Source organism: Tenrec ecaudatus, chromosome 10 (assembly GCF_050624435.1).
Source record: "Tenrec ecaudatus isolate mTenEca1 chromosome 10, mTenEca1.hap1, whole genome shotgun sequence".
Taxonomy (NCBI): Eukaryota; Metazoa; Chordata; class Mammalia; order Afrosoricida; family Tenrecidae; genus Tenrec; species Tenrec ecaudatus.
Window position 1 is genome coordinate 104,607,857 of NC_134539.1, and position 72,089 is coordinate 104,679,945.

At 43.7% G+C, this 72,089-nt stretch overlaps 1 protein-coding gene across 1 annotated transcript; it reads right to left on the reverse strand.

Annotated features, from left to right (window-relative positions):
- Window positions 1-13,181: 13,181 nt before the first annotated feature.
- On the reverse strand, window positions 13,182-47,663 carry TEKT3 (tektin 3). The gene is made up of 8 exons (XM_075561090.1): window positions 47,560-47,663; window positions 44,403-45,011; window positions 41,264-41,347; window positions 32,218-32,288; window positions 28,438-28,581; window positions 27,172-27,394; window positions 22,969-23,123; window positions 13,182-13,623 (listed from the first exon to the last, which is right to left on the reverse strand). The coding sequence occupies exons 2-8, from the start codon at window positions 44,979-44,981 to the stop codon at window positions 13,407-13,409; spliced, it is 1,473 nt and encodes a 490-aa protein (XP_075417205.1). The 5' UTR covers window positions 44,982-45,011; window positions 47,560-47,663; the 3' UTR covers window positions 13,182-13,406.
- Window positions 47,664-72,089: the final 24,426 nt, after the last annotated feature.

Genomic DNA, 72,089 nt, shown 5'->3' on the forward strand with positions numbered 1-72,089 from the left:
ATGGAGACAAGAGGAAGATGACTGTGCAGGAGAGCAGAGCACAGATCTCAGCCCAGTGCCAGCTCCCCACAGAGTGTCATTCAGCACGCATGTCCAGGCAGTGAGCAAGGAGACAAACAGAATGGTCAGGACTGGCAATACTGATTATTGAGCCATTCCGCCACTCCTGTAGGCCGCAGTACATTCGTCTCACTTGCCACTGGATTTGATTAATTTATATTTTGCTGAAAGATTTTAATTGATTACATAAAGTATTTCATCTGCGTATTTCTTAAATTCCAATGGGATTTTCACCACTGCTTTAAAGGACAAGTAGTACTTTTCAAAAGGCCAAATCATGCAGTCTTCGCAGTGAAAAACACTGGACTGCCTTACCAAACCACTAACAGTATTTACCTCTGAGAAAAAAGTGAAAGATGACAATGGGGGTCATGGGCAAAGAAGAATTTAGCCTCATCTTTAATATTATACTATTTTAAAAGAATAATGTGTTTTGTCATCATATCATTTTAAATAATATTAAAAGACAAAAAATTAGTAATTTCATTCATTGGCTTAGCTATAAAGCCTTCAAAACTGAAGTTCTCTAAACTTGAGTGTCCTAGCAAAAAATTATGATTTAGTGAAACCTATAGAGGGCTGCTATGAGTCAGCATTGACTTGATGGTAGCAAGAGAGAGTTGATTATATTAGTCATAAATTATTTCAGTTTGTATTACATCATTAAATATATTTTATTTATTTATCACTGGTTTATATTCTACTACTTTAATTTCTAGACATCATGCTTGGTAAAGTAGAGGGACAACAAACGAAGGCCCTTGTGTTACATCAGGTTGACTAGAGAAACAAATTCAATGACAGTCATAAGAGCAAACTATATCAAAGGAGCATTATATATCTTTTGCCCTGTCCAACCCAAGTCCATAAATCTGATGCTAGTCCATAAATCCCTCTTCAGACTCACACAGCTACAAGCAGTGATGCAGAACGCAGGAAGCTCACAGGCCGGCGGATGCAGACTCCTGTGGATGCAAGGTCGGTGGAAACATGGCCAGGCTCTGGGAACCCTCGGGCCAGTGACCCAGTCCCAGCAAGCAGGAACGGGAAGAGGGACAAAGAGAAGGAGACCTCAGAGTCCCCTTTATGGGAAGGAGACAGCATCCACTGTGATCTGATTGACAGATTTGGCCCCACCCCTAACCAGGAGTGTCTAGTTGACATAAAATCACACGAGTTGGGTTGCAATCCGAATGGTCTGCAATCAGAACCACCAACAACCCGCAAGAGAAAGGCTGGGCTTTCTACTCCGGTAAAGCGTTAAAGTCTCAGAAACCTACAGGGGGTCATTATGAGTCAGCATTGACCCAATAGCAGTGAGTGAGCTTGAGTGTTGAGTACCACAGCCTTCAACGAGACGGACTGACACAGTGCTGCCACAATGGGCTCAAACATGACAATTGTGAGGACGGTGCAGGGCCGGGCAGCGTTTCACCTGTGCTGAGTCAGAACCAACTCAACAGCCCCTAACAACAAAATCAGCCATCTTTAGTGGTTTCCATTTACACCAATCCAGCTTGTGAATTCTCATGTTTTCTCCATCTCTAGGTTACGCTCTAACTATGCAGGTTTCTGTAACATTATGCAAAGGCAAATGACCACAAGAATATGTGCCACTGAGTTTTGTAAAAGGGCTGGTTTGGAATTTGTACCAAGTCCTTCAATCACCATGCGTTGCTCCTGGCTTCAGCCCACTTGTGCCTCTCCCTCTAGTTGGCCTGTTAACAATTCAAATGTAACGACTGATTGCTAACAGTTGCATGCTTTTAACGTAATGAAAAAGGAACACTGAAGAAGAAATGATACATCCAAATTCTGGTGTTGGGAATATTGAATACACTGTTGGATTGCCAGAAGAAGAAACAAATCAATCTTAGCAGAGATAACACCGGAATGTTCCTTGGAAGCAAGACTTCAGCTCACTTACCATGGGCATGTCATCACTGTTAAGACCAATCACTAGAAAAAGACACCATGTTTGGTAGAGAGTGGTAAAAATGAGGGAAACCTTCAATGAGATGGATGAACACAATGTCTATCATAATAGACCCAAATCATTAACCTAGAACGAGACCCAGGGGCGGGCTACATTTCACTCTGTTACACGTAAAGACACCATGAGCTGAAGTCAATTCGATAGCAACTAACTACAACCGCGTAGATCTTGGCTTCCCCGAATAGCCATTTTCCTACTCTCCATTAGATTGCGTTCGTATCCTAGAGCAGTCCGTTGAAACTCTGTAAGGCTTCCTCTTCCAACTGGTACAGTCTTGCATTTTAGGTCTTAGCAAGTCCAAAGTGGAGTCGTCAGTGCTACAACTTGAAGTTCTGAATAGATTCAATCCATGCTCCAGATCTAAATCAGGGCTCCTTAATCCCAGCGTTATAGTTATTATTAACCATCTGAAACTACTATGGTGTTTCAGTCTAACCTGATCTCATCTCCCAACCCAAACCCCACGGACTCTCAGTAGGCTTTAAATCGCCCTGACAGGAGCATGAAGAACTCCAGTCCCACGAGACCAGAGTCCCGCACAGAAGTGGATAGCCAGCGCAGGCTCATGGCTCTTCTTTTAGACAGGCCACATACTTTTTCCGTGTATTCCAGGGCTCCTCTCCTTTCCCCAGCACGCTCTTGTTAGCCCAACACAGAAGCTGGATTTTAGCTGCCATGGACCTTCGTGATTACACAGTTGTTTGTAGTAAAGCAAAGCCACAACGGAAAATAAATCATCTTTATTTATGTCTCCTGCCTACCCAGCAGGAATTGAGTTTCCCAATGAAGCCTTACAGCCTTTGAGAGTTTTGACACAAATGTACTTTCGGTTGTTTAGATTTTTCTAGATTGTATAGATTTGGAAGATTTTTTTCAGACGCTTGCTCCTAGAAGACCTTGCCTTGTCCTATTGCCAGTCCTAAAAAGTGCAAACAATTTAGTCTTAGCTTGATAACTCTAGAGATGAAGTGGACACTTAGCCAGGACTACAACTTACATTCTGGGAAAGCAAGGTGTTTCATTTCAAATTAGAGAAATGACCATTCCTTACTTCATCCCTGCATTCAGTGAACTTTTGTGGCTTGTGTTCTCAGTATGGAAACACTATACAAACCAAAGCCACGGCTATGGAGTTGAGTCAGTCTCATATTGACCCTACTGGAGAGAGCAGAATGCTTTTTCAAAGGCTTATAAAAATCTCTACGTAGACACACACACACATATCCCTGGCCGGGGGAGGGGGCGGGTCCAAAAGCTGTCAAAATGTATGGCCAATGATAATCTCATCTTTCTTCCAGTCTAGGCTGTATTACAGTCACCACCCGTAAACGTTGGCAATTTGAAACGACAAAGATGTATGTCCTGCTCGTGCTACATGGCCATCATGGCCAGCAGGTAAGTTCTGAACGCGGTAAGTAGCAAGGACCTCCTCAAAGGTTGCTGGTTGCCAAGTAAAGGGACGAGAACTCTGGAGAGTTTCACACTGATCATTAGATACTCAAGCCGGAAGTGACTCACATCCTTCCCACTCGTTGCCTATTGGCCATAACGAGTCACATGACTCCGCTCATCCGAAAGAGACCAGGAGGGTAGAATTCTGGAAACACTTCTGTGCGCACTTCTATGTAAACAATGACAATGCTTAGCTAATGTGACAATGTTTTTTTATGATTCTTTTCTTAGTCATAGCTTTTGCCTCAAATGTGAAACCAACCATCAAATGGTCTTCTTATGTCTGTGTTGTGCCCGGTGGGTTTTCCACCTCAAAATAGTTTTTTAATTTTACAGGCAGATCTGATGCATGTGAAAATTGTTTCTTATAAAAGCCAATCATTTGTCTGCCTTTTAAAATATCTCTCACAGAAGTAGGGTGTAAAAGAAATCATCTAGCCACTTTACCTGTAGCTCAGTAGTATGCTCTTGAGGGATAGTTACTACTCAGTTATATCACCTGTTAAGCAAGCCCAATAATAAGCCTATAATATTAAAACAACAAACAAACAAACAAACACAGCTATTGAATTGGTGCTGACCCATAGGGACCCCACAGGAAATAGTAGAACAGCCCCTTTAAGTTTCAGGACGAGCCATCTTCCAGGGAGCAGGAGCCTTGTCTTTCTCATGGAGCATCTTGTACTTTCCACCTGTTGACCAGGCCCCCATTGCCATCTTTCTCATTCTTCTGAGAGGTAGAAACTGTTAGCAGTTTGGTAAGGTGGTCTCATGTTTTTCACTGTAAAGACTGCATGCTTTGGTCTTTTGAATGGTATTACTATATCCTTCAAAGCACTGGTGAAAATCCCATGGGAATTTAGGAAATCTGCAGATGACGTGTTCTACATAATCAATTAAAATCTTTCAGCAAAATATAAACTAATCAAATCCAGTGGCAAGTGAGAAGAATATACTGAGGCCTACAGGATGGCGGAATGGCTCAATCATCAGTACTGCCGACCCTGACCATTCTCTCTGTCCCCTTGCTGCGTTGACTTTGTGATTAGAAGCCCAAAGCATAACATGCTATGTTGTTAGGGTTCCTCTCTAAAATACTCGCACTCCTGCATGTATGTGCCATGGAGTCCCTGAGTGAGGGACGGGGAGGGAGGCAGGTGTTCTCTCCTAATGTCTAACTGTGCCTCTCGCAAGTGTCTTCCTCTCTAAGTAACACCACTAGTCATCTCATTTTTCTTTAGCAATTATATACTTTCAAAACCATTAACATGTCTGTGAGCTCCTTCAAGAACAAGTCCATACCACAAACCATGGGCAACTCCTTCAGAGCAGACACTCTGTCTTTATGCAATTCACGTTGGGTTGGTGTGGTTTGGCCCTCTCCATGTTGCTGCGGTGAGCCCTCCAGTCAATTCCAACGTGTGTCAGACAGATCTGCCTCACAGAGTTGCCTAGGCTGTAATTTTTATGGAAGTAAATTGCCTGAGCTTCTCGCCCGTGGACCTGCTGGTGGATCTGAACCTTCCTGCTGGTAGCCAAGGAATTAATCATTGTGAACTCAGAGCCCTTTCTGATCCTGATCCTAAGGTTTAGCCTCTTGGCTCTAATTCCAAGGTGTGCTCTGTTGCTTCCTTAATAAAACACTCAACTGTAAGCATGGTCTGTGAGCTCTGTGTGGCCATTGAAAAACAACAACAAAAGATCAATCCCAGCAGAGGGACAGCTGATGTCATAAATGGCCGAAAGGTTGGGGAGTGGAAGTATGTCTGACCTCCACTTCATGGCAATCATCTTTGGGATGGTCCTGGGATTATCTTCCCTGATGTTTGGTTCCGACTCTACTATGCATACCGCTTTGCAGAAGGGGGACTAGTGGATGGGCATGCCCTCTTGGAAGGCAATTCGTAGTGTGGAATGGGAGTGGAGCGCTCAGATCCTAGTGTCAGCCAAGGAGATTGCTCAGTCCACCATGATACTATCTGAGTAATTCTCAGCACGGAACTGAACCCTTCTGAGCCTCCGTTTCTCCACTTGCAGAGTGGCAATAACACTACTTCCTGAGACTGTTACATTATATATGGTAGAAGTAAGCAAGCACTCCACAGATGTCTGATCTTTTTTTCCTCCCTAAGTATTTGGTATATGAGAAACTAATGGAAACCTGTTCTAGATACCTATTGTATAACAAACAAAACCTCAGAGCTGAAACCCACACATGATTATTTCTCATGGTGCTGGTTGCCTGGGCATTTCTTCTGCTCTACATGGTGTCAGCTGAAGCTAAGTAGAGCTGAAAGGTCACAAACAGGCTCAACTCACTTGGCTGCCTGTGGCCAGAACTTGAGAGCTCATCGGAGCTACTGACCAGGGACTCAGTTGTTTCCCACCTGAGCCTCTCCCTATGACTGCTTGGGCTTCCTCATGGCATGGTGGTTGTCAGACTTCTTCTATGCCATCATGATGAATAGCCCATAAGTACTATCCCATGAGCACATGCCAAGAGCATACAGACAGAGCTTAGACCTAGTGTTGCCATTACCATTGGCTATGTGACTACAGAGTCAGCTCAGACTTAGTGAGGAGACGGGACGTGACTGTGTGGAAGTGTGGTTAGGTTCTTTCAAGACCTGGGCAACAAGGACTCCATCTCCCTTAAGGAACAGGAAAAGGCGGCTGTCTCAGCCAGCATTCTTTCGAAGCATCAAAACTTTAATCTTCCCAACGGTGGTATGTGTGGGGCTCTGGAGTTGTCTGCTGTGGCTCTGGCTTATTATTTTCTGCTCAGCTTGCTTCGTCTCTGCTCTTTTCAGGGCCCCCTGACATCAAAAAGCTGGGGTCTAGTGGTCACAATGACCATCTTGCCTTCAGTGAGGGAATAACCCCAGACACATATGTAGGACTTTGTTACCAGTAACTAGATGATGTTGTTGTTAATTGCTGTTGAGTTGGTTCTGATTCATAGGAACCCTAGGTCCAAAAGAAGGAAACACCACCCGGCTCTGGGCCATCCTCACAGTTGTCCTCTGCTGGAGCCCATTGCTGCAGCCCCAGGGTCAATCCGTCTCTGAAGGCCTGCCTCTGTTTCACTGCCCCTCCTCCATGTTCCCAAGCATGATGTCCCTCCCTGGGGACTGGTCTCTGCTGACACCATGTTCAAAGCATGCGAGATGAAGTCCACCATCCTTGGCTGTAGGAGCCATTCTAGCTGTACTTCTTCCAAGACAGAGCAGTTGTTTGTTTGTTTGTTTGTTTGTTTTTGGAAGTCTATGGTATTTTGATACTCTTCACCGACACCAGAGTTCAAATGCACCAATTTCTCTTCTGTCATCCTTATTTAGTGTCCACTTTTCACATGCATATGAGGTGAATGAAAATACCACGGCGTGGGTCAGGCCCCCCTTAGTCCACAGGGTCACATCCTTGCTCTTCGACACTGGAGAGGGGTCTTGTGAAGCAGGTTTACTGACTGCAGCACATCCTTTGCTGACTGCTGCATCTGTGAGCCCTGATTGTGGATCCACGCGCAAAGTTCGTCTTTTCTCTGTTTTTCACAATGTTACCTGTTGGTCCCTCTGAGATGTTGCTGGTTTGTAATCCATCTGAAGGCTGCAATCCTTGAACTTCATCAGGTGTTGCGGGTCCTCCTTACTTTCAGCAAGCATGGTTATGTCATAGGCTTTCCCGTAAAGCATGTTTGCAGAGGCACACTGCTTTTGTGGAAGCCGGGAAAGCATCCCTGTACAGGGCTCAAAAGAACAGGTGGCCATTTTGAAGCCTAGTCAAACATCCCACTTCACTTTAAAGTTTAACTGGATGGTAAAAGGGACAAAGACACAGTAAGTAAGGCATAAATTTTATAGTTTACGCATCCCTACCCATACACAATGGAATATGATGAGTCTATTAGCAAAAACCTCCCTGTGTGTCCAACAGGCTTCCTCCATATTCTCTCAGGATGCCACTAAAGTGTCTTTTGGGGTCACTGTGTCATTTCTAGAAGGTCCCTGCTGAAAAAATAAAATATAAAAAAATAGCAGCAGGAAGAGTTAACGCCCACCAAAATTCAGAGGCATTACGGTTTCAGGGAAATGGGCCATAACACAAAGCAAAACCCTGCTGATATTGAAAGCTAAGGATCTGAGCTGAGAATGAATTTGAACCATTTAGAGCAGGGAATGGCAGAATTTGTGCTGCTGCATCTCCAGCCTGGACTCCAACTTCGAGACATCCAGGGCTTTTTTTTTTTTTTTTTTTTTACCTATTTTATGTTCTGTCTATCTGAATTATTTGTCTATTGTCTATTGCACATGCTGATAGGCTCTTCCTTCCAGGCAGACCTTAGATGACAGGAATGGGACACATATGCCAATTGGCTTCGAACATTTTATAGGTGTTATGTTAATATTCGATCAAGCCAAACACCAAAGTGTCGGCAAAGTAAAAGCCATTATTTATAGGAAGCAAACATGAAACAGTAACTTCAGTTTGTCAAAGGAGACGGACTATCAGGTTAAAAGGAATCCTGGTGGTGTAGGGGGCTAGACACTGAACTGTTAACCACAATGTCAGGGCTTCAAACCCAGTAGTCACATTTCAGGAGAATTGAAAGCAGTTGTCTGCTTCTGTGAAGCTTTACAATTTCTGAACCCAAAGGGATATAATCCAAGCAAAATGTCCAATCCCTGCAAGGATTTAACTCATCGTATGCATATCGTCCCAGCCAATCTCTTTTTGGAAACTTCAAGACCAATGACTAGATAGGACCTATCAAGCAGTCCACACCTATCTGAGCTCCACCCAACAGTTTAAAGCATTGCCAGTGGTTTAGAGCTGGCACTGGTGCCATCTTGGAGATGCAATTGTCTATTGTCTTGTTCCCATGAGTCCAGGTCAAATTCACTAGTCATTCTGAGGGAGAAAGACAGGCTTGCTACTCCCATAAAGAGTTATAGTCTCAGGAATCCACGGGGACCATTTACTCTCTGCTGGCGTCACTATGGGTTGAAATCAACTCAATGGTTTGAGTTTGGTTTGGCTCTAGGGAAGACCTGCTCTCTGTTGGCTCAAGAAGATGATTTTTTTTCCATCTCAAGTCTTGTTTCTTGGAGCTTTGGCAATCTCCATGTAGCATCCTCTTTGCTTATCCTTGCTTCTATGCCCAATCTGGTTGTTTTTTTGTTTTTTTCTATCTCAGAAGTGATTAGGTTTAGCACACACTCTACTTAAATGTGGTCTCTTTAACTTAACAATGAAAACCCAGTGCCCAAGTGGACTACAAGGTTAGGGGTAAGGCCCCCCCAAACACAATTCATTCCATGACACCAGGATTTTAGTTCAGGGTTCAGAACATGTCGTCGGAGCTCTATGCCCAGAAGGCTGTTCGTGATCATCAGCATCAATGGTAACTGTTCTGGGAAGAGTTCGAAGGGAAAGGATAAGCCAGTGGGGGGTGGAAGGGAATATCTAGGTGCAACGATGAGTAGCAGCTGCACCTTCTCCTCCGAAGGGCTTAGAGTCGGGCAGGCAGGCTTACAAAGTGAAGGAATCCATCCCTGTTTTCAGTGCAAATAAAAATTATAACCTAAAACCAGACCCGTTGCTTCAGTTATTTACAGTGTGAACTCAGGACTGAAAAGTGTTTATGACAACACTCTCTCGGGACCTAAATGGAAATTACTAAAATTATTGGTGGCTTGGCTATTTCAGGGCAGTTGAACGCATAGCTAACCCTGAAGGATGCTTGGGTCAGTGGAAGCCTTTGGCATTCCAGCGGCCCTTTTGGAAGCCACATAATATTAAAGATAGTTGAGCCTAAATATATAAAGTCAAATCGCATGTTGGTATTTGTAGATCTTGTGATTCTAAACAGGGACACACTTTCTGAGTCTTGGATGTTCATGGTTTTAGCATCATAATATTTGCCCTTGAGAAGTAGCTACAGCATTTTCGACTCAAACCCAAATGTTTATTTGTAGAATTGGGCCTTACCCACAGTTGACCAAAATAACAAGAAAACTAGCCTGTTTTTGTTTTGGGGTTTGTTTGTTTTTTATAAATGTCTGGGCTATATTTTATTCACCCATCACAGTCACATAACGTCAAGTATCTCCACCAGTGAAAGGACGCCACAACATACATTCCTCAAAACTATAACAAAATCAAAATTCATGGGAAAGACAATTTCTCTGTACAACACGTGAAAAATACAAGGTAGATGAAATGTAGATTTATTCTTACTGTTGCCTAAAAAGGGTGACGACTTCACACTGGGTTACTCTTATTGCTAAGGGTTGGGTGTCCCTTATGTATCTTTTTCCCCATTAAAACCAAAGAGGACCACAGAGCCTACTATTTGATTTCTCGAGTTATATACTGAGATCACAAAAATAACCTTAAGTGCAAGCTTATCATCTTTTTATCAACTCTGCTAGCACTTTGAAATGGTTTGTGCAATCAATTAAGGCCTTCAACAAGAGATCTAGACTTGGGGCGAGAGAGAGGAGGAAAGGGTCTTGGAGTTGGTGGCACAGGGCCCAGAGACACAGAGAGATGCTAACAGGAGAGACTCGGTCTCAAAATTCAAACTCACTACCATCGAGTCAGTTTTGGGCTCATAGCAATTCTACAGGACACAGTAGAACGGCCCGTGACTGCCCCGCCGATCTGAGTAGAGCATCTCCTCTTGCTCCCTCCAAGTGGCTGCTGGCTCCAACTGGTGTGTTGCAGCCCCACACCTAAATGACTACCCCAGTGGTTATCAGCCTTCCTCATGTTGGGGTGACCCCACCCCCAATCATAAAATTATTTTCATTGCTACTTCATAACTGTAATTTTGCTACTGTTATGAATTGGTCGACCCCTGTGAAAGGGTCGTTCGACCCCAAGGGGTCGCAACCCACAGGTTGAGAACCGCTGGACTACACCATTAAGACTCAGCCCAATCTCACTGCATTGGTGATTCTGACTCATAGAAGCCCTATAGGACCTGGTAGAACTGGCTCTGTGAGTTTCCGAGACTGTATCTCTTTGTGAGAGTAGAAAGCCCAGTCTTCCTTGCAAGACTCAGACCTTGTGGTTATCAGTATAACCACCGGGCCACCCGATTCATAACCACTATGCCACCAGGCTCCTCCGGACTCAAGACAGGCAAGTGAGAAATAAGAGAAAGCCGTTGTCTGATGCCGTCTCATCTTCCAATTCCAGAGATTCTGGATCAGTAGGCATCTACACCATATCAAAGTACATTTCAGGTGGATAATTTTCACGTCGTTTTAGAAATCACAAAAGTAGACCAAAGGCAAACGAATAAACTGACTGCCATCGAGACACTGCCGACTCCCAGTGACCACCCTGTGGGTTTCAGAGGCTGTACCTGTTTGCGGTTGACTGCCCGGCTCATAAACATGACACCGCCAAGGATACGGCCAAAGGCAGAGAAGGGGGCTTCAACAGCCTATGGAAAAATTTCATGATCTTGTCATTCCATTTTTCCACCGACTTTCAGGAATCTCCTTGTACATCATAAAGGAAACAGGCATCTGTTTCAACCTCTGTACATTCTAAAACCATAGGTAAAGCCTAAAGGCCAGTGGCATCTACGGATAGATGCCCAACACAGAGGACAAAGTCTTATGATTCTTATGCAAACACTCCTAAAACTTAATGAAGAAAAGAGCAACACTCAGGCAGCAGATATAGGCAACTAACAGGAAGAGTTCATTGTGCATAAATATATGTAAATGGCTGATGGACAGCAGTCTGGATGGCTAGTTACCAATGGAGCAACTACCACAGAAATAAGATCTAATTTGCATATTACAAAATGGTGAAGAAGCGAACACGGGGTTAGGAAAGGTCAGAAAGACAGGCACCCTCACAGAATTTGATGATGCATTTTTTTAAAGCTCTGCATAATTTTTGATATGACAATTTCACATTCAGGCATTTATCCTAAGGAAAGGATACCCGATGCTCCCAAACATTCCACTGATAACATCTTCCAGGCGGTGGTGTGTGGGCTATAGAGAAGAGCCAGATACAATGTAACTATCCAGTCACGGGGAATTGGCTGTAACAATTCTGATCATGTCAACATAAGATGCCATTTACCAGTGACACTGTGGTGACAGGGTGAAAAAAAAAAAACCTGAGCGAGTTGGCATGAGTAAGGCACTCGGCACCCAGTAAGTGCTCTACACATGTTAACTGGTTTTCTCTAGGGGGTCCCATTCTTGAGAGGTCACCGGGTTTGTAAATATAGAAATAAAGAAATGTCTAGCAAGTCTTAAAACTGAACACTGGTTCAACGTATCTAGTACCAAAAGTCTGTCTTGAATATAATGCTCTTTTAAGAACTGTGATCCAGATGGGACCCAATGGGCAATATTAACCACACACATCAGACCGGCACCTTTTCAGGCAGTGAGCGCGTGTTTGTGGAGGAGGGGCAACTCAGAAGAGTGAAAATGGCTGAACAAATTATATCTTATTTCCTTATAACATGTAGAAACTGAAATTGGTTCACATCTCGCTCTCTAGCTTAAAACAACAAAATAAATAAATAAAGCGAAACAAACCTTGTTAGTGTGGTGTGAAAGCAAGCATAGGGAAGATTTTTAACATCTTCCTGTGTTTGTGTTTTCTGATGTTTCTATAAGCATCATCGATTATTTCTAAAAACAAAAAAGGGAGACTCTTTTGTGGGCAGAGTTAATGACCTGAGAAAGCACTTATGCGTACAAGGAGAGAGATGGATACAAATCAGTAGTATGAGCACATCTGAAATATTAAGTATGCATTTCAATACAAATACTTTGCATTTGTAAATATAAATGTGTATTGTGTATATAATATATATACTTTTCACATATTCATAGACAGAGGACTGACTCAAGCCAAACCAGACTCCCAGCCATCAAGCCCATTCAGCCTCATAACGAGCTGACAGGACAGAATGGAACTGCCCCTATGATTTTCAAGCCTGTGACTCTTTATGCGAGCAGAAAGCTCTGTCTGTCTCCTGCGGGGAGGTTGGTGATTTCAAACTATTGAAGTTCAACACCTAACCCACCATAGCACTAGGACCCTTTAAAAGGTCTGACCGACTATACAGCAAAATGCTGACCAGTCTTCATGAGCATCTCTGGTGGGCAATAATGAGTAATGCTCAGCGCTTGCTTGGGGCTCTTTTTCTGCTTTCCAAGGTGGACTTTTACTTGTAATTTTTTTAAGTGGCTTGTAAAGGTCACCCCTGATATATGCCACACAACTTCAGCAATGCCCGCCAGCTTCGGTGCCTCCAGTCCCTGCCAGAGCCCGTTGCATGCCTCGTGTGCATTCCATTTCTTCTACGTGTCTGATGCCCTCTCTCCAACACACACGTTGGTTATTCAAATATTGCTCTCATAAAATCCTTTTCCCTAAGCAGGCTGGCCAAACCCCATCACTTTATGTTCAAGTCTTCCCTCCTACCCCCACTTTTATAGGCCTGTCACCCATTTTAGTTCGTCTTACAGATACCCAGTCAAACCAGTTTGCTTAGTTGTGCATCATTTCGAAGCCACAGCTCAAAATCTCTTTGACTCCTGCCCAGCCGTCTCATAAAGAATACATTCCCCCTCCCCTGCCCATTCAGTAAGTCACACAAGCAAATTTTCTCCGTTCATAGACTGTATTATTTATATATATATATGTATATATCTATCTATCTATATCCATCTCATAGCTCAGAATTAAGATTTGGATTCAATAAAAGGCTCCCCAAGACTATAGGCTGGGTAAGCTTCTACCCGTACAATCCCTTTAATGAGCGAATCTGATCTCGCTCGGGCAAAATGCTGGAACAGTGCTCTGGGTCTCCTTCTACTTAGGATTTCAAGACACTCGGGGTGGAGGATCCCTAACAGTAGCCGACCAAGCGCAGCGTGTTCGGGAAGCTCTTTCGCATGCCCATGCATTTCTCGTGGTCGATGTAAAGGGAATTGGCTTTGACGGCCAGGTCATGCTCCAGGGTGGCCTTGGTGTGCACCAGAGACTGCAGGGTGTCCTCCGCGTCCCTCAGGCGCTGCTGCAGGGTCTGGATAGTGTCATCCACCTCGTACACCTCGTTGACAAGGCTGCAGGAGGAAAACAGAGTAAGATAGGTTAGAACAGACCGCCTTCCACTAGTTGGTCACCAGCTAAATTTTTTAAAAGGGGGGGTTATTTGAGTAACTCTGACTTAAAGTGATTCCATGTATTACAGACTAAAATTTTGCTCCATAGAGTTTTCAAGGGCTGACTTTTTGAAAGTAGAATGATAGGCCTTTCTTATAAGGCCCCTCCAGGGGCAATTTGAATGGCCAAGTGTTCAATTAGTAACCCAGGGCTCAACCATTCACACAACCCAGGAATGCTTGAACTAAATTAAGGGCGTGCATATTTATAAATAGGAGCCTTGGTGGCTGAGAGGTCACCATTGGGCCGCTAACCTCAAGGTCAACCATTCGAAACCACCAGTCACGCTGTGGAAGAAAAGACGGGGTTTTCTGCTCCAGTCAAGAATTACAGTCTTGGAAACCCACAGGGCCAGTTCTACCCTTTCTTATACGGTCGCTATGAGTGGGAACCGACTTGACGGCAGTGAGTTTGAGCATGTGTATTAAACTCCTATTGAGGTGTGAGTGTAAGAGGTAGCACATGGAGCTCCGGGCAGAACTACTTCCAATAGTAAAGGAAGCACTGCTTGTGGGGTGGCTCCGGTCCTAATGACCACTCCCATGAACTGCAGCCCATAATCCCAAAGGCAACCTGACCACGTGCTCAGGGCAGCAGCACATAGAGAAATACACACTTAGACATTTATACAAACTCCACCCCGTCTTTCAGTGGACTGTACTGAGATGGCGGCCGTGCTGGAAGCTTTGCCACCAGAAGTTCAAACACCTGCAGAATCACCCACAGGAGGCAGATTTCAATAAAGCCTTCAGAGGAAGATGAGGATGAAATTCTGGCTGAGCTCCTTCTGAACATCAGCCAACAAAAGCCAAATTGTGAGAACACGAGTCTCTATGTCAGAAGGCTGCAATAGACTGAAGCATGTTGGTGAGCATGAGGATACCGTGGGCCTGGCAGGGTTTCATCCTGTTCTGATGGGGTCACCCTGAGTCTGAGCCATGGTAACCTAGAAACGATCACGTGTTTTAAAAGAAAGACCTTTTAAACACTGGATTTTCCTTAAGGGAAAAATCAAAGCTGGGCTGAGTTTCTTTACGTGTTTTAGGGTTTTTTTGGTTTTGTTTTTTTCAGTCATTGAAAACTATATTTTTATTGTGTAGGCAGTAGTAGGCTCCACAGACTTTTACAGCTGGAACAAGAATGTGAGAGATCATCACGCCTGACTTCTCTGTTTTTTGGTGAGAAAGCTAAGCCCAGGATGACTGATAAGCTGCCCTCCCTCTCCACAGCCCACAACCCACAGCCCACATGTGTGTAAGCACCATGCCATTGATACAGGAAGTCAAGAAGGAAACCAGCAGCCTTGGCAGACAGCATTAAGGAAGTTGGCTCCACTTCCTGTCCCCACCCCCTCATCCCTGTGAACAGAGAAGGGCAGAAGTCCGTTTCAGCGCACTGCCCTTGCTGTTCCTTGGGACGGGACCCAGGGCATTTCTGTTTGCATCCCCCACAGTGAGGACTCCCAAGAGGTCCTTTACGTTTGCCTGTCAGATGGCCAAAGAACATATCTTCAGTATAAGCATCTTGAGTTAGCATAAGTATTATTTCATATATGGATTCTGTGTAGTGGGTGGGGTAAGCTTAGACGGAGAAATCACTCGTTGCTTATCTAATATTGAAATTTAACTGGACTCCCTGCGGTTTTCCTTACAAAACCTGGAATCCTTGCCATCGGGCACAGTTTTGTGCCAGTCACCAAGGAGAAGCTCACAGAACATTCGTGGCACAGAAGGCAGCATATTCTTTCTATATTCAAACCTTCCCATGCTGTACATTTTGGTAAAAGGCCAATTCTACCTGACAGTCCCGATCAGCAGCTGCTATTTCATTTGGGTGGGGGGTGGTGAGAAAGAGGGAGAAAGGAGGACTCCTGTGCTTGGCCACATATCATCCTGAAAAGGCGCCCTGGTGGGACCACGGGCTGCTAACAGAAAGGTTGATGTTTCAAACCCACCAGCCTCTCAGCAGGAGAACGATCAGGCAACTGCTCAAATAAAGATGGACAGTCTCAGAAAGCCTGTGGGGCAGTCCCACTCTGCTTTATAGAGGAGCTCTGAGTTCGAACCGGCCCACCAGCAGCGAGTGGGTGGATGGTATCATCATCCAGTTGGTAATTTATGGGGTGACCCCAGGTGTGTCAGAGTAGGAGCTGATTGTTCAGATGTAGGCCTTTCTGACAAGGTGCCTCTGGATCGACAAACCTTCAGCTTTTCAGAGACAAAGTGCTCAGAGAGTGTGCACAGTACAGCGGTCCAGGATGTCCCCAATGTCTCCATTTGATCGCTGTGCGTCTCCCCCAGCATGGCTTTGGTAAACCGGCTCATTTCAGATCATCTCTCCGCAGGTCAGGAATTCCTGGGTAGTCAGTCGTTAATGCACCTCTTCCCCATGGACATTCTGGCTCCTGGCTGACCTGGCTTGAATGAGCCGTGTGGAAGCTGGTGCCTCGCCAGCAGCCCAGACTGCACTTTCATGCCCGAGGAAGGATGCAGCCATCATGCCCATACTGAAACTCCAAACCCAAACTCCATACTCACTGCCACGGAGTCAATTCTGACTCACAGCAGCGCCACGGGACTGCCCTGTGCGTTTCTGAAACTGCATGGGAGTGGAAATCTGCGTCTTTCTCCCTCGGAGCAGCTGGTGGTTTCCAATTGCTGACTTGGTGGTTAGTGGTACAATGTGTACCCACCACGCCTCCCCCCTGACCCTTCCTTGTTTCTCGTGCTCCCCAGGACTCAGTCTCAGGGCCTCCACCCAACTGTTCTCTCAGATGGGGATGCACCAAGCTCACTCCCTTGTAAAGTGCCCCCCTAACCTTGGGGCGAGTGGAGGCAGTGGGGGTTCAGGGGCAGAATTCTCGCCATTCATAGAGGCATCCTGGGTTGCTTGCCTGGTCAATGCTCTTCGGGGGCAGCCACCGCCCATCTGTAAGTGGGAGGCGGCTTGTATGTTGCTGAACAGATTTCAGTGGTACTTCCAGACAGACTAAGAAGAGAGACCTAATGGTTTCTTTCTGGAAATGAAATGACGAAGACCTTATATATAGATCACAGAAGTCCGGTCTGCCACCGCTCGTGGGGATGGCACAGGGCCACATAGCATTTCCCTCAATTGTGCATGGATCTCCATGATTCAGGGGATGGCTTGACAGCAGCTAACAACAATCACGCTAATGACCCAACCACTGTCGAATGCTGTGTCTGGAGAGCTCCGACCCTGCTGGAGCACCCACAATGCTGTCACTGCCTGATGAACTAGAACCCCCCGAAAGAAGCATCTTCATGGGTCCACTTTGCTCACGACTGCATGCACAGCCCTTCCAGCGGTTCACAAAACCACCAACCAACCCAACTGTCACTGATGGAATCCACTTCAACTCTTGGCAACCTTGTTTGTGTCAGGATTTCTTCCAAAATCTCGCGGGCTAATCAGCAGAAGAATGGATAAAGGGATGTTGGTACAGACATACAATGGAATAGTATGCACCAGTGAAAAGCAATGATGAAACCACAATGCACCTCGTGGTGGGGATCAACCTGGAGAACATGATGCCGAGTGAAATTAGTCGATCACAAAAGGGCAAATAAGTGTATGACATTATGATTATACAGATGAAAACAAATCAACAAACAACAGGAAGTCAAGGGAATACCCACAGGAAGAGACTATGGAGGTTAGGAAGGGGATGTGGGCAAGGGAGGATCAGAAAGCAAGAAGCCGGAGGACAGACAGTCAGCCATGAGAGGGAGAGAACTCTAAGGAGCGGAAAAAGGTAAGCTAGTGGGAAAGGGACAGTTGATTAGCAGTTCAAACTGTTGACTACAAAATTGATTTTCTGAAATGTAAAATCCTCAGGTAACTCACAATTTTTAAAACTGTTTAAAATTTTTAAAACAATTTTTTTGTTTTTTGTTTTTAATCTCCTGGTGAACTTGAGAAACCTTGGTGGCATAGGGGTTATGTGTTGTCTGCTAACTGCAAGGTCAGCAGTTCAAAGCCATCAGCTTTCTACGCTCGTTAAGAGTTACAATGAGAAATTCACAAAGGCAGTTCTATCCTGTCCTACACGGTCACTGTGAGTCAACATTGAGTCAAGAGCAGTAAGTTGGCTTTGGTTTTGGGGTGAGTTAGAACACCCAACCTTTGGGATAGCAAACAATCATGTGCGCCACGGGGAATGGCTCTGCAATTCAGATAATGGCCACTTTCCAGGGCCCAGATGAAAGAGGCAGCCCTGGGAACTAGGGAGTCTGACAAAAATGAGTCCAACAGGAATCTGCCAAGAACAATAAATAGGCCCCAAACTGTGAAGCACAGGCAGGATAGACGGTGATGAAATTCCCTGAATAAGGACTTCTTTCTAAGACGCTGGCAATCACAGTCAGGCCGCTGAAGGGGAGGAGATGCTGGTACAGGGCCCAGAGTGGGCGCTGAAAAGCAGAGAGCGAACACGTACCTCCTCACACGTCTTTTCTCTTGGAAACTCAACTTCAGCATCTAGAAACCCTGTTTTCTTCTTTTCAGTGAGTTGGCTTCAACTCGCAGACATCAAAGTAGAAGGGCACTCAGGAGGACTCAGTTTTCAGATCTAGATCACCAGGTCTTTCTCCCAAGCTGTCTCGGAATCTCGAACCTTCCACCTTTCCATGAGCACTGAGTGTGCCGTTTGTCCTCCCCATCCAGGGGCACCTTCCGTGGCGGAAGGGCAGGATTTAAATCTAAGTGGCCACGTGTCTTCAGGTCTGAAGATGGTAACCATGACTCTGAGGATTGAATCTCGGGAATTTTCTAGGCTGCTGCAGTCACACTGGATTTCAAAGCAAGCCGGGATGAAGACACAAATCTTCTGGGAGGCTGCTCCAGATGTCTAGCAAGTGATTTAAGGCAGTGGGCTGTGGATCATCTCCCTGGACCTGCCTCTTGCTTCCCGCTCCACCCTGGGCTGCTTTCCCTGGCTTCAAAAGGAGCCTGAACCCAAAGGGAGGAAGCCAAGTGGGATGATGGACGAGTCCTCCTCTCAGCCAGACTCTATGCTCATGGAAAATTTTCTCGAGGGACTTTTTAAAATGCACACGCTAAAAAAGTCATGTTTTCAAAACACAGGCATCACCTTCTATTAATTATCGATAGAGAGATGTATTTTTTTCTTTCAAGATCCCATGTCCTTTTGCCATTGCCTTTTTGCCCTTGGTGGATCTCAGAGAGAGCTGCTGTGGTAACATCCATCGCCCCTGGGTTGTTTGTTTTGTGCTTTTACAGAACAGCAGGACTGAGGAACATTCAAGTCATGCTGCTACTATGTGTTTGCTTTTCAAGTGTCAAGATGATTGGAGGAACGAACTCGAGTCTGGCTGGGCCTGCCACCCATAATGCCATGGTTTGGAATCCCTTCGTGAGCCTGCTCAGAAAATTGTGAATGAAGTTTCACGTCTTGCAGCCACAGGGGCTATTGTCCTCATTCTTCACCCGACCCTGTGCTCTTTTTTCTTCCTTGATTTTTAAATTTTTATTCCTGTCACTGTTCAGAATAGTGATTTTAATAAAGAAAATAAACCTTCCCTCCCCCTACTCCAAAAACATCGACTGAAATGTTACTGTGGCTACCCCAGGACCACAGTTTGAGCCAGGAGATTCTCATGAGAAATCTTCACAGAGACAAAACTAGGTTTTGTCCTGAAAGTCATACACCAAGGAATCGGGCCTGCTTTGAAGCCCACAGGAAGGAAAGGAAAGGCAAATTCAGTTTCACTGTGCAAGGGGGAGGAAAAAAGGAGAAAATCATTCAGCTTCTCAGACTAAGCTGTGAAGGCCTCATTGTTTGAAAACTCCCAAAGCCATCTTCAGGGGGTTCTCGAAATCCTTTTGAAAAGGGACCCTGTGTTTACCTAAGGGCTGTTTGGATGATATACTTATTTCCGTCTCTACTGCTGACGATGCTGCAGAAATTCTTGGAGAATGAAATCCCAGCTCAGTTTCTCTTCAAAATGTTTGCTTAAAGTCACAATTCATTTCCGATCCTAACCGGCCAAGTGGGCATCCTTCCACTACCAGAATCTTCCGAAACTAAGGACCCCTTGAGGGAGCTCTGAAGGGTCCATGCGGCCTCAGTCATGGAGGGCCGCTTCTCCTAGAGAGTGAGCGCAACAGGAGGAAGGTTGCTAAGGAGCTCACTTTGAAACCATCACCAAACCAAACAACCAAACCCAATGCCATGGAATCAATTCTGCCCTACCCAGAGCCTACCTCACAGCAGGGGTGAAATCCTGTGTGTCCATAGCTAAGACAACAGGCTCCTCTCGGACAGATGCAGGGTGTCCAAGTAAGGAAGACTGCTCCTATATCCTCTAACACCTGCTTCCGAGCATCCAACTCAGATGGCGTAATACTCTATGTTCAAAATGTTTCCCAGTCATGATCTCCCTGGTGAACCTCAGTTTCATCATCGCTGAGAAAGAGATGAAGTACCGTGCCTGCTTGGCATACAGACATTGAGAAAGTCCAGTGAGAGCAGGTACATGAGGGGGGGGGGATCCGATCCTCTAAAGGACCGCAGAGGCAACAGTTGCTCCAGTTGAACAGAGCTCCGCAGGAAGACAGATAATCATTCCAATGGAAGCTTTCTGTTAGTATCAGAGAAGATCTGGGGAGAATCTCTTCACCCCTCCTCTGCCTCATTTTCCCCATTGTAAAATGAAGATGATGAATGCAATTCTATAAAAGTACTTAACACAATGCCCAGCACAGAAGAAGATCAATAAGTGATCGCCTATATACTTGTTGAAGGCATCAGCAGCTTCATTTTACTTAGATCCGCAAGCCTTGTCCAAGAAAGCAGCAGTCAAAACCGCCACGTGTTCCATGGGGCAAATCTGCTGCCAAAGCCAACATGTCACTTTGATGACTTACGTGCACCTGACCCATCAGAGACTTTAAAAGGAAGACAGAAGAACGGGTGTGTCCAAATTGTGGTCTTGGTAAAAAAAACACAAAAACCATATCAAATCTACATGCCATGGGCTGACAAAGGAATGAGTGGATCATCCTATAAGAAATCAACCAGATTAAGAGTATTCCTTAGAAGTGAGGGCGGAGAATCCTCAACTCACTGACTTTGGTTACACCATCAGGAAAGACCAATTGCTTGAAAAGGCACCTTTGTTTAGTAAAGTAGCAGGGCAATGGAAATAAAAGAAATCCTCTGTGGGACATAATAATCCCAACAATGAACTCAAACACCAACGATCACAAAGAAGGGGCAGGACTGAGCAGTGATTCATTCTGTTCTATATACAATTGCCCTGAGTCAGAGACAAGTCAACAGCAACTAACAACAATGTTATTAACAGTATCATTCTCTTTTATTATTTTTGCCAGTTTTGACCTCTCAAAACTCTCCCTTTCCTTCCTCACTAGAAAACCCACTTCCTCGACCCACCACTGGCCTCTCTGGCAGAGTTCAAAGGAGTTTTTGCCTTATGAAAAATCCCTCACAGTGATAAGACAATCCCATCCTGAGACCCAATAAAAGACAGGACCATCAGCATTTCTCCACTGAACCTGGAAGCATTTTTAAAATTTAAGTGCTGCCAGTGGCCATAAAGTTTACCACGTCTGCTTGGAACGCCTCGGAGCCTCAGAACAGCAGTGATAGCATCCAAGGAGGAGAGACGCACTGACAGGTATTGGGAAAATGGAAAGGAAGCCACATGTGGGGCGGAAAAAAGTCGGCCGATTCCTCACAAGCCCATCTGAAAAGGACTCTCCAAAGTCCAATCACGAGAAATGCAGCTAGAGTTAGCAGATGAAGGGCTGCGTCTCCTCCTCCCTCCGTGAATGGGCGGGAGCTGTGTCTGATGAGCACCAGCCGCTTGCTGTGCACACTGAGAACAGAACAAAGGGAGAGGGGCCTAAATGAGACCATCAGAGACTTCCAGGTTGGGAGTCTGCTCTTAGTGGCAAGACCAGGGACAAGAGCAGACACGCAAAAGTGGCTGCTGAAAGAGAGGCCACGGAGAGCAAATGGGCCATTGGATGTGGTACCACAGTCCCTTGTCTGACAAGTCCCCAGCCTTTACCATCTCTCTCAGCCGGGCCTCGTGAAGCCCTCTCCTGACATCTGCCTCTCCAATTCCTGCCTATGTTATCCCACCACCACCCCGGAGCCCTGGTGACGCAGTGGTTATGCACTGGGCTGGGATGTGCAGGGGCAGCACTTCAAAACCACCAGCTGGTCTAAGGGTGAAAGATGGATTTTCTACTCCTGGAAAGTGCTACTGCTTCAGAAACTCACGGGCAGTTCTATAGGGTCCCTGAGTTGGCATTGATTCCATGGTAGTGAGTTTGCTTTGGGTTTGGGAACGTTCCAGGGCAGTCCCCAGGCAGTGCAAACAGTTACAATGCTTGGCTGCTAACCAAAAGGTGGGTGTTTCAAGTCTATCCAGAGGTACTTAAGAAGAAAGCCTGGCAATCTATTTCTGAGAAACCAGCCAGTGAAAACCCGCTGGAGCCCAGTTCTACTCTGATCCACGCATGGGTTGCCGTAAGTCAGAATCAAGTCACTGGCAATTGGTAACGGGCCTGGTCAGCCCTGGGTTTTGTTTCTAGTTGCACTCTCAGTCAAAACCAAAACCAAACCCACTGTCATCGAGCCCATTCCAACTCATAGCAAGCCGATGAGACAGAGGATAACTGCCCCTTTGGATTTCTGAGACTGCAAATCATTACAACAACAGAAAGCCTTATCTTTTTCTTGCAGAGCATGGTGGGTTCCAATTGCTCCCCTTGTGGTCTAGCAGCCCGACCCCAACCCCACCACCCCCACAGGGCTCCCTGTATTCTCATGAGCACTGGGAAATAGACAGAAAGCCACGCCACCAGCTGCATAGGAGAGAGGTGTTGCTCCAGAAACTCCCGTGAAAGGGTTAAGGTTCCAGAAACCTCGGCCTTACTGAATCAGGCTAACTGCCTACGAACCCTTCTAAAGAAGTCTCATGACACTGAGGAGTATCTGTAATAGCTGGCTGATAGATATAGATTATAGGTAGAAAGAAGAAAAAGTCACTGCCATCAAGTCAATCCCAACTCAGAGAGACCCTGTGCCCCTTCTGAATTCCCAGTGCTTTGACACGCAGAGCCTTTCTGAACCGCCCAGACGTACAGTCAGGCTGGCAGGCTGTACCAAGCAGAGACAGAGCCTGACTCCTACCCACTCCCCCTGCATGAGGGTGGTGGTCCCCTCTTACCGTAACTGAGCCAGGTCTCGGCAGAGCTCGATGTTGGGTCTCCGGGTGCGCTCGTCCAGCCGAGTCTGAGCCACTTTCAGGTAGGCTGACTTTTCCCGAACGGCCTTCCTAATGGACTCGATGGTCATCTCCGTCTGGAAGATCTCCTGCAGGGTCTGTAACAGAGACGGGCAGGCCAGAGGTTTGGGTGTGATCCCCTCAACAGCCTGCTCCCTTCTTGCTGCTTTGTCCTCTGCCGAGGTTGAGTCATAAAGAGCATTGTCCATCCCCAACCCTGCTCTGGGAAGCTGACTTGCACCCACTCTGGAGAGCTGCCAATTCTCAGGTCCAGGTTTCGCCATGTCATGCCTGTAGTTTGGAAGCAGCCAGGGTGGGAAAATTAACCCCATGGGAAGGTTCAGAGCTGTTAAGCAGGGCTTTCTCCCTCCCCGGCTCGCTAGGCCACATCTGTGGTTAACATTGACAAAAGGGAGAACACATCAAGTCTGATTTGGCCTAACTTCCTTCCTCATGCCAATATGCCCTTGCCTTTTAAGGCTCCACTTTCTCTTCCTACCAACCTCAGCAAGACCTGTTCCTCCTGGTGGAGGATTTGCCCTGAAATGAATCAAATTTAAGTTTCTGGGGTCCCTCATTTGCATGAGAAAGGAACTGACCACTTAGCATCCCTAATTCTTTTATTCTTCAAGGGGTTTCCCCAATTTGCATAAACCTGGACCCCTCCCTGGGTTCTCCTCTCCCTCTTGAGACCTCTTCTGAACTCTGAGAGCTCTTCTCCCGTAGGGACCTGCGTTTGGAAACCCCCCTTCCTCACAAGTCCCCCACAGTGTGTGTGTTCCCTCTCCCTTGCTTCCTTTCCTGTGGCCTGGAGGCATGCCCAAGGACTGCGTTAACCAACCAAACAGAGACTGCTGTCATTACCACCACCCTCCCCAGTCCCTCTCGTGATATTTGATGCCAAATATATCCCACGAATGGCATATGCTTCTCCCTTCATTTTCGGAATGCCCGGTCTCCAGAAAGCACCAATATTCTACCACTGGATGTAGTGTGTGGCTAAGGCCGCACTCGCAAAGGCACCGCATCCTCACCCATCGCTCCCTCGCCTTAAAAGCCTCCGCTGCACTTGCTCTCATCGGCCGGCTGCTGCCGACATCTCAGCCTTTCTCTCTAACCACTCTTCGTGCTTTCAGTGCCTGGTATTGCCCTTGGGCAGCTTCGCTCAGAGTGTCCCTCCTAGAGAGGTCTCAGAATCATAGGACCTCACGTGCCACCCTTCCGAAATTCTGACGTCTGGCACTGACGCGCTGACTCTCTTCTAAGTTTTCATCAGCCTGCTAAAAACCTACATGGTTCCCACGCGAAGACCTCCTTAGATGCCACCTTCTACATGGAGTAGCGATTGAGGACGACTTGGGCAACATAACCTTGGTGCTTTCTCTGTGGCTCCAAAGGGTCCTTTCTGCGGCTCTATGGAACTTGTCGTTTCTTGACGAATGGTTAAATGTGTACGCGTCTTGCCTCACACGCAAACACGAGGCAGAGTCCGTGTGGGGTTCAGACGTGCCCACCCCAGCATGCGCAGCCCAGTACCACGAATAGAGTCAAGACAATTCTGCTGAATGAAGGAACGCACAATGCAGCTGCCATGCAGCAAGCAACGAATTCTCTCGATCCCTGGAGGAACAGCACCAGGATCGGCACAGCGCTGGTTGCTGGGAGGCAGAGCTTAGGCCTATCTCTGTCTTCCCATTTCGCCATCGTTTCTCCAGGGCACTCTCAGATTCTCTGAAGGGTTCCACAATCCAGGGAAGTGGCCAGACAGAACCCATAGACCAGACTCACAGCGGCATGCTTCATTAGGGAATCAACAGGTGACAATGTGGGATCAGGATCAAGTTGGAGCTAACATGAACAACTCAGGGTCGGGATGAAGAAGCCCACAGACAAGGTCTGGAACATGGAGAAAATTTCACTCCCTTCTAACAGGCACAGCAGCTCCCAGTGGTTAGCTCCTCTGCCAGCAGGCTTCTTTGCCTCTAACTGGCCTAGTACCCCTACCTCTGCTCCCCACTCAGTTCTCTTGCTTTCTCTCTGCCATCAGGCCTCTCTGTTGTGGGCCTCAGCTGCTAAAACAAACCAGTGTAGCAGCCTCAGGGCTTCTACTCAGTTCCTATGTGGCTCTGCTTCTCTGCTAGCCCGGCTCGAATCCAGCCCCGCCCTCTCATTCAGGAGGACGCTGAGATCTGTGCTTCCGTTGCTTGTGTGTTCCAACCCTCCCTTCCCATCAATGCCTTCCACAATCACCGCAGATGCATGTGAAAGCTGAATGGTGACTACAGAAGGCTAAAGGAGAATTGATCCGTGTGACTTATGGCGTTGCTGAAAATTTTTTAAAGTGCTGTGGACTGCCAAAAGGACAAACAAATCTGTCTGGGAGGAAGTACAGTCAGAATGCTTCTTAGAGGCAAGGATGGTGAGATTTGAACAAGCTATTAGGAGAGGCAACTCTCTGGAGAAGGACATCATGCTGGACAAAGTGGAGAAGCAGCGAAAAAGAGGAAGGTCCCCAATAAGGTGGATTGACCCAGAGGCTGCGACCATGACCTCACAGACAGAGGCCAATGGTGAGGATGGTGCAGGACTGGAGGTATTTTGTTCTGCTGCAGAACTGACTCAACAGCCTCCAGCAACCACGAAAACATGTTCTGGCTCTAACTAGCCTACGTTCCTCTCTCAATACATAGATCATCTCTTCTGGCATGACCGGGCTCTTACAGACCTGAAATCAATCCCCACGGCTTGGCTCAAGAGGTCACCCCATCCACAATGAACCCTAACAATACTTGCTGCGTCTGTGAATTGCCAACCACAATTGTAAGCGTCTACTGTTATCAGTTGTTGGTCATCCTTTTCATTGCATGCATCTCCATAAACACGAGCTTTCTGGGGGCGCAAGCTACATTTCATATCGCTCTATACCCTTCACTGGATGCACCATCTTGCTCCACATTCAAGTGCTGCCAGAATAAGCTATCATGAGAAGGAAATGAAAGTCGCTAGAGTCTGAAAACACAATGCCCTCAACACTGGCTGAGAGCAACGTGCCCAAGTGCTTAGAGATTTGAAGAAAAGAAAGCAAAAATCACACACAGCATAATCCACAGAAATCATCAGAATGTAAACACTGAAAATGGAGGTGGGAGCAAGCATTAGAACTGATTGTGATGATGTATACACATCTCTTTTCAAAGGCCATTTCTCTATGGAAGTGCATGATGCATGAATATTATTATCAGGAAAACTACTAAAAGAAAAAAAAAGAAATGAAACTTGACCTATGGTTACCATGGGTGGAGGAGCATTGAGTTTATTTTAATGGTGGTGGGACAATTTGGGAGAGGGCTATCAATAATGGTTGTACAACATGTATAATCTATGAGACTGCATTATACATGCAGAAGCTGTTGAATGGGAGAATGTTGTATTAGGTATAATTTTGCCACAATTGAAAAACATAATTAGACAAATAACAAGGAGGACACGGAAGGAGAAAATGCCCTTCAATCGGTTGTGGTGATGATGGTACAACTCTTCTTGGTATGAGGGAACCATTGAATGGTATGATAGGTGGATGAAGTGTCAATAAAACCTTTTTTACAAGACTAAAAATAAGTAAAGAGAGAACTCCTTTTTAGCTTGAAAAATAGAAACTCTGCTTGCACCCCTCATTTAATTGTCATGTGAAGTCTTTATACGTAGAGCACCTCACAAGGCCACCACCAGAAAGGCCCCAAACGTCCAAATCGTTTCCTGTGCCTCGTTCTGAATTCTGGAAAGAGGGTTCAAAGTAACTCAATATTGAACAATCCTACCATATGGTCCCATAATAAGTTCACTTCCTCGTCACATATGATGGCTCATTAAACTTTAATAATGTTTTTGGTTCTGTTAAATATTATGAATTTTCCATTACATAGTGCATTCCTTACAATCCCCAAGCCAAAGGATTTCACTTTATTTTTACACTTGGCTATGTGGTTAAAATGAATGGCATGCTTTGCACTGTTTTTCATTTTTATATGCTGCGTGGCTTTGTGGCTTATTCTGCATGGCCGTGTGCTTTATGGTGCCTACTGGTCCCAGATTACCCTGCTCTGTTCAGGTGACCTCAGGCATACCACCGGGAGTTAGTTGGCTTACCTTTGCTAAGTGAATCTGAATCTTATTCTTAGCATCTGCTGTCTCAGCAATGCGGTTGGTGAAAGCCACGTTGACTTTGTTGAATTGATTCCACATTTCATTGGCCGTCACAACCAAGAGGTTATTAATGTCATCTCTTAACTTGGCTGAGGCTGCACGTTCACTCTGGGAGCGAAGAATATTGTCATCGGTGAATTTGGCCCAGGATTCGGGCACTGAGACCCTGAGAGGAGAAAGTAGAAGACGCCAGTGACAAAGATGAACTGATGGAGACAATCTGTAGGCACCCCTTCCTCCAAATAAACTCACAACACTCTTCTTCATTGTTTGCTGTTGTTTTGATTTTGCTTGGCATGAGGGTTTGGTGGTAAAACCCTGGCCTTCCAGGTGGGAGATGTGATTCTGATTCCCAGCCAGTGCACCTCCTGTACAGCCACCACCATGTGTCCCTGCTTGGCTGAGGAACGGGTCTCAGCAGAGCTTCCAAACAAAGAGAATAGGAAGCAAGGTCTAGCTTTTTTGTTTTGTTTTGTTTTGGGTTTTTAATCAATCCGTGAACACCCCGTGGATCCATACCCAATCATGGGGCTGATGCAGGGATCGGCAGTATTTTGTTCCATGGTGCAAGAGGTCACCATGAATCAGAGGCCAGCTCCACCCTGCTGACTCCAATGATTTGGGGACATAAAATGTAAACGTCTGAGGTAAGCATATCTCCAGCTTTTCTCAATTGTTGCTTCTGTTACTGCTAACCGTGTTCTCCATGGAATAAACCAAATGGCTCAATAATAGGTATTGGTGTGTCAGTCCCTTTCAAGTGTGTCCCTCCTGCCCAGGAACACCTGAAAAATATCTAACCTCGTGACTAGCCAAAGAAATACTAATAAGAACAGCAATATACTAGGAATCTGCTGTCAAAACAGCACAAAGGAAACAAGCGGCAGTCAGAAAAGGGTCAAGCTGTTTTTTCAACCCATATCCCTCTGAACACAGTACATTCAAAACACTGGCAATAGTTGATTTCCCTGAGGCATTTCTGGGCTTTCTGCATTGCAGAGGGTTATGTCCCTAGTTATAGACATAAGCAACCAAAGTATCTTTTCAAACATGGTTTGTGACTTAAGTCTTTTCAAAGGATGCTCCTTCATTTCCACCTCTTAGCCGTTGTTCCCTTTGGAGCACCTGTGAGCGGCGCCACACCCTTCTGAAAGCAGAGAGCTCGTGTTATAGGCGACCCGAGCAACGCCGGCGCTGTGCCCGACTTACGTGGCATCGACCTTCTCCACCCCCCGAAAGAAGCTGACGCCCTCGGAGGTGTTCCGCAGATGGTGACACTTGTCATCGATCCGGTAGGCCGCCTGCTTGTCACTCAGGTCTTTCTCCAGCTCATGCTGGGAGGCTCTGTCCGAGCTGGAACATAAAGAAGAGAGACAGAGCTTCAAGTAGAGGTCATGATTTCATACACGCAAGCAGAGTAGCCCTTTTGAGCTGCGTCCCCTCATGACTGCTCTCCTCCTGTCTCCTTCAGCCCATGCCAGATTCTGCAATCCGGGGAGCCTTGTTGGGAGATTTCACTGCAGGGGGGACCTGCAAACCTTTACTCCCCACATCCTGCCCATGTCACGGAGCAGGTTGGGAGTTGGTGATGCGCAGCCCAGCCCCATGCCTGGCAGCCCATCATCTCACCACACAGACTATTCCAGACAGGACACTGGTTGAAAGTCACTGTCCAGCTCTGTGCCTTCCTCTCCTCCCTTTTCCTCTTCTACAGTGCCACACCTGTTGTCTGCTCCTTGGGTTTTACTCCCCCAAACATTGTGAAACATTTAGAACTCAGTTCTCTGCCCACTGAGAGTGACCTCCGTTTGCAGTCATGATGAGGCTCAGAAGGTTCCCAGGACATCGGAACTGAAGGTCAACTGTCATTCTAGGAAGAAGTAAAGGGGCTGGTATCCCACACAGGTTCCAAGAGGTCCTGCTGGGAGGAAGACCTTTGGGTAAAGACTTGGAAAGGAAAGGGCCCGATCCTGTAGGTCTTTGGTAACCATTGTAAGAATTCAGGTTTAATTCCAAAAAGAGGAGGTCATTTGCTTACCACCTCAAAGGATCATTCCAGTGCTGGGGTGCAGACAGACAGGAGGGACCCTTGAGGACCACGAGAAGGCCCTTGCAGTCGTCTGGGCAAGAAACAATAGCAGCTTGGACCAAGGGGTAGCAGTAAAGGAGGGGGGAAGTGTTCAGAATCTAAATGTGTTTTGCAGCTATGACCAAGAAAAGATCGCCAGTAAATCAGAACCTCATTGAGAAACAAGAGGTAAAATTGAGTAATTGGAAGAACAAACTTTTATCAAATGGGACAGACTTCCTGTTAGGTTAAAGAAAAGATAGTTCAGCTGAAGCCATGTTGGATTTAAAGTGTCCTTTAAACGTAGAGATATCAAGTGGGGTGTTAGAATTCTGGAGAGATCAGGACTGGAAGCCAAAACTAGGGAGTTGCTAACATATGAAAGGTTTCACCAAAGCTTTTGGAAGAGTGGAATTTTCCACATTTCTTTTGAAGCTCTTATCGATAGTATCTTAAAAGCAGGTCTGCTAGATGATCTTAATTATTTATGTACCCCCAGGATACAGAAATGGTCTTGGCATTGAGAGAAAAAATATCGTTCCCAATTTATTAAATGAATGAATACCCTTTACCGTATTCTTGTCACCTTCATCCCTGTCAGCGATCTTTTTCACTCCTTCCGTAAAGTGGAAATACGAATGGTACAGTGTAAGTGATCCACAATTTGTGAATGGTAAAGGTAATGCATGGGAAGAGATGGAATCTTAGAAAATAGCCCCTGCTTACTCTTTCTGTGTCCAGTCTCTTGCTGTAAGTCAGGATGTGGGAATTCTACCACTAACTATACCAGCAAGAGACTGGACAGTTAAAACACCTTTATCATTTCCAGTCTGGGACCAACAGTCTCCATCGGCTCCCTCTCTTGAGCTAGCACTCTTGACAAGAGGAGGCTGCTGGTGTCCCTTTGATTTGACCTGAGGGTCTCTAGGAAAGAGTTCAAAGCAGCACCTTATCAACCTGTCTGGTAAGCACGTATATGAAGAGAATCATGACCACCAAATTGCTGCCTCACGAGGGCCTGGTGACAGCTGGGATTTAAAGTGGAGGACAGCATTGTTCCTGCCAAAACAATTGGGAGTGGAAAAGCCCGGCACCATTGCCCATCAGAACAATTAGAGGTACAGGATCCCGGAGAAGCCAGCGCCAGGAAAATGAGGTGGCACCTTGCTCACTGTACATTGAAGAAAAATCATGCTCCCTTACAGGGGCAAGTCATGAAGAACGTTTTAGACAACTAAACACCTTTAGGGAAGGAGACACTGGGTCTGGGGGCTTAGGATCATAGACTTAGGAGATACCAAGGGCAGTTGGTAGAACATAGCTCAGCAAGATGATGTTGCACATCCTACTTTGCAGAAGAACTGCTAGGGTCTTAAAAATACATGAGCAGCCATATAAGGTGTAATTATTAGTGTTCCCTCATGCAGAGGAGAGTAATATAAATCAAAAGGCATAGGAAACAATGAGTCCAGTGAGCTATTGAACCATGTAAACATCAGTCTCCACAACCCTGAGACCAGAAGAATGATGGTGCCTGGCTACCACTACCCACTGCTCCAAAAATAATCCAATTCGAAGGCTCAAGGTAGAGTGGGCGAAAATGTGGAACAAAACTCAAAATCAAGAGACCAGGCTTACTGTTTGGATAGAGATAGGTAGAATCCCCAAGACTACAGCCCTTAGTCACCCTTCGGGCCTGAAACTGAACTCATCCCCAAGAATAATCAACTGCTTAAGATCAAGATGCAGCATTTGCCCAAGGACAAAACTCAGGGGGACAGGAAAGGAGGAAACACAGGGAGGGAGTGGGAGAAGGGGTGATAAATTGAGGGAAATGCAATGCAGTAATTGAAACAACATGCCCATGAATTATTCGATGTAAAACAGATGATCTGCTCTGTAAACCTTCACTTAATTCACAGTAAAAAGTTGTTAAGAAAAGTCATGTTCCTTACATGGGTCACCACAAGATCCTGTGCATGAAGTCCATCCCATATGAGTGCATATGCTGAAACAGAACTTTATGCAAAGGCCTTCCATAAGACTGGAATTGGGCCATTTCTAATGAGAATTAACACGGAGAGATGGCTGTTCAGTGTGGAACAATGCAGGCCAAGAAAAGAAAAGAATGACATAGAGAATAAGCAGAGATTACAGACAACGAAAGGACACGAGGATGAGGTCCTAGACAAGAAGAACACAATTCTTTGAACCATACTGAGCTAGGCATGGACTTGATCTTTTTATTCATGTTGGGCAGCACACCCAATCAACACTTGTAAAATATAGACAGCTGCTAACGTTGCTTAGTATGACCCCACCCACCCACCATAAACATTGAGTGCTCACTATGACTGTGAGTCAGAATGAATTCAATGGCAGTGGGTTTGAGGTTTGATATTGCTTAGAAAATTCAGCCAACATTCTTGATGGATTTGTATTCTGTTGGGCAGTAGGGTGACATAAAATCACCAACCAGTGGGCCCAGATGGCTGCTGCTAGGTGTAATCAGAGCACCAGGCAGTGTCCTGGGGTCTATATGTGATCAGGGAAGGCTGACTCTCTTTGAAAATATGGGAAATAAGCACAAGCGCAAAATAATTCATTGCTTTTTCAACTACAAATGGTTAGGACTGAATATACACAAATCAGTCTCTTATCAAAGAACGAAAGTATTCTGAGTTTAAAGAAACCTTATCCAAGCTCAAAGTTTAAGACCGAAATCCTTTACACAGCATGTCAAAATAATATCTTCAAATAAAAATTTAGAGAAAATGTCTCCAAGTACTCATCTTCACCTTTAAATAAAAATATGTTTTTGTGCCTGCGTATGTGTGCGTGTAGTCTTAGAAACGCTGGGAGATCTGGATGGAAGCTTGAAAAAAGCAATAGATTATAAACTGTAGAGGTAAAACTCTTACGCAAGTTGGGCAATAGCCTTGTCCAAGTGTAGCTTCATTCTTTCTTGACAACACAGAATGTTATCAATTTCCTACTCAATGGAAAAATAAAGAACAAAACACAGATTAATACTTTAATCATTAAAAGTTGATCATCTAATAGAGCATCAACGAGTGCAAACTTTAATTTTAAAAAGCCCATTGAAGTAGATCAAGAAAACAATCTTACATCCCCTTATTAACCTATGTGCCCTATGCTAGTATGTTCAATTATGGGGCTGATATGTATCTGCCATGGGGCTTGTAGTGGTGGGCTTACAAACTTTCTTCGGTGGGGGAACATATTCACAGGATTATAGGATTAAGGCGAAGGTGTACTTAATTGCAATTGTGGGGCTAAAGAATTATGTACACATGCTAAATTGGCAAGGCGTGGATTGAGATAGTTAGTTCGTTGTGCCAATCTGGCCGAAAAACACATGTGGGGTTAATTGAAGGGAAGAGGGATATGTGGCTCAGTGAACCTCGCCTTTCTAGTTCTCGGGTCTCTTGCCTTCTGATGGTCAGACCAGGGTGCAGCTGCCTTAGCCAGTTCCCTGCTTCAGCTGGCAAGGCTCACTTCCTACACGACACATGAACCTACCCTGAAGCAGCCCTGGGTGCAGGCGCAGCTGTGTGGAGAGCCCTGCCAGCGCTGAGATGCTTATACAATCACTGACCCTGCTTTCCTCCTGCAGTCAGCATCATTGTGTGTGTTTTGTGGATTGGTGTCAGACATATGGGTTAATATTGGACTTGTGGACTTGGGCAGCACTGGGTTGAGAGATTTTCTTGATGTGCACTTACCCTTTATATAAAACTCTCTCTTATACATAAGTTTCTGTGGATTTGTTTCTCTAAAGTACCCACACTAGTACAGGGCTATAGGGAAATAATATCTGCAATGGGTTTGGCATGGACAAAAGGTTAGAATTTTGTTTTTTCTTTATATATCTCATCCAGATTTAAACCGTCAACAACAAAAAATCAAACCTTCAGTGACATGTAATGTTGGATTTAAATGCATGACTTCCTCATCAATAGTTATTCTTCTGAAACAAAGCAAATTTGGGAGAAAGGGGGGAGGAGAACAGCCAAAGGAGCTTTGCTCTGGCAGTGCACCTCACCTCCAACAGACAAATCTTGCCTGTCCATGGAAGCTGGCTTCAACATGACCAACTCCACCCTGACTTCCATCCCAGCTCCTTTACTTGCCTATTCCTTCATGCTAACAAGGCCTCTGTACTTGCTACCAAGATGCATATATACAGAAAAGTGGGTGAAGGGAGACGTCAGAGAGCATAAGATATGACAAAATAATAATTTATGAATTATGGAGGGTTCATGATGGAGGGGGGGTGAGGATGTAGGGGGGAAAATGAGGAGCTGATATTAGGGGCTCAAGTGGAAAGCAAATGTTTTGAGAATGATGATGGCAACAAATGTACAGATGTGCTTGACACAATGGATGGATGTATGGATTGTGATAAGAATTGTACAAGGCCCCATAAAATGATTTAAAAAAAAACAAACCTCACGTCTTATCAGAGGGTTTTTGAATAACGTGCTTCCTTATTAAGTTCGTGCGTATGTTAGAAAATTTTATAAATCAAAACTAGCACTAAGAGGAAAAGAGCTCATAATCACCATTATCATTTTTAAAGCAAAAAAAAAAAGACGAAGAAACCTATTATTTGGGTACCTGCATTTTGTTTTAAACTTTAAACATTTCCCCTTGGTGTTGACCAGTGCATTGTGGAAACCCTCAATAACTATAGTATGTAAGTATGTTCAATGAGTATAAATTTTTCAAAATTTTCACAAGCACAGCCTAATTACCCATCAGAAAAGTTATACCCCTTTTATAGCAATGAATGGGGGTACATTTTCTTCCCTCAGACACTGAGTGGCCATTATCCTTTCTTTAATCAATGCCAATGTGATGTCAAATCCAAAGAGTCAACTACTAAAGAGTCAGCTTCCAGAGTCAACTGATTCATGGGGACCTTGTGCATAGCAGAAGGAAACATTGCCGGGAACTGTGTCATCCTCACGATCACTAGTATGGTGATTCTATCATTTCAGTTACTGTGCCAATTCACTTCATCAAAAATCTCCTTCACCCTTGCTGGCCCTTCAACTCCACAAACATCATGTTCTCCCCCAGTGATGGATCTTCCTTAATACCATGTCTAAAGCAAGCTGTAAAATGTTCTTTGTGATCCGTACGGTTTCTGTTGCTTACTTTTTGGAACCAGATCTCCAGGCGATTATTCCTAATCTATCTTAATCTGTAACCTTTGCTGAAACCTGTCCACCATGGTTTACCCTGCTAGTACATGAAATTCTGGTTAAATCGCTTCCAACAACACAGCAATATGCAAGCGACTACAGTACAAAAAACTAAGAGATGAGCCAATATGCTATTAAAAAAAAACCTCAAAAAAGCCAAACTCATTGCCTTTGAATGGATTCCAACTCATTGTAACTATGATAGTTAAGATTTTTTGTCAAGTTGGCTAGGCCAGGGTTTTCAGTGATTGGACAGTTACTGAATAGTAATCCCCTCATGATGCCATCTTACACAATGTAACCACTTCAATTGATAGGAAGCTTGCTCAAGATTGGGGCCTGTTTCCAATAGAATGGATGCCGTGGGAAAGCTTGTTAGCGTCTCTCTCTCTCTCTCTCTCTCTCTCTCTCACATATTTTCTTTCTTTGAAAATCATTTTATTGGGAGCTCTTACAGAGATTATAACAATCCATAATTTAATTAGATCAAGCATCAATTAGATCAATTGCTGCTACCATCAGATTCAAAACATCTTCATTCTTCTTGAACTCTTTGCTATCAGCTCTCCATATATCTCCTCCCTCTCACACCCTATCCCCCAGAAACCATTATTATTACTATTTCCATGTCTTACACCATCAATGTATCCATTCACCTAAAAGTCTGTTATTCCTTCCTCTTGAGTGGGGTTATACAGTTGTCATTGCTATCCATTCCCACTTCCCCTCTCCCCACTTCCTGCTCCCTCGGGGAATCATTACTCCTTTTACTATTTCTGAAGGTTGTTTTTTTTTTTTTAATCATTTTATTGGGGGCTCCTACAACTTTTATTACAGTCCATACACCAGTTGAATCAGGCATGTTTGTACATATGTTGCCCTTATTCTTTTCTAGACATTTACTTTCTATTGAGCCCTAAGTATCAGCTCTTCCCACCACCCCCAAACCCCGAGAGATTTTACATTGCTATTATTTTCATCTCTCACACCGACTGCTCCCTTCCCCCTTTTTTTCTGTTGTTCTTCCCCCTGTAGAGGGGTGTATGGTTATGTGTCAATAATTGTGATTGGTTCCCCCTTTCTCCCTTGCTCTCCCCCTCTTTTCCCTACCCTTCTGGTATTACTAGTTCCACTCCTGTTCCTGGATCCTGTGTGTCGTGAGCTCCCATCCCTTTCTATACCTGTGTACATGTTCTGGTCTAGTCTGGAATGAGAAATAGCACTGGGGTCATGACAGTGGGGAGTGAGGAGGCCTCATGGAACCAGAGGAATGGTGTGTTACATCAATGCTTTACTGCACCCTGGTGACTCATCCCTTCCCTGTGACCTGTGGCCCCTTTAGGGAGATTTTTCCACCGTCTACAGATGGGCCTTGGATCTCTGCTCCAGCCCTCCTCATTCTCAACAGTATGTTTTTGTTTGTTATGTGTCTGTTGATGTCTATTACCTGGTCCCTTTGACTACTCATGATCGCACTGGTTGTGTGCTTCTTCCATGTGGACTTGTTACTTCACTGCCGAATGGCAGCCTGTATAACTTCAAGCCTTTAAGATCCCAGACACTATGTCTATTAATGGCCAGGCACCATCCGCTTTCTTCACAGTTGCTTATGCACCCATTTCATCTTCTTTTGCTGGTTCTGGATCTTGCATCTCATTCTTCATCTGACCTCTGGCTCTTTGAACTTGAGTCAATGGTCTACTGCAGGGGTCCTCAAACAATGGCCTGCACCCACCGAAGACATTTATCCGGGCTGCTGCAGTGATAAACCTCTCTATCTACCATATATAGAGTGCAAGCCAACCTGAATATCAGTCGAGGCGCCTCACTTTACCACAAAAACTGCACTCAAAATGTGCTGAAACACTCGGCTTCTACAGGAGTATGTACGGCATATGCCTGCACGCTTCAAAGGTTTGCTTGTCTAGAGAAACCACCCTAAGCCAACAACCTTACAGGGCGGCGTAGAACTGTCCCGCGGCTTTCCAAGGCTGTCAATCCTTACAGAAGCATACTGCCTTGTCTGGAAGCTCTGCTGGACACCAATCTTTTGGTTAGCAGCCCAACACTTAACCCACTGTGCCACCAGGGCTCATTTAACCCCATCTACAGCCTAAAATAATAAATTTCTTTAATTTGTGTTTTCTTATTACAAATGTGCATGCTTCTCTATCTTTGTTAGTCATTGACCTTTCTGTGTGCGTGTGCTGTCTCTTGGTGTGCTTGCATAAGAAGTGCTGGTATCAAGGTTCAATTACATCCTATCTCAGAGCAGAGCCCACCTGGGCTGGATTACACTGGAATGTCTTCCTTCGTCTGAAATGCTGAAATGTCTCTACAGTGGTGGGGCTAGTCAACTGACATCTCCAAGAGTCATTCTTGCTCAAACTCAGTAAACCTATGAGCTGTCACATCTTGCTCTTTTGCTTCAGCCAGGTGGTAGAGGAGAAAGCCATCTGTGAGAGGAAACTGGCCAGCTGGGCCCAGACCTAGAGGTATAGTGTGGTTCATAAGCAACAGTTTCTGCCTGCATCCTCAGGAAGGGCAGGACAGGCTGCATATTGGACAGCTCATCCGACTTACTTGGCATCAAAGTCCAAGGAGTTGGCATGATTTGGTGTTTGTGTGTGTGGCGGGGGGGGGGGGGGGGGAGGTAAGGTCTCAAGAAGACAGACAAATGTCTTATTCCCCAAGAGAAAGCCTTTTGTCAAGGTTTCTCAAATATCACTGATTCAAAAAGAGTAACGGCGCGAACGGAATTCATGAGAAAATATTTCATTGTACCTGATTATTTGTTGTTGTTTTGTTCATTTGTTTTTCAAATATGCTTCTTTGTAGGCTACCTGTTCTTTTTGGCTTATTAAACTGTTCTAAAAATTGAGATCAATTTTGTTAAAATAAATGATATGCTAATACTGCTACCTTGAGTAAGTTACGCATGCGCAATACCTTAACCACCTAAATCAATTGGTCATAGCCAGGACAGTCCCTCCGTGTTGCAGTGTTAGCTTAAGTGTGGACTCCGTTTTTTGTGAGAGAACGTAAGCACAACTACCGACCTAGAAAACTTAGGCCTCTTGAGGAGTGGTTCTTCACCTTATTTATTAAAGTTATCTGGGGAGTATTTTGCAAATACCAATGCCTAAATTCCACTCCATATTCCAGTCAAAATCTCTCAGGGTGGGCCTCGGGCAATGACATTTGTACCACATCCCAGTGGATTCTCATGTGCAACCAGATTTGAGAGCCACTGCTACAATAATGGAAATGCCGAGTATAACTTAGATTCAAGAACCCCTTAGAAATTCCATATGGTGTGTTCATCTGTGGGCAAAGTGATAAAGTGAGACTGTTAGAAATGGCTTGTAATATACTTCATGTAAAACATCCTATGGACAGGTAAGAACAAGAGGCCAAGGAAGAGACAGTTTCTATCCAATCAACCCTGCTCATGATGACCTTACACAAAACAGAGCAAAATGCTACCTGGGACATGTGTCAGTCTCAGCACCTGTGTCATTCTTATTACTGCATCTTAATCGAGTCCATCTTTGCAGCTGCTCGTTGCGAGTCTTCCTCACCTGTGCTGGCCTTCTACTTCACCAAACATGATGTCCTCCTCCATTTCTGATGGGGTGTCCACAGCCAGTGATTCTGACAATGCTCGGTTGCGAGCCATACCGGTCACACAGACTAAGCATCAGAAGTAGATAACTAGGACTCCCTTCCTAATTGGTCTCAGTCTGGGAGGCTCCACTGACACTTGTTCATCATGGTGATCCTGCTAGTGTTTGAAATATTGGTGGCATCATAACTACCACAAGCTACCAAAGTACAGCAAATTGACAGAAATGGCTGGTAATAAATCTAATTAGATGACAAATTATTTTGGTAAGATTTGTTAGATTCACAAGCGGCTGAGAAAAAGCAAGCAAGCAAGAAAGAGCAGAGCAATTAATCATGATTGTGAAATTATTTCATTCTGAATTTCGAATCCCTACCCCTAGTGCTTAGCATGAGGGTTGGGTTTGCAGAGCAGACTAGATAACCTCGCTGCAGTGGCCAAACCTTTACTGAGTGTACCATTTTTACTCAGATTTCTCTTAGAAAACCAAACAAAGAGAAGAAACGGAGAAGCAATTAAAAAAAACATTTGCTTATCATCTTTAATAGTGAATCACTGGAAAATGTAATGCAACGTTGAGAGAGATCGGAGCTCCCTCATGAGAACACAGTGCCTCTGATGACCAAGCTGTCTGCTGATCTTACTGACTTTGCGGTCAAAGGCTCATGATTGGCTCCTGGAAAGATTGATTGATGGTCATAGGAATGCTATGAGTTTTAATCAACTCAGTGGCAGTGGGATTATCAAGGACACATTAGGTCTCATTAACCAAACAAAGGCAAAACCTGGGTGAGATCAATGTACTGCAGTAGAATTCACTGGGCCAAAGTAGGAAATTACACTGATGATTTAGTAGGGAGCCAGATGATGGAAGGTCTTAGTAGGTTCTCTCTTGTATGAAGCAGGGATTCTAGGAAGAGTTTATGAAGGAAGAAACTAGAGATAATAGAGAGACTCAACTGAAACTACATGTGCTGGACTGAACTGCATCCCAAACTAATATGTATTATAAATCCCAAACCCTATGCCAAACTGGAAGCTCCATTGAAACCCTGTTTGGGAATAGGGCTTTGTTTGTTGGCTAATGAGGAAGTACCAGTGTTGTGTGTCTTTTAAACCTTACTAAATCTGAGAGATAAAAAGAACAAGTCACCTACAGAAAAAATCAAGCACAAACAGGAGAAAGCTAAGGTGCCACATGGAGATCTCCAAGGAATGCTAGAGAGGCTGCGACACGTTCGTTCATCAAAGCCATCGTCTTAACTGCATGGAGAAACTAAGACTGGGGAAGGGAGTATGCAGAGGGATTGGCTACACATTAGCTAGTTGTGGCAGTCACCTCATCTGGTGTCACTTTAAGGATGAAGAGTGTAGGGGTGGAGTCCAGGCTGTCAATCTGGAGATAGCCAATGAGACTTCTGTGTGGGCAAAACCTCCGGAGAATTCTGAGAAATCTGGTACTTCCTCCTTGGAGGAGGAAGACATCTCTCTCTCTGCTACTCCCTGGGAGACATTGCAGAAGACAAACCACATGGACGCAACGAGACCTCGGAAGCCAGAGAAGCCACAGAGAGGCCTCTGCCAGTCTGAGAGGCTTACAATGCCACTAGATCCAAAGACTTTCTACCTACTGGCATGTGATCGTCCTGCATTTGGCTTCATTGCATGTGTTTCATGAGGACTTTATTGATTGGTATCAGACATTTGGGCTAACATCACACTTGGTATCGGACATATGGGCTAAAATCAGACTTGGACTGGACTGGGTTGGGATGTTTTCTCAACATTCAATTCCTCTTGTCTATAAACCTCTCCCTTATATACATATGCATGTTTATGAAATTACTTCTCTAGTCTCCCTAGACTAACACACAAGCTTGGAAGTAGGAAAGGAGGCGTCAGAACACTGGCAGGGAGCAGGGGTGGGGCAGGAACATAAAGAAAATCAGAGGCACAATTCACAGGAGCTGGAAACTCATGAGAAAGGTTTGAGGAAATGCTGGTCAGTCGCCCAAGACACAGTGAGTAGAGATGCCATCGCTGGAAAGAAGACAGGTGAGGGATCAGGTATCTGAGGAGAAGGAAAATTTGCTTCTGGGCTTCAAGAATGTGAACCAAAACAATGAACTACCTATGGAAAAATGTCTGGCAGGGATAGAGAATTGATGGTTAGTAGTGTGTCTAAGCTAAAGGAAGGATCCCAGGTTCATCCTAGCAGGATCTTCAGAAGCGGCAGGGATCGGTGGGGAGCAATAGGAGGGAAAGCTCAGAGAACTTCAGGCTAAACCACGTTCACCTGGTGAAGAGCACAGGGAGAGAGACTGGCAGGAGAAAGTATGCAGCAGAGCAGACAGGTCTCTAAGCTTCTGGAAGGCACGTTGGCTATCTGTGAAAAGCTTCCCAATGCATATGCCCTCTCACACATCCATTTCACTTCCTAAAATGAAGTCTAAGAAAATAACCAGTTAGGTGCTTACACTTATCACTAATAATATTTCTGGACACTGCAGGGGGTTGACTGTAAAAATGGTAGCATCTCCCTCTTGAGGAACATTACACAATCAAGAAAAATCATGTCTAAAAGAATAATAATATTCTGGAAATATTACGCCTAATTAATCAGCACTTAAAATTTGATTCCTGATGACATAGCTGTGTATTTATGCTAGTTGGGTGGTGTTTATCTAAGCACTTTTTTAAGACTGAAAACTCCAAATTTCACAGCGACTTGCTGTATAATAGAACTTCAGGTACTTTTATGTCTCTCTCTACTTTTCAGATGGTGAGCTTCGTTCAGATTCTGTGGAAAGTTTTCATTACCTTTTAATTCCATTTGTTCATAATCTTTTTGTTTTTGTTTAATCATTTTATTGATTATCATATCTTATCTTAATCATCCATCCATTGTGTCAAGCACATTTGTACATTTGTGGTTGTTGATGAACTTTTTGAAGCCCCCTTATATTTTAGAACCAAGGGAAAATGTACATTTTCTAGGAGCTATAAATACAAAAATCCTACTTCTTATATAAAATAACCATTTGTTTGTACATGTTAAGCACATATTTACAACTATGCAGCTGGCTAGTCTTGTATTTCCCCCAAATTTACTGTGAGCAATTCTGTTTCCACTTCATCATGAACTAGATCGATTCCCACTCTCTTCTCGCGATGAAGTAGACATTCTCGAGCCACCTACAGATAAACAAAATGTTAGAAAGCATTAATAAAAACTGACTACAACTAATGACAAAAACTTTTCAGTCAATACCAAACGAAATGCACTGCCAATGAATTGACTCTGAGTCATAGCTGTCCTGTAAACAAAGTAGACCTTCGCCAAGACTTTAAATCATTATGGGGATAAACAGACTCATCTTTTTCCGGTGGAGACATAGCCAGGGCTCCTTAAACACATCAGTATCACTGATGTAGTTATGAGTGTGAATGAGTGCAAATTCACTGCCACCAAAGAGATGCCCACTCATAGTGACCCTATAGGACAGAGTAGAACTCCCCCTGTGAGTTTCTGAGACTGTAACTCTTTGCCAGAGTTGAAAGCCCCATCTTTCTCCTTTGGAGCTGCTGGTGGTTTCGAACTGCTCCTTAAGTACATCAATATGCACTCTCATTACCAAATTATCAAACCATTCTATTGGGAAAAAATAGCATGGAACAGACTGACAGATAAGTTAATCCATGCAAATAGTTAAAGTTAGTTCTTCAGAGTAGTTTGGAAACATTCCTAATTAGAAAAATTAAGAGAATGAATCAGATGCCATCTAGTTGAACCCCCAAATTAGCATTAATTTCTTCTAGAAAAATAGCTCTGTAACATCAAATACTGCACTGCAGCTATTATTTCCAAATATTTTCTACTAAGAAGACTGAGGAGGAAAGCGATGATAGATGACCTTTAAGGACATCAAAATATTTGTGTAGCTCAAATTCCAAGTGATTTTTTTAAGCAAAAGAGAAGAAATTTATTGGAACCCATAGGGGAAACCCTAGAGGAGCCCAGCATACCCTACTGTGTAGGCAGCCCCAGCAAAGGGTCATACCAGTCACTGCACCCTCATGTCCCAAAGGGACCCCCTTGAGCCGAGTCCCAAAGCCCCTGACTTGGCTGGGGGCAGGAACGCCAAGTGATCATTTTTTAAATGTGCTATTTATTACTTTCCTCATTATACTAGATGTTTAGATAGATAGATAGATAGATAGATAGATAGATAGATAGATAGATAGATAGATAGATAGATAGATAAAAAAGAAGATAATATTATTTGGTAATTATAATCCCTTCATTGTTTCATTTATTTTAAAAATTGAGGTTATAATGTCTTCACAACTTTATAGAATACTTTTTAGGAGTAACAGTAAATCGAAGGCCTGGGTCCAAAAATATTCTTTGACACAAACTATATTAATGACTTCGATGTAAAATAGCTTAGATTATAACTGTAAACGATAAATTAAAGAACATCATGCACCTGTTAAAATATTTTCTCAAAGACTATTATATAAGAGACAGCTGTCTAATGTTAGTTTTTTTAAGCATAAAATATATTAGCAGGTATACTGTAATACAGATATTAATACCATTGTAAAAAATCTTTGAGTGAATCTCTAACTCATTTTATAATAAAAGTTACATTTGCTAAAAGAAGTTAATAGGTTGAGGAGAACTCTGATTATTTTAGTATCTGTTGCTAGATTTGGAGAAAGATGAAGCTTTCTACTCTCATAAGAGGTTACAGTCTTGGAAACCCACGGGGACAGTTCCACTCTGTCCTTTGAGTCACTGTGAGTCGCAATGGACTGGATGACAGGGAGACTGTTTTTTGAGTTTGTTACTAGACTGTTTTCCAAATAGTCTCCACCAATGGACAGTCATACCGGCAATACTAAAAAGCAGTGCCCACTTGTTGCTTTTGGTCATTTTTGCAAAATTGTTAGGCCAAGGATGGTAATTTCATTAATTTAATTTGCACATGTGTTATTAACTTTTTCCTGATATTAGTTAATCACCCGTATTTTCTCTTTTGATATTTATCATATAAGCAATTAATTTTCTTCAATTTTGATCAAGACTCTGCAATATTGTGTTGTCAGTAAATGTTTTAACTGAATATCTGGACAAAAATTGTAGAAAAAATTCAAATTAGAGCCATCGCACTGAAAGCCTTCATCACTGAATGAGGACGAAGGAAAGAGCAGTCCAATGGCTGTCCTTTTAAGGATACTTCAAATACTTGCAGACACTGGGAGCAGAAGTGTAGAATAAGCTAGTAATTCTCTAAATTGAACCAGGCTCCGAAGGGTAACTGATCCCAAACACAAATTCCTGGTGAATCACTAGTGTCCATTCTATGGACCTCTCTTGGGATTCCTGGGGTGTGTGTGTGTGTGTGAATTTGTTGTTTGTGGTTAGAGGGAGGAGATATGATAAGAATTTCAGATGTCACCAGCAAAGTCTTCAAGTCCCTATACTTTCTTGATGCCCTAAACTCTTTGACCTCAGATTCAAAGCCCAGCTTTGAATGCATACGCCATGGGGAACAAGTCACACCAACTTGCACAGACACACACACAAATGATGGTCAGCTTTCCTCATAGAAATATTGACTACATCCGTAACTTGAAGACCTTCAGAATAAGAAAATGTCCCTTTTCAGTGGTGGACAGAAAGCCCATCACACACCCAGAGAGTCCAAAGACACTTGGGCCACCCAGACCTGCTCAGAGGCCAGCAATCCGTTGAAGTTCCGCCGCTATCACCACAGCAGCTCGCCCAACTGCAGATCCATTTCTCTATTTAACCCGTCTCCAGAGCTAGACCTTCACTAGGCACTGAAACAGAATCATAAAGCATGCACAGGAGGCATTTCATGACATAGACTAGAAGAATAAGGTTGTTTGCCCCCTTCCATAAACCGTTTAGCAGGCCAACAATGGTCAATCAGATGGGGAGAGACATGCTTACCAGAAAACTCTGTCTGTCTGAATGGCATATCTCTTCAATGGGCCTACTTTGTTTTATACGCCGAGTTATGTCCTGCTAAGTGGTTGCTTTGTATAATGTGTAAAAATGGCACGGTGTTTGCACCAGTACTGAAACCTGCTATAGATTTATGAATATGGGGTTGGCTTCTATAGGTGAAGTAAAGCACAAGTTAATATATCAATAGCTTCAATATTCAGCCAGTCAATTTAAAAAAAATGGAGACTTATCACAGGGTTTCATAGTTACCTGAAGAGGGGCTTCAGTTTCCATCAAAGACCGTTCCATTTTTTTCTTAAGATCAGTGAGTGCATTCGTTTCACCAATCATCTCATCCAACTCATGAAGGATTTCAGATTTCCAAAAGCCTATGTCATTGACTCGTTCTCCTAAGTTTTGGGTGGAATCTGCCTGCGTCTTTCTTGTTTGCTGATATTTGTCTTGAATCAGACGAGATGTATCTACCCTGAGTCTCTCTGAATTATGGCGAGAAGTGTTAGACTCCTGATAGTTGGTTAAATTGGACCGGTACCAATCATCAGGCGTATACCTGGTGAAGAGGGTGGTTCTGTTGGAAACGAAGGGAAGCATGGTGCTCTCGGCCACCTTCTGAGCTCTGGTGCAGTATGGAGCCAAAGTCGGTGAGTTGGAGGCCACTTTGTAGTATGTGTTGGGTTTCCAAGGGAGACTCAAGCTATGGGTCAAATTGTAGTGGGGGAAGCGGTCCCTATAGGTTGACGCCATGGTACTGATGGCTGGTAAAAAGTTGGATGGTGTTGGCCTAGGGTGGGCATAAGTTGCCGTTAGAGTAGAACCTAATAACTCCATGATACCCAAGGACTGTTTTGTCAATGTCGCCTGTTTAAAAAAAGTAAAAATAGACAGTCACATAAATTAATCTCTGGTGAAAACTTACAAATGAAAGGCCACAGCTAGCTTACTATCAGTAACATGACTTGCTAACACATGAGACATTCATTCCAATTTGATACCCGCCTTGATCAGTGAAAATACTTGCATATTTAATCTTTTTCATCTCTGCGTCTCAAGGGTATATTAAATTCACACTGTTTAGATTAGCTTTTGAATTTTTGAATTTTTTTCATTTATAAGAATCATATTGTTTTGTTTGAGCAAATTCAAATTAAGACCCAGACACTGTATCTTTAACAGATCACATTCAAATCTTGGCTCTGTTGTTATTAGCTGTGGCATTTAGTAAGTTACTTAACTTTGCTGTACTTCAGTCTCCTCATCTATAGATTGAGTATAGTAATAGTACTCTAATAGTACTTCAGTCTCCTCATCTAAAGATTGAGTATAGTAATAGTACAATAATAGTACTTCAGTCTCCTCATCTATAGATTGAATATATAGTACTATAATCATACTAACTCCTTTGATTTAATATATTAGCAGCAGTAAGGGATTGTTTGGAGAACTAATCATCTCCTCCCTAATCTCCATCAGCATTCCCCAAACCCACATAACGTGGCCACATCATCCTAACTGAACACACAATCTGCTAGCAATGATAGGCCCAGTATGCAAGCAGCTCTCCTATTCCCTGATAGCTTACCACCTCCAAGCACTTCCAAAATTGAACGTTTAGGGTACACAAAGGTTATGAAGATTTAAAACAATGTAAGTGTTTGGAATGCCAAGCACAGTGCTGGGAATATACTAAGTGCTCAATAAATGTATATTTTTAAATTACTAATATAGGGGAGCACATAGGTAAAAAAAATACATTTTCTCCTTCCCAAAGTGAACTACTTAGGAGGACACACTGTGAATATTTTATCAGATATACCTTTCCAGATTTAAAATTTCATATGAACACAAAGATTTATAAATATACACACATATAAACAGAGGTTTTTAATAAGAAATTGAATTATCTTAATCATCAAACTTTTGTTCTATAATATTCTTCTATATTTCATTTTAACTTAAATATATATTTTGGATGTTCCCCTCTGCCCCAACATATTACATATACCTCGCCTTTTTTTACTAATTGAAAAGGATTCCATTCTCTGGAACTTTTTTCATTGCTAGTCCAGAACATCAGAATACCATAGACCATGACATGCTTTTCAGCAACTAAATGTCATTCTGTTTCGGAGTAATGTCTATGGACCTACTTATTGGAAATAATATAAATGAATATTTACAGGTCCAATTTTGCAATCTGCTCAGGAAAAAATAATCTTCAGTGACGATTTCAATAGTTAGGTTTTGAGACTCCTGGTACCCAAACCACAAAATAATCTACTTGTAAAATTGTGGTCAAGCCAAAAGCCACTCACACCGTGTGTGGTAAAACAGTTGCCCTACTACTAGTGGTCGTGTCTCATGCCACCTGGGCTCCCTGACGTTTCTCCAAATGCTTTCCACCCATAGCACCCCAAAAGCCTCACACGGGCTAAGCTTAGAGAATGATGGTGAAAAATGACACCGTAATAAAGACTGTAGTTCCTGACTTCAGTTTGAGACGTAGACACTGTTTTTTGATAAACAAAGTCCAAGTAACCTGAGGTCTTTGGGTCCTGGTGGCTGCCTTTCGGTCTAGCTCTGTGACAGTTGGGTTTTGTGTGAACTTGGCTAGGCAGTGAAGGTCCAATAGTCCTACATGATGGGACCTCACATAAAGCAATCGCCTCCACAATGAGACCTGCTATGAACCATTGAACAATTTCATTTTCAAAAAGGAGAAAAAATGTGGGCTACTTTATCAGATACTTAAAAAAAAAAACTTTGGCAACCAGTAAAACAGTTTCCTTACTTTTTCTACAAAGCTCAAATGAGTAATTTTATTCACTTCTACAATGGTTTCTTATCTATAATGCAAGAAGCAACCAGGGAGGATATAATAGACGTTTCACCTATCCAGCCAGACCATCCGTGACAGCGGGACAACAACCAGAGCTACACAGCCAAGGCTGTGCAAGATCTCCTGGGCCTGTACCTGAATTTCAGGGAGAGCTGTCTGAACCTTCCCCTGGGAACCAAACCCCCAAGCCAAACTCTCTGCCGCGAAATAGACTCCAACCCATAGCCACCGCTAACCCCCGGCTAATGAAACAGAGCAAACAGGGGATAATATTTAGGACAAACAGCACACTGCTAATAGACCCAAGAAATTAAATGTTAGCAAAGTGTCGGGTTCCCATGTCGTTTTCTGGCCTACGAGAAATCTCTGAAAAGCATCAAGAACATAAATACAGGTAGCAGGAGGTTTGGGGGACTAGAGCGCTGGTGCCTTTGCATAAGGCCTTTATCTGGTGCGGGTAGGGATGGGGACAGAGAAGAGTTTCCGTGATCCCACCCCAAAATTGGGAAGCGGGGGGACTGACCTAGGGGTCCTCTCGGTGGACACGCAGGAGCTGATTAGACCACTCACCTGGCAGCGATGCCCAACAAGGGGCAGGGAGGGCAGAGGGTAGGTGAGCAGAAGGGACTGAGCCCACCTCCCAACACCACGGTAGTTTCGGACCCAGGCCGGCCCCGCCCTCGCCCCGCCTTCTCTCTGTGACGTCAGAGTCTATAAGCCACTCAACGACGGTCCATGCTGGCTGACCGGAAGCGGATTGGCCAGCCAGAGTCGAGGCGGGGCTGAAATTGCGAGGCCGGAGAGAAAGGACACGCTTGGGCGGTTGCTATGGACGCTCTCAGGCTTAGCAACCGCGGCCCCCAGGGATAACCGCAGGGACTGCAGGTGAAAGGATGCTGTCTCCCAGAGGAGAGTCCGAAGAGATTCCTCTCTTCGCGGCTGCAGTGTGGGACTCCAGCTCGGGGACGCTCCCTCGGGCACACCAAATTGGGAGGTCCTGTCGTTGGGACCTTGCATCTGAGTAAACACCCCGGCCCTGGTCTCTCCGATAATGAGATTATCCATTGATCGTCCCCTCCTTACTCACCCAGAAGAAAATGTTTGGGGTATTTCTCTCTCTCTCTCTCTCTCTCTCTCTCTCTCTCTCTCTCTCTCTCTCTCTCTCTCTCTCTCTCTCTCTCTCTCTCTCTCTCTCTCTCTCTCTCTCTCTCTCTCTCTCTCTCTCTCTCTCTCTCTCTCTATTCTTTGTGTTAACAGTAATCCGTTCACTCATTGCCACCGCCTGGATCCCAACTCCTGGCAACCCAATGGGCAGAGTAGAATTGTGTCAAGGGGCTTCCAAGTGTGCAGTTGTTGATGGAAGCAGATTACATCTTCCGCTACAAATCAGCTAGCTGGTGGATTCAAACAGTCGATCTTGTGGTTACCAACAGAGCTCTTAACCATTGGGCCACCAAGGCTCTGTTACCCAGAGTGGTATTGTTGCTTCTCTTAGGTGGGGTCCGGTCAACTCTGACTCCGGGTGACCCTATATGCACAACACAACCAAACCCTGCCCAATCCTCTGCCAGCCTCACACCACTGCTACGTTGGAAGCCCATCGTTTCAGCCACTGTTTCAATCTGTCCGGCCAAGATCATCTTCTCTGAAACGAACCCTCTACCAAGCATGATGTCCTCCTCCAAGGATGGGTCCTTCAAGATACTGTGTTCTAAGGAGCTTCCTGACTGTAATTCTTCCAAGACAGCTTTGTTTGTGCTTTCGGCAGTCCATGCTATATACTATATTCTTGACCCACACCAAAATTCATATACATCTGTTCTTCAATTTTCCTTATTCATTTTCCAGGCATATGAGACACTCAAAAATACCCCGGCCTGTGTCAGGCACTCTTTCATCTTCAGAGTGACATATTTGCTTTTTAACATTTTAAGGAGGTCTTTTTACAACAGATTTGCCAAATGCAAGCTGTCCGTTGAGTTCTTGACCTTTGCTTTCACGGACATTGATTGTTCCACAAACAGGTTTAACCCTAGGAGTGCTCCCTCATCTCCACCATGATGTTTGGAAGACACGCTGCTTAAGCATCTGGGGAGAGTCACTCCTTAATGCCAAGTAGGCCATTCTGATTCAAAGCGACCTTATAGCAGAGAGTAGAACTGCCCAGGTGGGTTTCCGAAACAAAATCTTTACCAGAGCAAAAAGCTTCACCTCTTTCCTATAGAGCTGCTGGTGGGTGCAAACTGCTGACTTGGCAGTGAACAACTCTATGCTTAACACACCACACCAAGCAGCTCTCTAAGTGACCTGGAGAGGTCTGTTTGCATGACCCTCTCAAAGTTGAGAAATTAGCGAACAATATCAACATTGAATGATATCATTAATTTCATGTCCAAGTCAAGTTTTGCTCAAGGTAATTTAAAATAGTTGCAGCAAGGCATCAACGGAGAACTGTCAGATATTCAGTCTGGATTAAGAAGAGTATGTGGAATGAGGAATGTCACTGACATTGCCAAATGGATTTTGGTGGAAATCAGAGAACACCAGAAACTTGTTTATCCATGTTCTACTGACTATGAAAACACATTTTGCTGTATGGATCACATCAAATTAAAATATTACCCCAAAATTGGAAATCCAAAACAATCAATTGTGTCCATACAGAACCTATATGTAAACCAAGAGGCAGTCATTGGACCGGAACAAGGGCATACTGCATGATTTAAAATCAAGAAAGGTGTGTGTCTGGTTTGCATCTTTACACTGTGCTTCATCAGTCTGTATGAGGCACAAAATATCTGAGAACCTGGACTATAGGAAGGGGCATACAGCATCAGACCACACACAGATAACACACCCTTGCTTGCTAAAGGGAAGGAAGACGAATCATTTACTGATGATTGTTAAGGATGGTGGGCTTCTGTTTGTATTACACTCTAACATAAGGAACAAAATATTTGCTGTTGAACCAATAAGGAACATCACAATAAATGGAGAATTTGGTAGTTGCATAATCTGTTGTCAATTCGAAACTTAAGAGTGAATGGGTGGTTTAGCTTGTCAATCAGGTCACCGCTTGATGATCTCATTTAAGGGCACTAAGGAGATAAATAGAGATGGAACACACACACACACACCCTGTGAGACATTGCCGTGGACAAGCCACATGGAGAGAGGCTGATGGAGCCAGAGCCCGGGAGCTGAGGAGTCGCGAGGAGATCCATGCCAGAGCTGAGATGCTTCCACCACCACTGGACTCACAAGACTTTCTACCCACTGGCCTGTGATCTTCCTTCTTTCCACATCATTGCATGGGTTGCATGAGTCTGAAGAAGAATTTATAGACTCACAATGGACATACAGGCTAATATCGGGTTTATGGACTTGACCTGGACTGCGATGCTTACTCAATATTCAATTGCTCTTGTATATAAAGCTCTTTCCTATACACATATGAATGTGTCTGGATTTGTTTCTCTAGTCACCCCAGACTAACACAGCGAAAATATTAATATTATCCAGGATATCATTTTACTTGTATTCATAATCCACACCTATAGAAGCAGCAGTCCAGAAGTTAAATGCCTGGTAACCGTAACCTTTATTAACTAGCCATATGTTTAATATACATTATTGTCAGCCATGTCATATCCTATTGCCTTGTGGCAGGGACTTACTTTTTAGAGAAGAAGATGTTAAAGCCTAGGGAAGTTAATTGCTTGGGCAAGGTTACCAGCTAATGAACAGATGAGCTAGGTTAAAAACTCAAATCTGTCATATTTCAATTGGCACTCTTTCTCCATGAGGCACCGGTCCAGATGTGTGAGCAGCAACAAGAGAACTTACTGAATTATTTTGATAGCTATTTATACTAAAGAAAATAAAGCTAGTTGCCATTGAGTCAACTCTGACTCATGACCATGCTATGTGTATTAGATTAGCCCTAGGTCCCATGGGGTTCTCAAGGGCTATGGATTTGTACGAAGATCACCAGCAGTTTCTTCTGAGATGCCTCTGATATGGCTTTCCTGCTGGTGCGTTTCTTGAGCTGGACAAACATCTCCTCTATTCCAACCATGCCTCGGGCTATTTCACAATCTAAATCGTGATCAGCTCAAGAGAGAAGAGCAGTAACAGAGAAGGCGGCAATGGCCGAGCAAGAGGTTAAAAAACAAAACACCCTTTCAAGGTTTCTAGAGGTTAAATCTTTAAGGAAGCTGTTTGCTGTCCACACATGGTCCACTACAACCTCTGGGGCATGCAATCCGATGGCTGAAGGCAGCCCATGACTGCTTTATGAGAACCTCAAAAGACCCACGAGATCCTATCGGTGGCTGTAGAGAATGTGGATGTTGTCAGAGCAGGAGTGAGAAGCTCCTCAGACAAGGGTGAAGCTGGTCAAGTAAACATGGACCCCAATGGCCCTGCTTCCATCAAAGGAGCAAGACCTCAGAGGCTGGTGGCTTCAACAGGTTCCTGTCATTGGCTCATCCAAAAAAGGAAAAGAAAATTATTTTTGCATTAGAACCATGTTTCTCAACATATGTTCTTTGAATCCTTAGCAGATGCTATACAGAATCAATAAATAACCATTAATAAAACTCATCAGTGAATTTCTGGCACTAAAAGGATTGAATAGGTTTATTTAGCTTCGTCAGCCTCTACACAGACAGAATCGTTGAGACTCTCAGACCTTTTGGAAGGGCTACATCTCCATTGCTTTGAGGTTGGTGTCAAACCCAGAGGATCCATTCCAAGTAGAGCAGTACAGACACTCACATTACCACTCGGCCTCGTGGGTTATAAAGTAGAACAGAGCCACGGGACTCTCTAGGCTGTAGTCTTCATAGGAGCAGATTGCTGAGCCCTGCTTCTCTGGAGCCACTGAATGGGCCGGAATCACCAGCTTTGTAGTAGAGGGGGAAATGTTTGCAGAGTAACTTACTCTTCCTTAAATTATTTAATCCATAATTCCACTTAAACCGTTTTACTTACATATAACTCATGTTCCATACAATCGGTGGTTTAAACATATTTTAAAAAGAGTGGTGCAAACCACCACAATCAATTTTGGAACATTTTCTTCATGTTCATATGCATTTATTGTGGGTTCACCATTACCCCTCAACCTTCCCTGCGATAATCCCAAGTAACTATTCATTTAATTACTGTCATTACAGGTTTACATATACTGGATTTCCTATAAAGAAAACCATACCAAAAACAAAACAAAACAAAAACAATGACAACAAAACACATAGAAAAACCTCCAAAGAGAAAACAACACACACAGAAAATCCCTAAAGAGAAAGCAAAAGATAATAGAAACTAGAACAAATTAAAGCTGTATCAAAAAGGTAAAACAAATAATAGACTTTCACCTAACTATATCTACATTCAGTGCACTCTGTGTGAGGGCAAGACTATTTACATGCCAGGTCAATGGCTCAAGGGAATTCAGTGGAGGCTTAATTCTCGTGGGGACTCTGTAAATGGATTCGGGACTTTCACTGTTATCCAGAGCCTTCTGTGAAATGGCCGCTCAGCATTGAAGCTTTAATATAATTCCCTCCTCTGAACTTGCATTTTATTCTTTACAATCCTTGGATCACACGGGCTGATGTGCCCCCTCTGTGTGGACTTAGCTCACTTACGTGACTGCTTGTTTTAAGACAACCCTTTGAGACCCCAGCTGCTACTCCTGATAGCCAGGCACAGTCTGATTTCTTCATCAAAGTTTTCTATAGCACCTATACATTCAGTGATCATTTCATGAAAGCAAGTTATAATTCCATATTACAACCATTTTAAAAGGAAATTAAAATATTGCTTTTTCAAAGGTGAGAAACTAAACAAATTCATCAGTCTAAATTTTAGAGTAATATAGATTCTTGAAATTTATTAATCATTGTTCTGAGAAGTTTGCTTTAAAACATCTGCCTATCTTATTAATAATAATAATAGGTATTATTCTCCTTGAGTTCCATGTTGAGAATCAGTGTATTTGTAAGCAGCAAAGTCAACCTATAAACTGGATGTGGGACCCAAATGCACTTAATGTAAAGGGTATAACACTAGCACTTATTGATAAGTGGGACATTGGCTTGAGCATGTGAGGTGTTCATTGAGAATTTTAATGTTTACAACAATGATGAGGTGGCTTCAGTTGCCACTGTTGTGTTTATGTTGCTAAGCTATTCATAAGGGTATGTGTCCCTATCCACTTCAGTTAGATGAATAGAGCTTTTTGTGGCATGAAATCACGGAACACCTCATTGAGAGTGTGTCCAAAGGTCCAAGGTAATTAGAATAAGGCAAGTTATATACCATCATCTAGCTCCCATATCTAACAGAAAGAGAAACTGAAATTGAAGAAGTTAAATGGCAAGCCCAACATCACAGAACACCATACTTTTGTTTGTAGCTTCCAGACCAAGTAAAAGTGTTAAGATACCTTAGGGTTCTCTTTATGTCTCCATTAAAACCATTATGCCATTGCCAAGCATTTTCATATGTTATCTCTCCTCATAGAGCTATGAGTCCCAAGTGGGCAGGGAGAGTGTCCTTCCAGCATCGGTCACATGAACCATTTCTGAAGCACCTGCTCTGTGCCTGCTTCACACACATGAACCATACCCCTCACAAGAGCCTCACAAGAACATACAGAGGCACTAGATCAAAAAAGAGCTAGTCTGCATTCTACCATTTCAGAAGGTAGCATATGAGCAAGAATCAATGGTACTGAAGGGAGGAAGTTAAGCTGCATTGAAACTATCAGCCAAAACCACGGATCTGGGAATTGACGGACTACCAAGTGAAATGTTTCAACAAGCTGTTGAAGCACTGGGAGTACTCACTGATGTGTGCAAAGAAATTTGGAAGACAGTTACTTGACCAATTGACTGGAAAAGATGCATGTTTGTACCCATTTAAAAGAAAGGTGGCCCAAGAGGATGCTCAAGTTATAGAACAACATCAATGATATCACATGCAAGTAGAATTTAGCTTAACATCAACCAACAATGGTTGCACCAGAACATTGACAGGGAGCTGCGAGAGGTTCAGTCCTGGTTCAGAAGAGGATGTGACACCAGGGACGTCGTTGTTGGTGTGAGGCGGATCTTGGTTCAAAGCCGAGAGCACTAGAAAGATGTTTGCTTGTGCTTTTACTGACTACACCAAGGCGCTCAACTGTGTGGATCATAACGAATTATGAATAGCCTTAAGAAGAACAGGAATTCCAGAACACTCCATTGTGCTCATGTAGAACTTACACATGGACCAAGAGGCCATTGTGGGAGCAGAAAAGGAACAGGTTTAAAATCAGGAAATGTGTGCGTCAAGTGTGTATCCTCTCCCCATACTTATTCAACTTGCATACTGACCAAATCATTAGAGAAGCTGGATTATATGAAGAAGAGTGTGGCATCAAGATTGGAAGAAGGTTTATTAACAACCTCCTACATGCAGATGACGCAGTCTTGCTTGCTGAAAGTGAGGACTTGAAACACTTGCTGATGAAAGATCAGGATTGTAGCCTTCAGTATGGATTATGACTCAAAACGAAGAAGACCCAAATCCTCACAACTGGACCAACAGGTAGCATCATGATAAATGGAGAAAAGACTGAAGTTGTAGAGGATTTTGTCACAATCAATGCTCATGGAAGCAGCAGTCAAGAGAGCAAAGGGTACAGTGCACTGGGTCAATCTACTGCACAAGAACTCCTTAGAGTGTTGAAGAGCAACGATGTTAGTTTGAGGACTAAGGTGCTCCTGACAAAAGCCATGTTCTTTTTTTTTTTTATCAACTGCCTCATATGCGTGTGAAAGTTGGACATTGAAGAAGGAAGACCAAAGAAGAATCAATGCATCTGAATGACAACATTGGTGAAGAATTGAAAGGACCCGGGAATGCAAAAGGGGCAAAGAAATCTTTGAAGAAATATAGCCAGAATACAGCTCCTTAGAGGCAGAATGGTGACATTTCATATCCCATACTTTGCATAAGTTGTCAGCAAAGATCAGCAGGCCAGTCCTGGAGAAGGCCATCATGATTGGTGAAGCAGAAGGCAGTGAAAAAGAGGAAGGCCCTCAACAAGATGGACTGACACAGTGGCTGCCTCGATGGGCTTAAACAGAAGAACCATTGAGAGGATGGTGGAGGGCCAGGCATGGGTTCATTCTGTTGAACAAAGGGTCTCTGATTCAGGGCTGACAGGAGAGCACATAACAATATTCCCATTTTACAGAACCTTAGAAGTAAAACAAAGGGCAAGGGGGGTTCGGTGGGCTAATGTTTGTCTTCCATGTGAGAGACCCTGGTTCAATTCCCAGTCAATGTACCTCTTGGGCTTCCACCTCCCCACCCCACCCCCCATCTCAATCTGTCAATGAAGGTTTGCTCTTGCTATTGTGCCAAACAGGTTTCAGCAGCTTTCAGACTAAGGCAGGTTAGGAAGGAAGGTGTGACCATCTACTCCTGGAAAACCAGTCAATGAAAATCCTTTGAGTCACAATTGTCTGATTTGGAACTAGCCATGGGAGTGTTCAGGACAGAGTAGTTTTCTTCTGTTGAGTAAAGGGTCATCATGAGGCATAGGCTGACTTGGCAGCAGATAACAGCAGAGAGTCACTTGACCAAGGTCATATCAGTTAGGAAGTAATAATAGCTGGACTTCAACCTAGATCTGCCTGGCTCCAGTTCCATGTTTTTTCACCGACATCATACGGTTATATATTCTTCTGCCCTACAGTGTCGCCTTACTGCACATTTGTTGAATGAATGAATGAATGAATGAATGAATGAGCACTATTCTTAGAGGGACCAGCTTTCCTCCTTGGCACTTATCAGTGATGTGACATTAAGTAAATACTCCAATACCCCAGGTCAATTGGACTTCTCTATAAATAGAAAAAAGAGATCTCATTGACCCTAGGAAAGAGAATTAACCAGCTATTTCTCAGAGACATATGCCAAGTATCACTGGCATGGCTCGTGCCACAGGCACCATGTGAAAAGGGAAGCCACTGAGCAGTTTCTATTAACCCATCTATGAGAAATCATTCAGCAATTAAACTAGTACCTTCCTACTTGAGAGCCTCACTGGGTCAAGACCCACCACCAGTCTGTCAGTTTGATGTTTTCCATCAGCATGTGTGTTGCTGGGACACTGGAAGCCATGCCACTGGTATGTTACATGGCAGCAGGGTCATTGAAGAAGGTCGTGTTTGGGTGGAGCTCTGAGACTAAGACAGATGAGGAAGAAGAGCGACGGTTCGCTTCTGAGGAATGAGCCCCTGAAAACATTGAGAACAGCAGCAGAATATAACTTGAGATCGCTCCAGAAGATGAGCCCCTCATGTTGGAAGGCATTCAAAACAGTGGAGGAAGAACATTTGAATTGTGGTATTGTTGAGGATGAAATACATCATGGAGTACCCAAAGAATAAACAAGTCTGTCTTGGAAGAAACATACTGTAACCAGAAAGCTCCTTAGAAAGGAGAATGGCAACGATTTCATCGCACATACTTTGGACGAGGTATCAGGAGAAACTGTAGAAAGGCATCACATCTGGTAGTTTAGAGGATCATTGAAAAAGAGGAAATCCTTCCGTGAAAGGGGTTGACACGGTGACTATAGTAATGGGCTCAACCATTACAATAATAGTGGACATGGTGCAGGGCTGGGCAGTGTTTTTTTTCTGTTGTACGTAGGGACCCACTAGGTGTCAAAAACACCTAACAATTATGTGGGACAAGGCAGACTGTGTGATCTTGTTCTGCAGAAAATAAAAAGAGAAGCAACTGAAAATAAAAGTGATTTTGAAAATTTGGCATCACAGACCAATTTTCATCAATAAAAGCAAGAAGGGTGCAGTTATCATTTAAAACTTAAAACACTTAAAAGATATAACAAGCTTCACTTCTGTATTTGAGCTAATATTATGGTAAAGTTTTCTGAAAGATGTGTGTCAGATGCTTGGGCAGGAGCACGGTTTCAATGCTTATGATAGGCACTATTTTCCACAGAATCTACATTGTTCTAGAATTAGCCTATTAAATAATCTATTCGATTTTTCTTCAGAAAATTGGGCAAAGTTTAAGTGCTCATTGGTGAGTAATATTGGAAGAGTCCAAAAGGAATGGTTCCTATGTCGATGCAGGTTTTCTCCCCAGAGGAAACATTACTTAAAGGAGAAGAAGCCCAGACTGGAGTTTTCATGAAGTGAGTTTCATTATGGAGCAAGGAGCAATCACTCCAGCAATTGGGATAGCCAGACAATTAATTAGTCTCCTGAAGATTTTTCTTTTTATTTAAGTCATTTTATTGGGGGCCCTTCCAGACATTATAACAATTCATCCATCAGTCATATCAAGCGAACTTGTACAGATGTTGCCACCATCATTTTCAAAACATTTTCTTTCTACTTGTGCCTTTGATATCAGCTCCTCTTTAGTCCCTCCCTCCTCCACCCTACCACCCTGTGAACCCTTAATAAATTTATATATATATATATATATATATATATATATATATATATATATATATATATATATTATACTGTCTGATGTAAAACCTTCACCCACATTTCTGTTATTCGTCCCCTCTAGAGGGGTTATATATCCATCATTGCTATCCATTCCACTTCCCGCCCCCTCCTTTCCCGTACCCTCATGGAATCATTACTCCCATTACTGTTTCTGAGGGTTGTATCTCTCTTGGATTCCACGTATCGAAAATTCTTATCTCTACCATGGTATATATACCAGTCTAGCAGGATTTGAGAGGTAGAACTGGCGCCAGGACAGTGGAGGGAGGAAGCACTAAAGAACTAGAGGAATGTTGTGTGTTCTGTTTGTGTTACACTATACCCTGGATGAATCGTCCCTTCTGTGTGTCTCTTCTCTGTGGGAATTATCAACAGGTGGGCTTTGGGCCTCCACTCTGACTCCTTTCCTTCGCATTGATATAATTGTTTTTGATCATCTGATGCCTGATCCTGTCAACACAGACTGGTGTGCTTCTTCCAGGTGGGTTTTGTTGTGAACACTTTTCTTTTCTTTTTTTTTTTTTTGTGAACACTTTTCTTATATGATCATGGAACCTGTGAAATCCAAACTGAAAGTTCCATTTGGAATATCGTCAGAATTGATTCAATGGCAGTGGGTTTGGCTTTGGTATTTATTGACAGTCAATCTTAAGCCATAAAGTAATCATCATCATTAACAACAACAACACAAATGATTCAGATTTAGTGCTGTAAAGAGATTCTAACTATCTAACCAAAACAAGCTCACCCCCCATTGAGTCATGGGTTTCCAAGACTGTGACTCTTTATGGGAGCAGAAAGTGCCACTGTTCTTTCTTGGAGCAGGCTGTGTTTCTGCTGACCTTTTGATTTAGCAGCCCCATGCACAACGCATGGCGCCACCAAGACTCCCTGACTATCTAAAAGAAGATGCCAAACAAAGTCATAAACAGGACACTTAAAAGGGTGGGCCGTGGGGTTTGGTTTAATGTTATTAAGAGTCATTCAGTGATAGACATTGGATTTGGGAGAGTTATGAATTATATTTCACACTATATATTTGAAAAACAACAAAATGGAGGAAGTATATCCAAGCCTTTGAAAAGATATGACATGTTTAGGATCTGGGCCATTTCATAACACGCGCTCTAAGATTCTGCAAAGATGGAGCTGTTAAAGACATGTTACCTTTTGAGCAGAGAGGAAATAATTGGTGATTGTTATGACAGACACTCTACAAGAGGGATTTCAAAAAATTCATGGAAAAATGCATTCATTATCTTTTAAGCCCATTTCTCCATGAATTTTTTGAAGCCCCTCATAATTGAGTCTGAAAATCCATGGGATCTTTATTAGTTACCTGTTGGGCTAATTAACTGCAAATTCAGAAGTTCCAAACCACTGGCCACTCAGTGAGACAAAAATGAGGCTTTCTACTTCCACAAAGATTTATGGTCTCAGAAACCCACAGGGGCAATTCTACTCTGTCCTATAGAGCAGAACTGACTGGATAGCAGTGAGTTTGTTTGTTTGTCTGTTTGCTTGTTTGAGGGGGACAGCCTTAAACCAAAAAATGAAGAGCTGATGTTGCTTGTCATTGCGGTGATGGAATCCATTCCTGTTCATAGTGATCTCATGTGAAGAGAATGACGTCTCTAGGGTCACTGTGAATCAGAAGTGACTTGATGGCAGTGGGTGATAAGTGATGATAGGATTTTCAAAACTGACTTTCTGGAAGCAGGTGGTTAGGCCTATTTTCCAAGGCATCTTTGGGTGAGTTAGAACCACCCATCAATAGGCTAGTTGAGCACTGAACTATTTTGCCAGCTCTGATTTGACTGAAGGTGTCCCGGTAGTGAAGTGGTTACCCATTGGGCTGTGGTCCACATGGCCAGCAGTTAGAAACCACCAGCAGCTCTGAGGGAGAAAGACTGGGCTTTCCATGGTCTCAGAAGCCCACAGGAGTATCACCAAGAGTCAGCAATGATTCGATGGCAGTGAGTTTGACTTGTCTGAATTTGACTGATGAGTCCAGGGATATGAATCCCCAGTCCTTTGGCTCTAATTGTGACAACACTTAGGTCAGAGATACCTTACTTTAGAGTTCCCTCATGAAACCAAACCAAGGTTCCCCTCCTAGGTACTTTGCTTGATACCACACTCCTGCTCCCCTTTTAAGTCCCTGTCCTCAATTCTCTATCCACTTTCCTGCTATGTTTCTTGATAAATCACTTCCACATTTATTCCTAGGATCAACTTCTATGGAACCATGTATTTTTAAATTTTATTTATTTATTTATTTTAAACATTGTATTAGGGACTCATACAACTCTTATCACAATCTGTACATGTACACACATCAGTTGTGTAAAGCACATCTGTACATTCTTTGCCCTCATCATTTTCAAAGCATTTGCTCTCCACATAAGCCCTTTGCATCAGGTCCTCTTTTTTTCCCCTCCCTCATGAGCCCTTGATAATTTTTGCTGTGTCCTCCAACTATCTCCAACTCAGCCTTCCCTAACCACAGTTGATTAGCCCAAAGGTGGGCCCCTTGCTCAAACAAACCCAATCTGTAGGCTATCCAATGGATTGAAATAGCCTAGCAGAAAAACCAATAGGCAGATCTTCTTAGGAATTTGGGTATTACATCAGAAAGCAAGCCACCAAGTCACCTTATTTGACACTGGGGAGTCCTGGTGAAGCACTAAAGTGCTTTTCTGCTAACCAAAATGTCAGTAGTTCAAACACACCTGCTGCTCCATGAGAGAAAGACGTGGTAATCTGCTTGTGTAAAGCTTTACAGCCTAGAAACCCCTATGGGTCAGTCCTGCTCTGTCCTACAGTCACTAGGAGTGGAATTGACTCAATTGCAATGCATTTGGTTTGGGTTTGGGATTTGATATCGAAAAACTGTGAGATCCAAAGACCTAGATTGCCAAAGAGCAACAAGATGACTTTATTACTGGAGATGATTTTTCAATTTCCAAGCATGGTTCCATTCCCATGCTATTGTTGTTATTGTTGTTGTCAGGTGTCATTGGGTCAGTTCTGACAGATAGCAATCTTACCAACAATAAATAGAACTCAACACTACCTAGTCCTACATGATTCCCACAATTGTTCCTATGTTTGAGCCCATTGTTGCTGTATGGCCTTTCTTATAAACCCATTATTCAAGGCTACGAGATAGCTCTCTTTGGTTCTCAAAAAGTCTCAAACACAATTGGGAATCACCACATTTGTGGGTCCAAATTTCTGGTCAATCATTGCCAAACTGTTAAGGAAACTGGTCCTGAAAATTATCAAGGTGGCAATAAAAATATAATTAGAAGCAGCCGAATATTTCAAGAATATTGAAAGTACTATGAACTGCCAAAAGAGCAACCACAACAAAAATCTGTCTTGGGGAAGTACAGCAAGAATGATGTAGAGCAAGGAACTTTAGAAGCTTAGAAGCAAGGATGGCAAGACAGCCTCTCATTTCCTTTGGAGATGTTAGCAGGAGAGACCAGTCTTTAGAAAAGCACGTCGTGCTTGGTACCGTCGAGGACCAGCACTAAAAGAGGAGAACCCTTGATGAGATGGATTGACTCAGTGACTGCCATGATGGACTCAATTGTGAGGAATGTACAATACTGGAGGTGCTTTGTTCTGTTGTACAGCTGGATGCTGTGAGTTGGAACTGGCTTGAGGGCACCTAACAACAACAGAAGCAGCATGAATTCGAATTTGAATTTACATAAATTGAAAAGTCAAAAGGGAAGGAAATCTGTTTTATATATTAAAAAGCTAAAGGAGACAAGGCTAGTCCTCTTGCTGGGGTGGAAAAGCAGCTGGTTTCTCTTCTGTCTTTGATCCCCTCTTTTTTCACTTGCCACAGCCAAATAAAGCTATCCAAATGGAGAACAGGAAGAGTGAAGCAGCTATGAACCAGGAGTAAAGAGGAAATGGCATGAGCCAGAAACATTTACCTCTTTACCCTGAATATGTCTCTTGAGCCTTTTCATCAAGGAAGCACTTTATATAAAAGATCAAAAGCCTAAATCTGACCTGAACAGTTAAAAACTTTGTTGGTAGATCCTCCCTATAATGCAGGCTGGGCCTGATCTGATTCCCAAATTTTTCTGTATTTTTGGTTTGTATTGTTTTGTTCATTTTTTGTTTGTTCATATTAGAGTGTATCACAGAGATGTTATGTCAATGGAGGTCATGCCCTTGAAGCTGTATTATGTGCTTTTCCATTTTTTTGGTATATGAAGTCCAATATTGAGGAACCTACAGGGACAACAAGTAGAATAAGGGGTTCTGAGGGAGGGAGGTACATGGTGGTAGGGGGTAAAAGGTAGATGATGTCAAAGAGTGTCCATGTAGAGAAAGAATGTTTGGAAATTGATTGTGGTAACAATTATACATTCTACTTGACATGATTGAGATATGGATTGATATTATATAGGTATTAAACCCCAACTTTAAAAAAAGAATGGTTCTGTGGTAATTACATAATCTGTTGTCAATTTGAGGCTTAAGAGTGAAGGGGTGGAGTTTAGCCTGTCAATCAGGTTGCAGCTTGATAACCTCATTTGGAGGCAGTAAGGAGAAAATAGCTCATTGGAAGCCAGACCCAGACTCTCTGCTTGGTCTTCCTGCTGACAAGCCCCATGGAGCTACACTGATGGAACCAGAGCCCTCGAGCTGAAGGAACCACATGGAGACCTCTGCCAGTGCTGAGATGCTTCCACCACCACTGGATCCACAAGACTTTCCACCCATTGCCTGTGATCTTCCTGCATTCGGTGCTATTGCCTGTGTTCATGAGTCTGAAAAGGACTTTATAGATTGGTATTGGACATAGGGGCTAACATAGGACTTCTGGGCTAGATCTGGACTGGGCTGGGATGTTTTCCCAATATATAATTGCTCTTTTATACAAAACTCTTTCTTATACACATAATGAGTGTCTATGAGTTTTGTTTCTCTAGTCTACCTGGACTAACACAGATTCACACAAGAATTTTTTTAAATGTTCTTTAGTTCTAGTGGTGAAGGGACCACGCTAGACTGGAAACTGATGCACACTGCCAAGGGTTTTCTCTAACTTTTTAGACAAAAATTATATTAAGTCCACCATAGCAAGTGTCTGAAGTTTATTTAATGTATGATTTGCAAATTTAGGGAGCAAAAATAGGTTCCAAATATTGAAGAAATTCCAAAGATTCTTACATCCATGTTATTGATAATGACATGGACGCAGGGCCAGAAGAGTGTTTACATGACAGAAGTTTATCCTAGTGCACAATTTCTAATTTCTTCAACAAAAAAAACCAGGGAGGCATCTTTATTCAGAAATGGAGCCTGAATGAGATATTCAAATGGGGAGTGTGTAGAGATGAGAAGTACTTACCCCACAACTTTCATACATTGAAAACTAGGAGGCCATCATTTCCCAGACACAGGCAAATAAAGCAAATAGAATTCATTCTTGCCTGGAGACAGCATCAACTCCCTAAGGGTGTCACCCTGTACCATGGGGTTATGCTCCCTCCCCCATGGACCTCCGTGCATATCAGACGCTACAGAATTCTTAGTAGTATTGATTATCTGTTTTCATCATAGTCATATGTTATAAATAATTGTAAATGGCTTCAATGTAATATTTCTTAGATGACATGAGTACTAAGACAATGGTGTTTTATAAAAGCTTTCTGTAGTGTATTATTAGTTATAACATTATTAGTCGCTGAGTGGAAAGCTTTGAAAAATGTTTCTCTTTATCCTTTGATTACTACTTTAGTCTCAAAAGTTACAGATGCAGGCTCACAAACACTAATTACCACATTATAGCTAAAACACACGAGAAATGTTGACAAAATCAACAACCTTATAAACACCAGCAGCAACTCAAGCAACAGCTTGCCGCAGATGCAGAAGAAACCACATAATTCCAAGCATCATTGTACAGGAGTAATAATGATAACTTGATCAGAGCACATGAGAAGGTTAAAAAAGTAGATGAGCAAATAGGGGGGGGGTTGTTTGCTTGTTTTTAGCTTTTTATTGTGAATTGGGTGAAGATTTCCAGAGCAGATCCATTTTCTGTTCACTAATTCATTCCCATTTTATTTCTTGTCCCTTAGGCCATGTCCCACAAGGTAGCATCACTTCCTCCCAGAATTTCCTGGTTCCAATACTCCTTTTTCCTAAGCCGTCCGAACTGTTGTCCTTGGGTAAGTGCTGTCCTTTTGATCTCAAATGGTTGATGATTCTAAGGCATGTTATCTCACTAGTGTTATTTCCTTTCCCCAAAAAACCCAAAAACAACTCTCTGCTATCCAGTTGATTCGGTTCATATTGTGTGGCTGAACGTGAGCGACGGGATACGCTCAGCTCCAGAACTGAAGGGTGACCAGGGCCCACAGTCTCCCACAGATCTATCATTACTCGGGGTTGTGCATACAGCAATATTACATCCATTGCCGTCAACTCTTGCACTCCTCCCAGTGTCTCCCCATCGCCATGTCTTTGGGCGGACCTTCCTCTGACTGTTATTGCCTTCCTGTTACCCAAGTTAACATGTGTCTACCCTCTGGTCAGTAATTTACTTTCTCTTCCCCTCATCCCTGGTAACTATCAGAGAATGATTCTTTGAGGATGAGAACCTTCTATTGACTTTTTACAATCGTGGTCTCCTAAAGTATTTGCTCTTTTGTGATTGACTTATTTTACTGAGCGGAAGGTCCTCCAGGCTCATCCATGTTGTGAGGTGTTTTGCAGATTCACTGCTACGCATTCTTTCCGTCTTTTTTGCTATTGTGAATAGTGCTGAGATAAACATCGATGTGCACGTATCTACTGGTGTCCTGGCTCTTATTTTGCTAGAATGTAGACCGAGTAGCGGGATTGTTGGATTGTGTGGTATTCCCAACTTTGTAAGGAAGTGCCACACTTCTCTCCACCGTGGTTGCACCATTTTAGCATCCCTCCAGCAGTGTATGAGGGTGTCAGTGGTCTCTAACATTTATTGTTTTCTGTTCTCAATTTAGCCTAGAGTTTTGACCCTGTAGGTATAGTGACATATGTAAACGAGGCCCACAAAATGTTTTTTTTTACTTTTTATAACTAAGGGTGCATGTTTATAAAAAAATAACCACTTTCTGCTGAAAGGCTGCACAAGAAGTTTGCAGGCAGCCATTTGGATGTCACCGCCTCTGGCAACATCACCTGTTTTTAGTCTGCACCACTTCTCACCCCACCCCGTCCATCGTGATTTCCCTGTCTCTCTCTCACCCCACACTTATCTAAAACACTCATAAAACACTGAGTGCTCTAATTAACTCGTCAGAGTCACCATGCGTAGTCATCCCTGCAGCTGGAACATTCCCAAACGCAAAACATGGCACATCAAGATTTTACAATGCAGACTTCAGGGGCTCTTCCCCGGGGCTCTGAAGCATGATTTCTAGGGTGGGGACCGGAATCAATATCAACTTTATGACAAAGAAGGTGCTTTCCTGGGATGTGAACATTGATACAAGATTTTACAGTTTTCTCAGATTTCCCTTACTTTACATTAATCCTAGGGGTGGAATTTGGGGTTAAGGACAGTGAAACCAGACATATCCTGATTGTCTTTCTTTATATGTACGTACATACATAACGTATATTGTACATGGATTGCCAACTACTTGCTTATGAATTTGTTTTGTTTTTTGCCTGAAGACTAAGGTGGGTTTTTTATCTAAAAAATAATAGATAATTTTATTGGAAGCTCTTACATATATTATAATAATCCATACATCCATTATATCAAGCCGACATGCACAGATGTTGGCATCAATAATTTCAAACCATTATCTTTCCTCTTTAGCCCTTTGATATCAGCTCTTGTTTATTCCCTCCCTCCCCCAATGCTACCATCCCCGTGAACCCTTTATATAGTACATATTATTAATATTATTTATTCATATCTTACACCACCTATTCTGTCCCTTCACCTACTATCCTGGTATTCATCTCCCTTGAGGGGGTAATTCCACCATCATTGCTGTCCATTCCCCTTCTCCCTCTTCCTCCCCCTTCCCTTTCCCTACCCTCCTGGAATCATTACTCCCATTACTGTTTCTGAGGAGGCTTTTTAATAGGTCTCACTTAAATTAAAATAGTTGGATCTTGAGACTTCAAATTTCTCCCTCCTCTGCCACGGGAAACATGTTTGAAAAGAGGCTCCGATCACTGAATTGAAATGAGTAGAATTGCCAGAAGGGAACTCTAAAAGGATCTTATCATTCCCTAGGCCAGCTACCTTTATTAAATAAGGAAACGGAGGCCAATGAGTCAGGGTGACTTTTCCTGGGCACCTAAGTGACTTGGGACCCCAATCTCCAGAATCCTTTCATCTTTCCCCTATTTCTGGGATGAGGATTCCAAGTGGAGCTTTGTTTCTAGACAAGTCTGGAAATGGCACTTCCAGTTGAATGGACTAGAGATTGGTTTATATCCGTACAGTAACACCGCCTAGGCAGCTTTGTCACCCTGGAGCTTGATCAGACCCTGGTTATGAAGGAACCCTGAAGGCATAGTGGGTTACGTGTTGGGCTGCTAACCATAAGTTCAGCAGTTCCAAACCAACCACAAATCTGTGGGACAAGTATGAGGCTTTCTATTCCCATAAAGATTTACAGTCTCAGAAACCCACAGTCAGTTCTGCCCTTTTCTATACAATCACGGTAAGTTGGAATCAACTTGATGTCACTGAGCATTGTTGTTGTTGCTGCTGTTGTTTTTCCTAGAAATTAACCTAAGGGAGAGCACTTTAAGATTTAACACAGGGAAAGGAAAAAAAAAAGCAAATTTCACCTTGTCTCATCATACCCTAATGACTGCCAGTACACATCAACCCCAGATCAGCTTGCATACATCTGCTGAGGAAACCTGGATATTTTCTACTTCCCAGGAAGTTGTCTGTCCATCTGAACCAAAGTAAGAATCCTTCACTCTTCCAGCACACTTTTGGATTGTCCTACAATTTAAAGAGAGAGAAAACAAAGGTGGAGACCTTTGGACGACCTCTGCCATCCTTCCTTCCCAGGAAGCAGGGGCCTCACCCACCAAATCCACTGCCACTGAGTCCATTCTGACTCAGAGAGACCCTATAGGACAGGGTAGAACCCCCTGTGTCTTCCTAAGACTGTAAATCTTCATGGAAGTAACCACCTCGTCTTTCTCCCACAGAGTGACTGGTGTTTGCATTGGCTGATCTTGAGGTAAACAACCCCATGGATAACCCACCACCAGGGCTCCTTGGGCTTCACTTACAGCTGCCAGCAAGGCAGTGTCATTCCGCTTGCTTCCACCCCACTCGTACACCTGCTCTGAGCATACACTATCAAAGAGGGGCATCGATAAACAGATGTCAAGCTTGGATTTTGGAGTTTTCTTACCCACCAAAGCAAATATTCAGTTTAAAGCAATCCTTGGTGAAGATTATTGGACAGCACCTGTCTTTTCCCAATGTCTGTCTTTGTTGTTCAAGGTCAAGTCTTACCAAATGTGAAAAGCCATGCCTGTGTGGAGGGCAGAGGCGCGTTTGTGAAAGAATGTCACTGGATCTCAGTAAGAGCGAGCGTCGGGTCAGGATGAGCCTATGGTTCGTTCTCTCCAGTTCCCATTCCTCTTCTCTTGTCATCAGGAGGGACCAGTGCCAGCAAAAGGATCTCACACTTGGTGAAGTTAGAGAGTCGGCAGAAAAAGAGGAAGACACTCCACGAGCTGGATTAACCCTGTGGCTGCAACCAGGGGCTCAAACACAGCAAGTAGGAGATGGCTCAGGACCAGCTAGTGCGTTGCTCTGTTATGCTTAGGGTCGCTGTGAGGCAGGGTCAACTCAACAGCATGCAACAATACCATCAACAGCTTCTCTTTGCAATCCTCACTATACCTAGCTTCCTCCTAGCTTTTTCTGGAATCCAAAGAGTCTCCTAACATGCATGCTGAATAACTGCACAAAATAATCCTTATGTCTAAATTTCATTGACTTCTTATTATTTAACAGTCAGGGTGCCGTGGTGGTGATGACCTTTTGCTTATCCAAAGACCTCTGGTGGCACTGTCAGGGAAGCTCTGGACTGCGAACTGCAAGGTTGGCAGGTCAAGCCTGCCAGCGGCTCCTTGGGGGAAAGATAAACCCATCAGCTCCTTATGAGTCAGACTTGATGGCAGTGGTTTGTTTTCTTTCTTTGTCTCTCTCTTTCTTTCTTTATTTTAATCTTTCAGATGGCAGCATACAGTTCTGCAGGAGTTAAAATACAAGTGGTATTTGACACGGCGGTGGATCCCAAAGCCCACGCACTCTGCTTTGAGTGGGTCGCAAGTGCCCTGACACATGGAGCTGTCGGCCCCTCAGCAGCAAGATCTGACCCTTTGCCTCCAGTTATTCTTCCTTGTAACCCAAACTGCAGAATAAATAGAACCGGAACACTTCTTAGAAACAAGGAAGCAAGGGCTCAAGCAGAACGAAAATGTCTTGAGAACGATGATGGCAACAAATGGACAAATGTGCCTGACACAATGGGTGGATGGAGGGATTGTGATAAGAGTTGTATGAGCCCCCAATAAAATTCTTTGTTTTAAAAGGAAAAAAACCACCTATCTATATAAACACACATACGAAGCAAGGAGGGTGAGATTTCAACAAGCTTACTTCTACGTGCCATTAGGAAAGACCACGCACAAGAAAAGGACACTGTGGGTGACTGAGGGTCTGTGAGGACAAGGGAAGGTCGCGATGAGCGGGACTGACTCAGTAGACAACCCAGGGATCAGACACGGCTGTCGACAGACAAAGTCAGACTGAGTGAAGGTGCAGGAAAGTCTTACTTTGATCAAACAAGAATCAAGTCTGGGCTACAGTTACCACAGCAAGTCCCTGAAAAAAGGAGAATCTGTAGTTCTGTGTGTTCATAACAGGAAATAAATTCATGCTATTATGAATATGTAACCGATTTCCAAGGAATGGTCATGAATATGTATTGGAGCAGGGTTCTGATTCTTGGCCAGGGAGTGCCTTGTCAGTCACCTCGCTTCTGTACATTGTCCAAGTTGGTCTGGTGATGTCTTTCTGACAACATTGTGTTCCTTCACCAAAGTTCTTTTGTTCCAGGTTCCGCTCTAGCTTGTGACTGTCCTTGCTGTACCTGTTTGCTGGGCCAGCTCTGGTCATAACCAGTTCTCACAGGCTGTAGTGGGGTACTTTCTCTCGGGAGGATAGGGTTCTTAAGAAAAAGGTTATCAGGAAGGAAAGCGCAGGGAACCAGGTTGGGGCATGTTTCAGCAGCCTGTGGCAGTATCTTTTATGCCCAAGTTCAGGGGGCATGCCGTGGCATTTACAGGCTACGCAGTCCTAGGCAGGTTGGAAGGTGGGGCTTAGCTACAACAACATACTCAAGTGATGATGGTCATGGCACAGAGTTGAGTAGCATTTCATTCGGTTACATGTGAAGTCACCTGGGCCACAGCCACCTAGACAAAAAAGAGCGGCGGCAGCAGAATAAAGCCGAGGGGGTCACTCAGTGAGAAACACGGGAAACTTCACTGTAGATTAGTAAGTGAACACAAGTAAGCCCATGTCCAAATTAAAAACAAGCACCACAGAGTTGATACCAATGCATTGTAACTTTAAACAGGGTTTCCAAGGCTGTGTTTACCAGAAGAGTCAGTCTCAACTTTGCCCCAGAGAGTCACTGGTGGGATTAAACCACCAACTTTGTGGGGCTCCTTCCACCCTTCTCAATTTTGTAAATTTGAAAAAACAAAAAAACAACTTTGTCTCTGTAATCAAGAGACCCAGGTACCATGGCTGAGATGCTTCATGTCCCAGGCAGGAGAAAAGAAATGGGCAGCTAGTTTCTATGTAGGGCGATCCCACGGCGTATTGGCAGGAACATGGACTCAGTGATGAGAAAGAAGGGAACTGTAAGCCTTGATTCGGTCTCGAGTGGTACAAGATATTGATCAAGTTACAAACAACTCCGAGACTGAGTTTTCTTAACTGCAAAATTTGGACAATTATACTACTATTACAGGTTGTTGGGAAAATTAAAGTAATCATTATGTAAATCCAGTAAGGTGAAATAGCATCTCTTCCCCTCTATAAAGGCTAGTGTTGTCCCCCTGAGACAGAGAAGTAACTGGAGGAATGTTCAGGAGCTATTTTTGCCTGCCTTCCTCCTCCCACAGTGGTGTGTCGGGAGGGGAAGCACTGCATTATCTCCCTGCAGAACCAGGGCAAGACAGAACGTAATTATACATCGCTGCAATTGAGCCGCAACATTGGATGAGCTCAGCGGGTCTTACAGAAAATGACTGAGGACTTCTTGAAAGGTGACAACTATTTTTAAAATACTGGACATTTTTAAAAAGATGTTTTCCATTTTCTCCTCAGCTTAAGGTAGATTGGTCCAAGACCTAATTTAGATCGGCTCTCCTTGTGAGTCCAACAACTCCTTTCCGCTCCTACCCCCACTCCCCATTCTGTTAGCTTCTTGAAGCCCGTGTGCACTTTCAAGCTCACATCTTGAGAAATAATAATAGGAACCCATTACTTGATTCCTGTCCCTCCCCCTAAGGAAATTAAATCATTTCTCTCTGATCACACTCTGTCTTTTGAGTATCAAAGAGAGTCAGGAAGAGACTACAAAGGACACCTGTCTGTCCTGGTGATGAAGTTAGGAAACACGGAGCAACAGGAAGAGCAGGAACTTGTCTTTGCTGGGTCTGGAGCATCATTCAGGACACAACACCGCTCTCTTCTCCAGACCAGTGTAAAGGACTGAATTTCTGGAGGTATGGAAGCACTTTCCCAGGACATGAGAGCATGCGATTGATTTCCAGCATCTGAACTCCAGTATGCAGTCATTCGTTCCTGCCACTGTCTGTCTGGGAGGTGCAGGGTCAAGAAATGTACCCTATTTCACGAAACTTATATCCTCTGAGTATAAGAAGCCCAAGAGTGGTGCCATGGTTAATACGCTCGACTGTTTATCAAAAGGTTGGCAATTCAAGTCCACTGAGGGTCAGAGCCGAGGAAAACTCTGAAGATAGACTCATCCTTTCAAATAAACCAGATTATGGAGTCTACTTCAACACATGTGGATCACCATAAGCCAGTTAAGGTGTTTTTAGGGGAGCTCATTGTCCTGTTGTTGTTATTGTTGTTGTATGCCGTTGAGTCAGTTTCTACTCATTGAGCCCCGTGTACAACAGAACCACCCATTGCCTGGTCCTGTATCATCTTTACAATTATTACTTTGTGTCTGTTGCTGCAACCTTCTCAGTGACAGTCTTCCTTTGTTCCATCAGCTCTACTTTACCAAGCACAGTGTCCTTCTCCAGGGACTGCTCTCTCCTGGTAGCATGCCCAAAGTTAAGCGAGACAAACTCTTGCCATCCTTCCTACTAAGAAGCATTCTGACTTCCTCTAAGACAGATGGATTTGTTCTGGCAGTCACCGTGTGTCACGCGTGCACATACACATAGCAAAGATCATAATTCAAATATAGCAATTAGTTCTTCTACAGGCTTCCTGATTCATTCATCAGCTTAAGCATGTCTCACAAGGTGATTGAAAATTCCATGACTTGAGGCAGTGCCTCAAAGTGACGTGTTTGCTGTTTAACACTTTAGAGAGGCCTTGTGCAGCCCATTTGCCCAATGCCATACACTGTTGAATTTCTTGACTGCTGCTTCCATGGTACTGATTGTGGAGCCACGTGAAATCCTAGACAACTTCAAACGTTTCTGTTTGTCACCAGGTTGTCTATTGGTTGGGTGTTCTGTTGGTTTCTACTGAGCTGTTGTCCATAAACATAAAGGCTGTCTTCCTTTCTCTTCATCAGTACGTGCTTCAAGTCCTCCTCACCTTCGGCCAGCAAGGTGGTATCATCTAGACATTGCAGGTTGGGAGGGAGCCTTCCTCAAATCCCGATGTCGTGTCCTAGAGTATAAACATGTTCAAGAAGCCAAACAAAGGCAGAACTCAAAAAGGTAATTCTTGTTCTAGGGATATAAGCCTGCAGAAGTCTCCTAACTGGAAACTTTTGGATTTGCTGACCCTTGCAACTCTTTGATCCAGCAGAGACCTCCAGCTTGCCACCTGACTCGCAGATTTTGGATTCCTTGGCCAAGGGAGCCAGCAGAGGTATTCATCTTATCACTGAATCCATAGATTGGAGATGCTCCAGCCCCACCATTGCACAGCCACTTTCTGGAAGTACATGTCTCTGTGTGTGTGCCATTTCAACAGCCTTCACTGGGTTGCTCCTCTAGAGACCCCAGACTAAGACAGAAAGGAAAATGAAAGCAGAAGTGCAGGAAATGGGATCGAACTGCTGACATGAAGGAAATCGTGTTCATTTCTTTGTAAGCCGATGAGGGTATGTATAATTTACTATACCGTGGAATTGGACACTTGGGAAAGAGCTATAGAGTGGTCTTTGTTCTTATTTTTAAATATCAATATTTACAACACTTAGGAAAGTATCCCTTAAACGTCAACTATTTACAACCACTTAG

Excerpts from the sequence above, each read along its gene's own strand:
- TEKT3 (XM_075561090.1), bottom strand. The coding sequence starts at position 44,981 with ATGGAGTTATTAGGTTCTACTCTAACGGCAACTTATGCCCACCCTAGG. Across the intron at positions 27,395-28,437 it reads GTGGAGAAGGTCGATGCCAC|GGTCTCAGTGCCCGAATCCT; the intron begins GTAAGTCGGGCA and ends TTCTCCTCTCAG. Across the intron at positions 13,624-22,968 it reads CGAGACCTGGCTCAGTTACG|CCTTGTCAACGAGGTGTACG; the intron begins GTAAGAGGGGAC and ends TTCCTCCTGCAG.